This window comes from Hibiscus syriacus, unplaced genomic scaffold (genome assembly GCF_006381635.1).
Source record: "Hibiscus syriacus cultivar Baekdansim isolate YM2019G1 unplaced genomic scaffold, ASM638163v2 tig00111506_pilon, whole genome shotgun sequence".
Lineage (NCBI taxonomy): Eukaryota > Viridiplantae > Streptophyta > Magnoliopsida > Malvales > Malvaceae > Hibiscus > Hibiscus syriacus.
Genome location: NW_024063109.1, coordinates 1140134 through 1193285, shown reverse-complemented (window position 1 = coordinate 1193285; position 53152 = coordinate 1140134). Strand labels below are relative to the sequence as shown.

The 53152-nt window shown below is 31.7% G+C and overlaps 3 protein-coding genes across 7 annotated transcripts; 2 read left to right on the top strand and 1 right to left on the bottom strand.

The window, feature by feature from the left end:
* Positions 1-10879: 10879 nt before the first annotated feature.
* On the bottom strand, positions 10880-31505 carry LOC120164257 (AT-hook motif nuclear-localized protein 23-like). The gene is made up of 3 exons (XM_039174013.1): positions 31500-31505; positions 28463-28469; positions 10880-12111 (listed from the first exon to the last, which is right to left on the bottom strand). The coding sequence occupies exon 3, from the start codon at positions 12046-12048 to the stop codon at positions 11179-11181; it is 870 nt and encodes a 289-aa protein (XP_039029944.1). The 5' UTR covers positions 12049-12111; positions 28463-28469; positions 31500-31505; the 3' UTR covers positions 10880-11178.
* Positions 27594-28235, top strand: LOC120164321 (zinc finger protein 10-like). Its single transcript, XM_039174069.1, has one exon. It carries the CDS (start codon positions 27594-27596, stop codon positions 28233-28235), a length of 642 nt encoding a protein of 213 aa, XP_039030000.1.
* Positions 31506-45090: 13585 nt separating the features above from the next.
* Positions 45091-52373, top strand: LOC120164189. Of its 5 annotated transcripts, none has more exons than XM_039173945.1 (12): positions 45091-45170; positions 45947-46024; positions 47037-47804; positions 47900-48154; positions 48570-48655; positions 48771-49183; positions 49289-49357; positions 49566-50241; positions 50352-50582; positions 50661-50785; positions 50866-51212; positions 51643-52371. In XM_039173945.1, the coding sequence occupies exons 2-12, from the start codon at positions 45956-45958 to the stop codon at positions 52240-52242; spliced, it is 3639 nt and encodes a 1212-aa protein (XP_039029876.1). In that variant the 5' UTR covers positions 45091-45170; positions 45947-45955; the 3' UTR covers positions 52243-52371. The 5 variants fall into 5 exon arrangements, with proteins under 5 accessions (XP_039029876.1, XP_039029878.1, XP_039029877.1 ...); XM_039173947.1 differs by lacking the exon at positions 45091-45170 and adding an exon at positions 45279-45405 and having other exon boundaries at positions 49917-50241; positions 51643-52373; XM_039173946.1 differs by lacking the exons at positions 45091-45170; positions 49289-49357 and adding an exon at positions 45279-45405 and having other exon boundaries at positions 49566-49634; positions 49917-50241; positions 51643-52372.
* Positions 52374-53152: the final 779 nt, after the last annotated feature.

Sequence of the window (53152 nt, the reverse complement as noted above, 5' to 3'; positions counted from 1 at the left end):
TCACATTACTCAATTCTGATTTATAATTTATTGATGGTCTTTCAATATTTTAATCTTCTTTAATGTTCGTTTACCGGTGCGATCAATTTTGATTTGCGTTCGTTTACTTATGCAATTTATAATAATTCATTTATTTTAAAATTCAATTCGTATTATTGAATTAATTAAATTCATTCCTTTTATTACTAAAATTTCTTGTCACACAATGTAAAATTCTTTTAGTGAAAATATATGGAAGAGATTAACAGTAAGAATTGATAATATATTTATTGGAGAAAGAAAAAGCAAAGGATTTTTTTAACTTTGTTTGTTAAAAATAATGCATTTAAATAAAGGGATTTTTTAATTAAGAATTAATTTTTTAGTCATTGAAATTAAAAATATATATTTTTATATAATAAATCACGTCATGTTGTTAAATGTAAAGGTGTGTATTTGATTGAGTTGATTTGAATAAAAAAATTGAATTATTCAAGTTCACGAGTTATATTTTATAACTCAAATTTTATTTAATTTTTTTAGTCGAGTCGATTTTATGAAATTCGATTTCAAATTTTATTTTATAATTTAATCCGAATTTAAATTTTTTAATCAAATCAAATTAAAAAATTAATTTTTATTAATCGAGTTGAATTTACTCACCTTGTTAAATGCATAAATTGTTGTCCCTAACGCACGAGGAAGAAGGGTGAGTGACGGTTGTTTTCTTCTTCGAATGATAAAAACATTGGAGCAAATGAAGAATTGCTTCCGATTTTCTAGAAGTTGGTAATGAGTTTTGAACATCATTTCTAAGAAATTATCATGTTTTATTAATTTATATGTTTACAAAATTAACTGAAAAAATAAGTATTTATATTATACAATTTCAAGTTTTTTTGTTTGTTAAAATAGATATGTATCGATAGTGTTACAATCATATTAAGATCAATTATTGTAAGTATATTAATAATTTCATTGGCCAATAAAAAACATGACATGTAATATTTAATTGAAAAAGACGATCAACGTTCAACTCAGACGATCGTCAACTTTTTAATTGAAAAAGATGAGTTTAGAACATAATAAATAATTATGTGATTATTTTATAACTTTTAAAGGTCGAATAACCTAATAAAACAACTCTATACAATTGAAGATCATTTTATAAATTTTAATAATTAAAAATTTTAATAAAAATAATATTTTATAATTAATTATTATTTTATACTTTTTAATAATCGATAATTAATAAAATCGGCAAATGGGAAATTTGCAGCGGCGGTTGGGTCCCAGTCATATGTCGTGTGCTTCCCTGGGTTCTCCTCGTTGTAGGCGTCACCGCCCTTTGTAGCGGCAATTTTGTTCCCTATGTAAGTAAGTACAAGAGGCACCTTGAAAATCAGAAAATGAAAGCCTAACCAATCGCCAGGATTCCTTTCGCATGCATTTTAGTGCTGCTCTGACTAACCAAAATTAGGTATTTTCCATGGCATTTTATTATTGGCTTATCCACACTTATTTTTTTTAATTCAACTTTTAATTCAAACAATCACTACAAAAATTAAAGAATCACGTATTATTTAGACAATTGAAAATGAATTATTTTTTTTCTTAAATCCTTTTTATCGGGGTAAATTTTTAGATAATGCAAAATTAATAAGTTTAATTTATTGTTTACACAATTGAAAATGAATTAGTTTTTATCTTAATTTTTTTATTTTTCAAAATTAATAAATTTAATTGAGTATTAATATCAACGACCTCAGAGTTAGAGAATCACGTATTGTTTACACAATTGAAAATGAATTAATTTTTTAAAATGTATTTTTATTGGTCAAAATTAATAAATTTAACTGACTGTTTGCATCAATGATCTAAAAATTAAAGAATTACGTATTAAATTAATTAGTTTTTTATTAAAATTTTATTGATCTAAATTAATAAATTTAACTAATTGACAGTATCAACGTCCTAAAAAATAGAGAATTATATATTCTTTACACAACTAAAAATAAATTATTTTTTTCTTAAATTATTTTTATTAGTCAAACTTAATAACTCTTAACTCTCGAACTAAAAATTAATTGTAGTCTCTTTCACCTATTTTTGTTTTTCTTTATTTTTTTATTTATTTTTATCTTTTTAAAATGTATTTTTGCATACATGATATTTTAATTTATATTATATAATTTATTTTACAGATGAGATTTTTTTTATTAATTAATTTTTTATTAAAACGATAATTAATGTTTATGATCTTGTAGCACATTTTAATCTTACTTAAAAAATAGAATTAGATTTGTTATCTCTCTTCACTCAATTGTTATTAGATTATCTCGTCGATATACCCTTATTTTAGATCTTCAATTTGATTCTTTCATCTTGATAAATTTTCAAATATATTGTACTTGAGTTATAATAAAATTAATTATTAACGTACTATCATATTCTATTATTATATTAGTATTGATTGTGATTGTTCATTACCAGAAAGAATATTTTTAAAATATTTTATTTATTTGAATTGTTATAATTTCGTCTTTCAAATAAAATAATTAAATTTATTTATTTTTCTCTCAAAACCTATTTTTTACTATCTAATTGACCGTTACTGTTTACCACTGTTATAATTATTATGAAGGATAACCAAGCAATATTGGCGATATATTAAATTCTTAATTAATAATCTTAAACGGTCCCAAAAAATAAAAATAAAAACATTATCTATATTAGGGAAAATATTTCCATGCAATTTGACATAATGAAATACGATAACGGTAACCAACAAAGTTTTAATTAAATGTTAGATGTACATGTGTGATCAACGATGCAAATACAAAAATAGTTTAAATTAATGAATTTGTGACAATCTTAATAAAACATTTCATTTTGTATACATTTTATGTTTTAACAACTTTATTAATCGTAGGATTTGATTTCATATATATAATATATATTTACTGAACAAAAAATGAATCAATTATATGGGATATAAGTCAATGAACATTATTTTATATATTTATAGCACATAGACATATACATTGCCATTGGAATTGTTCACGATTAGAACTGCGACTTTCTTCCTTTTTTAATAGAAAAATAGAACTAATCAAAAAATAATAATAATAGAAAAACATAAATATTTCTTCTAATCATAAAGTTCATCCACGCGACTTGGGAGCCAAAACAAGTACTAATATTTTTTAATGTTTATTTTGTAATTTAAATATAGTGTTTTTTTTAAATATTTTATATATTTAATTTTACAATATATGAATATAACATCTTTTATTTTTACTTCAAAAGTTATAATAAAAAGTTGTTACTTTGTTTAGTTGAGTTTTAAATCATTTCTTGTGTGGTCTTTTTTTTATTGTTAGGTGTTATTTTATACACTTTAATAATAATTAGATGTGCATACATATGAATAAAGTTCTAACAATATATACTAATTAATATTAAAAAATATTAGAATGTATATAAAATCACGTCAATAATAAATTATAAATTATTATTTTTCAATAATAAATTATAATTTATTATTCTATGTTAATTACAAGTTAAATTGATATAATTATGCTATTCAAAAAAATTGATATAATTGTATACCAAGTAATATTAATAATTAACATCAACTTTCAAATGCCTTTATTTTTTTTTTGTTGCTCTCCCGGTTCTAAGGTTCCATCTTGGTTAATCCGGACTGATCCACGTCACACACCTGGCTTTGGTGGGTGAGTCTCCCAACATGGATTTTCTGCATACACAAGAACTCAAACTCGAAACTTTGCTTAAGCGATATTAAGTTGCTTACCACTTGAATCTCATGTTGGTCAAATGCCTTTGTTAGTAAAGTTAAAGGTAATTGCAAATGAAAGCCCAAAAGACTATCCCAACATGAGAGATTTAGAATTTATTGCATATGTTCATAGTTTCACTTGACCGTACTTACCGAGCTTCAAATTAAAAACATGCAAGTCAACCACTGATTAGAAAAACAAAAGAACTAAATGTCTTAATTTGAAGCAAAAAGTACATTTTGATTTTCTAAAACCAAAGAAAAACTAAAGTTTTCATATTCAAACCCACCGAGTTATTTGGTGGCTTTGAAATTTACCAATGTGAAATCTTTTACTTTAATATATGAATTACCTTTATGCAGTTGCCAAAGAAAAACTAAAGTTTTCATATTCAAACCCACCAGGTTATTTGGTGGCTTTGAAATTTACCAATGTGAAATCTTTTACTTTAATATATGAATTACCTTTATGCAGTTGACAAAGTCTGGTCTTAGTAAAATATAATGGGAAACACGTGTGTTGGCTTGATTATGCAATTTTGTGATTGATTGAATTTTTAATAATTTTAAATATATACACACAGACATAGTTATAGAAGAAATGAATTATCATAAAGAATAATGGTCGACAATCCTGTGAAAGAGGTAGAAAATAAATGAGTTCAAAAATAATAATAAATAGCTCTAAAAGTTATATAGTCTTATTTTCTTCACCTTTGAGGATGATTTATATATTGACAAGATTATTTGCATATTGATAGGACAAATAGATATATTTACCTCATAATATATTTGACTTTAAGAGATTATGTGGATTTACCATCGTATAAACTTATCAATAATTATTTTAAGAGATTATAATTGTTCGAAGAATATAAAACTTCAAATATTTTTAAAAACTCTAAAAATTTGGATAGACAACAAATTAACATTAAAGAATCAATTTATAAAAAGGTCTAAATATAACAAATTTATCAAAATAGAACCGAAGCTAATAATAATGGAACAGTGTGTGGGTTTAATATGATTTACCTATGATGTAAGAACACGTACCGTAAATCAATCCAATCCAAAAGGTTTGTGAATTTATGAAATATTTTTTTGACTTTTTAAAGTAGGAGAAATGATTTGTTGACTTGAACGTTGGAAGTTGAAACAAAGATACGTGAGTGGTTAAGAAAGTGTAAGGCTTTGTACATGGTTTTGAATGGGAGGATTAAATTGTGCCCCCACCCCACGGTTCCTGGGGACAAGCTTCAAATATCAAACAGTGATTGATCCCATGTTGTGAACTGCTGAAGAGCAGTGTGTTCATTGCAAGTGAATTTAAATGGCTGGGGTTTTGTCACAAATTAATGAAGTGGTCAGCAGTGGTTGAGTTTATTCATATTTTAATGAAAAATAAGGGATGGGTAAATGGATATGATTTGATGTGATGGAGGGGAAGGAAGGACAAATTGAGGAATGAGGGGTAGAGATTTTGAGATCAAAATGGCAGGCTGTGCACCACGATTTGAATCAGCAAGCAAAGGCCAAGAACCCTAAAAAGCTGAGACTACCTTGTGTTTATTTCTTCACTGTGGACTGGGTGAGCAAGTGGCAAAATGTAAGACAAGGAAATGTCCCATGTCAAAACGTATAGCTGTCGGCATTTTCATCGGGAATTGCTAGAAATTTTGTTTCACCCCCCCCCCCCTTGGATTCCGGGGGGAAACCATAGCTAATACTACAATTTTACCTGTCCCCCACAATACATTACATATCACATTTCTGCCTATATAATCTCTACAATACAATTCTCGCTTACATTTATGATCCCTTAAAACCATAAAATAATTAGGGTAAAGTACACAAATGATCCATCTATTATAAGACGTTATTTTATTGAATATATTGACTATTAAATGTTATAAAATGAGCCTCAACTATATGATGATACTTTATTGAGTTCTTCGACTATTAAATGTTCTAAAATAATCATTTGACTATTCATATGTTCTAAACTCATCTTTTTTATTAAAAAGTTGAATATCATTTGAGATGGACGTTAACATGTTGATTGAGATATGATAAAATCTGATTCCAGAATCATTTTAAATGTATTTTATGGATCAAATCTCTGTTTTCATTATATTGTCGAGTCAGTGCTTGAAATATTTTGTTGGCGAGTCAATGCTTGATAGTAATGGTGGTGCCATTAAACATAATTAAAATATGATTTTATATCTCAGTCAACATATTAACGTTTAGATCAGAATGAAGTCAATTTTTTAACGGAAAAGAATGATTTTGGAACATATAAATAGTCGAGTGAATATTTTATAATTTTTAATAGTCTAATGACTCAATAAAACATTGTATTATAGTCGATGAACGATTTTATAACTTTTAACAAAGTAACACTTTATAATCAATTATCATTTATGTAATTTACCCAAATAATTAATACGAATGACATATCTTGCCCTAAGAGAGGGCCAATAACCTTCAACATAAATCAAAAGGGGGGGGGGGAGTTGATGGTGTCATTATCTTTCTTTCTTTCAAGGACGGTTTGAGTTTTTCTTCTTTGTCTCTGCCAAAATATATAAAAGAAAAGGAGTTGGTCCCGTGAAATTTGCCGTCAGCTGCTCCTACATTGAATTCTACGGGGGGATAAGTGTTCAAGCCCCCAACAATACTCCTTTCAAACCTTGCGTCCATTGCATGCAACCAACAACCAACTTGGATAAGTTGCATTTTTGTTAGTTGCAATGTATATCCAACCTTTTATCCTTAATAATTCTCATACACAATATAAAAAATTACCCTAATATTTGTTGAATAATGATTTAATTAATAGTTTTTTCAGGAGTATTTTGATTGCTAATGTTTCATTTGATATAAAATATCTTATTGATTAAAAAGAAACTATTAGTTGATTAACAATTATCGCATGTTGTTGACGTAATATATGTCACGTGTCCAAAAAGATAACATAACACATATCACGTGTCTGATGACATACCATATCATCACTTTGGACACGTGTCATGTGTGACATCATATATTTGGATACATGATATATGTCACATCATCGCTTTAGACACATGACAAATGTTATAATAGTATTTTAGATAAATATCATATATCACATCAACGTTAGACATTAACCGTCAGTCAACTAATAATTTTAATCCAATCAAGAGACGTGTTATCCCAAAATAAAATATTATGAGTTAGAAATATTTTATAAAATAAACAAAGATAAAATTGATTAATTTTAAAATATTAAAAATAATTGAGACGTTTCGTTACAAATGGTTCCAAATGCGGCGTGCATCGTTACATGCACATGGGTCAAACAACAACAATTGTGCATCTTCCCGTCTGTGATGGTAAACATTAAGGTGCCTAAGAGACTGTTTGTGTGGTTCTGAATGGAATCATTCAGCGTTGAATGTTGAACCGTTCAGTATTCAGACTGTTTGTTTTTCACCTCTTAATGATTTAGTGCTGATTGATTCAACAAACCAATGTTGAATGATTCAGCACAGAAGTACATTCTGAATGATTCAGAACCATTATCAAACAGCATGTCACATTCTGAGCTAATTCATACAGAACCTCTAAATCATTCAGTATTTGAATCATTCATCACTTAATCATTTTAAAATAAACAAACCCTAAATGTGAATACTACGAAAGGTCCAACCGTCGTCCCAAATAATTGAGATCATTAGGGCTCATATCACGATTCCCACGGAGTCTAATTTCATGTGCTAATTTGTCGTTTTTATAAATTAAAAAAAATACATCTTTTGATAATCTCAACCAAAACATCCACATCAACTCATTAATTAAATCCCATCTCCGGGCATGAAACAAGTTATTAGCTGCCCTAATCCATGCTTAAATCCGTGGTCCCATTATTTTTCTTAAAATATTTATTGACTATTTCACATGGAAAACTTGGTGCTTCTTATTATGATAACGGTTCTGTCGTCAGGTAATCGGCCTCTAGGCTTAGTGGTGAGGATTAAAGAAAACTTAGATACTTTCTCTGATTTTTAAATCCCCTTTTTATTATCAAATTAATCCTGAGATTATCATTTTTCCTCCTGTCTAATCATCATTGGAGAAGCTAATCAAGTTTTTTTAACAAAAAGTAGAGTAATAAAAAAGAAAATCCTACTACAAAGTAACTTTTTTCTTCTTATTTTAACTTAATTAATATAATTACTAAGTTGGGTTAATAAATAAACAACTCCACCCTACAAGGAACAGCCTCGTTTTTAGGGATGGTATCGGGCCGGGTATTGGTCCCCGTCTCCGTTTAAAAAACACGTATCTGTCATCGCTTAAAAAACCACGGTGATTTAAACGGGAATCCCCATCGGGTAATCGGGGAAAACTGCGGGAAATCGGATATCCCCGTTTAGCATAAATGGTTATTTAAATGGATATCGGGCCGGATATATATATTTAAATTAAATATATAAATATTATATATATATAATAATTATTTTTAATATTTATCGGGCCGGGTAATCGGGGCGGGGATTACTAAACCCGTCCCCGTTTAACATAAACGATTTTTCTTCGTCTCCGTTTAATTCAATTTTCGATTTTCCTCGTCAAATTCGATTTTTTTTACCATCCCTACTCGTTTTGTATTAATTTTGAACAAAAAGATTATCAATTATTGAGGTCAAATATTAAAGTATAGCATGTGTTTCTAAAAAGGTGGATTTTTTTACAAAATATAATCAGATTGAAAATGATGTGATGCTTATCATTATAATAAGTAAGCAGACTGAAATTTTGATTCCAAACAATATTGTTGGATCTCAGTTAATCTTCACTAGATATTGTAAATTAAACACTCACTTCTTTGTATAGAAATTAATTTATTTAAATTAATAGCAATTATTAACTTAAAAATTAGGGAAAGGTACCAATGAAAGTGTCTAGGATTCTCAGAACAAGAAATTATAAAATAATTTGCCAGAAAATCATCCCAGTTTTGGTTTTGTGTAATGATTTGGGAAGAAAAAGTCACTATTCGGATGATATTAAATTCATTTTGCATTTCCAGAAAATCAATTTGTTCTTGTTTATTTTAAAATTTTGGTAAAAAAACAAAAAACTAATTTTTTTATACTACCACATGGGTAGAGATGGTCATAGGTCAAGTCGAATTTTTGATGTACCTGAATTTAACTTGAACTCGATTTTTTATCTGATTGGATCGAAATTCATCGAATTCGAGACAAGTGTTCCTCTATGCTGATTGATTCCGATTATTTATATGATAGAGGGTGTTACAACCAACCACCAACACAATTATCTGTTGAGATTGTTTTATTCTTTCACCAAACCCTGTAATTACTCTCTTTAAACTTTTTGTTCATGTTTCAAATGCTTAACCAGCAAGTAACTATGCAGAACATTTAAGGATGGACTGAAAAATATAATAGTAAATTACATTTGTGTTAACCACCATGACTTTAAACTCTTACCCTGTCTGTTTTAATTTGCATGCACTTTATCAGGACCACAAAAAATGACTAATGCAACTTTAATCAGTTAAAATTCTTTAAATTTTGATGGTTTTGATTCAACTTAAAGCAGCTTAAACCCTAATTGAAATGTTTATGGTACAATATAGTGAAATGGGAGATTGTTTGATTTTCAGAAATATGGGTTTTGGAAGGCATGTGATACCAAGATTGCAGGACCAGCAAAGATCAAATAAAAGGGAAAGTAATATTGAAGCTTATTATCGGCTAACAATTCCGTTGTGAATCATATTAGCTGTACTGATATGCTTTTGGAAGACTCATCCAACACACATATCCAAGGTTCCAAACCCATCTTTTTGAAAAATGCATCATTAATGTTGTGCATTTTTCAATCACTGATATAATTGTTTTTAATATATTCCTTTGTAGCTTTCGAAAAGACCCTACACTTAGAGAGAAAACAAATATAATAAACCCTATTTGCATAAACAAACCCCATCGACGCATAGATTCCACTGTGTTTTACAACATTAATTAATGTTAAAAGGTGTATATTCTGGGTACAACACCATGATCATCGAGGGAACCACATGGATGATTAAGACTTCATTGTCGTTTTATTATCATTTTGGTTGAACTGGTGAGGGCTCTATTTTCTCAACTTGCTTTACTTTTAAAACGCAGGTTATCTGTTGGTACAACTGCAATGAAATTAAACTGGTTTGATTAAGGGATTATTTAAAAAACATGGTCAAGAAATCAAGGCAAACTATTTTATCAACAAAATACGCAATAATCAAATATTGTCTCCTCATCCATTGCAACAGCTAAAGCACATTCTGCGTGTTGAATAACATAGATTTAGATAAGAATAAAACATGTGAGTTATTTAAAAAAAGAAGGGAAAACCCTAAGTTAAATTTAAGAAGCCTTTCTCTGTATCGATAAACATTCCAGAGATTTAAATAAACAGTGTGTAGGGTTGTTTAAGAGAATATAATTTGGTTGGGGGTCCTAATTATAAGAGACACGACACAAATGACGTTGCAGATGAGGGGTTAGTATAGAGAAATGAGTACATGAGATGAACCAGCTGCATTTGGCCTTCACAAGGTGTTAACACATCATCGTGTGCCTTGAAGACTCTTGATGTATATAACATTACTTGTGAAGAAATAAAATTGAAATAAACATTAATGGAGTCTAAATAGACATACAACAAAATACAGATTTATTGCTAACCCTTTGTTCAACTAGCCCTACATGCATAATTCACCTACAAGGTAGCTTGTTTTCTAACTGATTAGTGTTATGTTTTGGAAGAGATGAATGTGATGTAATAGAAAAATAGAAGAGGGGTATTCCCGAGGGAGCTAAGTGAACATGAATGCAAAAGCAAAACTCATGTTGGGAGAAACAAGATGAAGCATTGGCTCTTAATTACTACTACTGTTTTATTTATGATGTCCTGAAAACAATGCAAAACTTTGGAATGACCTCTTGGGGATGAAAAAGGTTGATGTGTGATGGAAATTAAAGAAGGGAATTGAAACCCTAGTTGATCTGTTACTAACACTGAAAGCTCAGTGACTCATTATCCAACAATAGTTAATTAATGATACATCATCAAACCATGAACATGAGAAATGACTATTCCCAGAAATCATAGATTCCAAAATCCGAAGAAGAAATAAAAAAAAATAAAAACAAAGATCAAGAGCTAACATCAACATCCTAGGAAATGGAAGAAAGAAGTGGAAAGTATGATGATGATTGTAATTAGTCCATGAATTTCCTGACCTTTTATGATCCAAGAATCCAGATTTTTTCACCAACGGAAACTGCTTTTTGAAACAGTGCTTCAATTTTTCATCCGAAGCTTCCCATTTTGACTCAAAACGGAGGCCTACCACCACCACCTGATGAGTTTCCGGGCCATCCTTCAACGGGTAACTGGATAGTAGGCGGCATATTGAGAGGCAAATTGAAGAAAGGTAACCCTCCAGCTTCGGCTCCAGCATCTACAAACATGTTATTCCCACCACCGCTTTCGCCGCCGCCGCTGTTTTGCATCTGCAGCTGGTCATCCTCTTCTAAAGGCAGCCTTTCGTAGGCCACATTTGTGAACGATGCAGCTATGACAATAACAGGTCCAGCCGTCATCAGTTCACCGACTACACTCCCTCCTACAACCTGGCCTTGCCCGCCAGCCAAATAGATTGTAAAGCTAGTGGCACCCGGCGGAGCTGGCGGTGGCAAAAACGAACCCGAAAGCGATAGTATGTCGAATCTTCCGTGAAGGATAACTACAGCTCCAGCTGCGGTTGGCTGCCTAATGCTCACGTTGGTCACCGTACCAGTCCCACTAAGTATACAGATTCCTCTTTGCCTTCTCCGAGCGTAGTTGGCGACACAGTCGAACACATCACAGCCATTCCCAACTTCAAGAATGTGAGCTCGGAGAGTGTTTGCACTCTCTCTGGTAATGATGACAGGAGGCTTGGGTTTGTTCTTGGAACCAGCAGGACGACCTCTGGGCCTACGGGAAACGAGATCACCCGAACCCGAGTTGCCTGCGTTGAGTAAATCCAGCCTTTGATTTGAGCCGTCGTCTTGGTGGTGGTCAGCCGAGCCATAGTGAGCACCAAGACGGTTATTTGAAGCTTCTTGTTCATCGGGTTCGGGTTGGTGTTGGAGGTGAAGGTCGGGTCTGTGAAGCTGATGGAAGTAGCGAGAAGCAGTGCCTAAATCAAGACCAGCCATGCCAGCATCAAACGACAATAAGAATACAAGGGAAAACAAAGGATTGAAAATAAAATTTTTCTCCTTTTTTTCTAAATAAATTTAAATATTATAATTAATATTCTATTGTCCTATTAAATTTATCTATTTCTATTTTTAAATTATCTTATTCAGAGAATCAACTGTATCATATTAAAAAAATTAACAAATAAAATATTTATATATATTTTTTATCATTATATGTCTTATTCTTTGATGTCTATTCAAATAAATATTAAATTTATCGATCAAATTATAAGAATAATTTTTATTTTTCTCATTTTATAGAATTTAATATATAATAAATTTTATTTGTTAAAATTATGTGTTTAATTAATATGATATATAATAATGATGGGGAAATGGATATGATTTGATGTGATGTGATGGAGGGAAGAGAGAAAGGATAGGTTGAGGAATGAAGGGGAGAGATTTTGAGATAAAGGAGGCACCATGATTTGGATCAGCAAGCAAAGGCCAAGAACCCTTAAAAAAAGCTGAAGATAATGCTACTTGTGTTTATTTCTATTTCCGTGGACTGGGAGAGCAAGTGTAAGGCAAGGAAGGGATATCACGTGCGGGTGTCCCAAGTGAAAACGTAGCACCGTATAGCTGTCGGCACTTTCATAGGGAATTGCTCTCTCTCTCAAGAAATTTTGTTTCATTCCGCCCTTGGATTCTCGGGGAGGGAGTGGGGGATTTTACCTGTCCCCCACCCCACTCACCCACCAGCTGTAATATTCTAAAATTTTGGTTACTGACCCGAATAAATTAAATGAAATCGACTGATCAAATAGTCAACTTGCAAAAAATTGTAGGATTAAAATAGTAATTTATAAAAATATGTATTTTTTGTCCCGTAAATGATTAATTTACTCTCAAAAATGACGTTTTGGTTTCACTAAAAAATTTTATACGAAATTTATACTAAAAACTATAAAATGTTAAAGTTTAAAAATTTTTGGGTAATCAGATCGAATCGAAAATTCAACAAAATTTGCTAGATGATAAATCAAGGCATTTCCTATGTTTAATAATGCTAGGATTTAATATGGATAATTGAATTTAAGTTGATTTACATATTAAATCTTAATTATTTAATTAAAAAGGATAATTTATAATTATGGAGATTTACAAGCGTAAAGTTGTAAACTACTAACTTTATGATTTAATTCAGCCCTTTGATGATAAAATTGACATGTGGCATGATTAGAATTGTTTTTGAATATTAAGAGTAAAGTGGTCGTTTGAATTAACATTTTAAATTATAAAAATCTAAAAATGATTAAAATGAAAGAAAAAAAAAATCAAGATTCTTTTTCATTTTTCTTCTTGCTGCCGTGAGTTACCAAGAACACCTAGGTAAATTTTGAATTCCATTTTCAAGGCTTTTTGGTTAGATTCAAGATTAAGAAGTAAAATATAATTTTATTCTCCTTCATTTGATACCATTTGTTCATGTTGTTCATGCTTAGAAACCTAAATTCATGAATAGGGTGTATGAAGGGATGATGGAATTTGATGTTTCAAGGTTTGAAAATGATGAAATAGGTGTTGTGATGTTGAATTCATGTTTCAATTGATGAAAATTTCATTAGTTTCCTTTCAGGGATCAATTCAGCAAATATGAAAAGTTGAGGGATTGATTTGAATTGATTTTTATGTTGAATGTGATGAGAATAAAATTATAAAAAATTATAAAAAAAATTCAAGTGACTTATTTATGGCATTTGTTATTGTTAAAGGATCAATTTAGTGATCAAATCATTGGATTTGGACTTGAAAAGCAAATTTTCTATGATTAGTCCTTAAAGCTTTAAGGAGAAAATTTAAGGGTTTAAGGTGGAATTATGGAATTAAAGGTGAATTCATGTAATTCATGGTGGAAATGAAGTGTAGGAAATATTGTAATTACAATGTTGTATTGGAATGAATTTTATGAATTTTCATACACTATATATGCGCGTGAGTTAGATGGATTCTAATATGTGCTTTTGATTGTTTGTGTTATGTATTTAATGTGTTCATAGACATCAATCAAAATCGAGATCAAACTAACAACAAAGGAAAGAAAAAAAATCAAATTTAAAGCTTATTAAGACTTATATTTTGACTTGTATAAAAAGTGTCAAAGTGAGTGCAATGCATACATAACATGATACATGGATGTTTTATACATCATTAGAAAGACTTTCGATGAGTATACCTTATTTATATTAGCATGATATTTATGTCATTGATCATATACTTGAATTGTTCTAAATATGTCAAAAGTTGAATATAAAACGCCCGGATCACTAGTTTATTTATAATATTATATTACGAATACTATTTTAGGTATGAACTGCCCAATATTAAATTATAATTGCCATGAATGAAAAAAATATTGACTATATGCCTAAGTATGTCATTGATGGATAAAGATATAATTAACATGCCATATAGTCTAGCAACACGTTGCATATTCGATTTAGCACCAAAGTGTATATTATGACACTTAGTTCATGATGGTATGCACTACTACCTTACAGTGCATATTCGAGCACTTAGGTGCATATATGCAAACACTATCCTATAGTGCATATTTGATTTTAACTCGTATACCCAGGGTTCTCATAAATGTATACTTTAGGTTATGGTATATTGTATAATAAATTATAAACATGTGACTAAGCATATGAGCTTACAGAATAAATGACAAATATATTGGTAAAAAATTATATATATTGTTTATTTTATGTAATATACTTGTAACATGATGTTAATATATGTAAAGTGATCATGATATATCGAGTATTGTTATTTTTATATATATGTTGTATTATACTTATTATCATTATTATTTCACTAAGTATATACTTAACGTGTGATGATTTTCACGTGTAGGTAAAGAGCAGAAATAAAAGTAAGGAGTATTTGGCATCTAACTTATCGATGAGTATATTTACAATATCAGTTATGATATCTATCTGATTTCTTTTGACTTTAATAATTCACATGTATAAGTTAATAGTAGTTGGTTTAAATTAACTTAAACATAGTTTGTAAGTAAAATGACTGATGGATAGTTATATTAGTATTTGAAATTGTTAAATGAATTACATGTTTATTATCTGGTAAATTTTAGAATAGAAATGGAGCTATAGAATAAGGTTGAATTTAGGTAGTTTTTAGATAGTTATGTTGTTTATATGTAATAGTTATGAATTGTTAAGTTATTGTCTGTAATCGAATTTAGTATGATATTGGAATAATTAAAAATTGATTTTATGTGATAAATTAATAAATTATTTTTTTGGTACAAAATTAATAAATTGTTTAACGATGAATAAACATAGATTAAAATAATTGTATAAATGATTATTAATGAATGTTAGTATTCAATGTGTCACATTCTTATTCGTATTCGAATATTGAATACGAGAAGGGGTATTACACTAGTAATATCAGCTTTCTTCCTATATAATATCTACCGTTCTCACTTACATTTATGATCCCTTAAAAGCATCGGAACAATTATCAACTTATTATACGAATGGCATGTCTTGCCCTAAGAGAGGGCCAATAACTTCCTTGAATATAAAACAAAGGGGGGAGGTGATGGTGACATTAGGGGTTAATGGAAGCAGAGATGGTGGATCCTTTCTTTCTTTCCCTTTCTCTCTGTGTGTCAAAATAAAAAAGAAGGGACTTGGTTCCCGTTTTCACGGGCTATGCATTACCCCGTGAAAGACACCGTCAACTGCTCTTCTACGGGGAATAAATGTACAATCGTTGTTTTAAACTCTGCATGCAAACAACTTTGGTTTGAACTAATTGCTACGTATATCCAACCCTTAATCATTCCAAATCACAACATCTTCTTCCTTGTTGATTTCAATACAAATCCACAACAACACTTGTGCTTCTTCCCCCTCTGCGATGCTAAACATTAAGCTGCCTAAATGTGAATATTATGAAAGCTCAACCGTCGTCCTAAGTAATTCAGATCACTAGGGCTCATACGCACGATTCCCATGGAGTCTAATTTCATGTTCTCATTTGTCGTTTCTCTAAATTAAAAAATATATATATCTTTTCATAATCTCAACCAAAACATCCACATCAACCCATTAATTAAACCTCATCTCCGGACATGAAAAGTTATTAGCTGCCCTAATCCATGCTTAAATCCGTTGTCCCACTAATTTTATTATTTCAAAATCCCTTTTTTTAATCAAATTAATCATGAGATTATCATTTTTCATCCTGTCTAATCATCATTGGATAAGATATTAAGTTTTTGTAACAAAAATAGTAATAAAAAGGAAAATGTCTACTGCAACGTAACATTCTTTTTTGTTTCTTATTTTAAGTCAATTAATATAATTACTAGGTTGGTTTAATAATTCACCCTATTATATTATTTTTGAACAGAAAAGATTATCAATTATTGAGGTCAAATATTAAAGTATGGCATGGGTTTCTAAAAAGGTGGATTTTTTACAAAATATTATTAGACTGGAAATGAAGCATGTGATGCGTCACTATAATAAGTAAAGAAATGGAAATTTTGATTGCAAATAATATTGTTGGATCTCAGTTAATCTTCACTAGATATTGTAAATTAAACACTCACTTGTTTGTAAAGAAATTAATTTCTTTAAATTAATGACAACTTAAATTAGGGAAAGGTACCAATGTAAGTGTCTAGGATTCCCAGAACAAGAAAATATAAAATAATTGCCAAAAAATCACTCCAGTTCTGGTTTTGTGTAATGATTTGGGAATAAAAAGTCACTATTACGATGATATTAATTTTTTTAATAATCTAGGATGATTATAAAGTAATATATATTCAGAACTTTTTTAATATATTGATAACGTACACACTTTAGGAATAATAATATTTTCTTTTTCCACCGATATCACTTGATGAGTTCGTCAATTTATTTTTGTTTATTTTAACATTTCCTTTTAACTTCCTTGTTTATTTTTTTTTTCTTGAAAAAAATATAAATTTTAAGATCAACTCATGGATAAAGATGATCACGAGTCAAGTTGAGTTTTTTATTCGAATTCAATTTTTTTTAAAAAAAATCAACTCGATCTAATTGTGTCAAAATCTATCGTATTCAAGTTAAATGTCCATCTCTACTCATGAATTTCAATTCTTTATATGATAGAGGGTGTTACAACTGACCACCAACACAGTCATCTGTTGAGAGATTGTTTTATTCTTTCATCAAACCATGTAATTACTTTTCTTTTTAAACTTTTGTTCATGTTTCAAATGCTTAACCAGAAAGTAACTGTGGAGAACATTTAAGGATGAACTGAGAAATATAATAGTAAATTAGGTTTGTGCTAACCACCATGACTTTGAACTCTTATCATATCTGTTTAAATTTGCATGCACTTTATCAGGAATATAAAAAAAAGACTAATGCAACTTTAATCAGTTAAAATTCTTTAAAATTTGATGGTTTTGATTCAGCTTAAGGCATCTTAATCCCTAATTGAAATGTTTATGCTACAATACAGTGAGATGGGAGATTGTTTGATTTTCAGAAATCTGGGTTGTGGAAGGCATATGATACCAAGATTGCAGGACCAACAAAGCTCAAACAAAAGGTAAAGTAGTATTACAGCTTGAATATATATATATATATATATATATATATATATATATATCATTATCGGCTAACAATTCCATTGTGAATCATATTAGCTGTACTGATATGCTTTTGGAATAGACTCATCCAACACACATATCCAAAGTTCCAAACCCATCTTTTTGAAAAATGCTTCACTAAAACCAACTTGTAAACATCAATTGTATGTGCATTATTCAATCACTGATATAATTGTTTTTAATATATTCCTTTGTAGCTTTCCAAAAGACCCTACACTTACAGAGGAAACAGTTATAATAAACCCTATTGACGCATAGATTCCGTTGTGTTTTACAACATTAATTAATGAAAGAGGTGTATATTATGGGTACAACACCATGATCATTGAGGGAACCACATGGATGATTAAGACTTCATTGTCGTTTTATTATCATTTTGGTTGAAATGGTGAGGCCTCTATTTTCTCAACTTGCTTTACTTTTAAAACGCTGGTTATCGGTTGGTACAACTGCAATGAAATTAAACCGGTTTGATTAAGGGATTATTTAAAAAAACATGGTCAAGAAATCAAGGCAAACTATTTTATCAACAAAATACGCAATAATCAAATATTGTCTCCTCGTCCATTGCCACAGCTAAAGCACAATCTGCATGCTGAATAACATAGATTTAGATAAGAATGAAACAAGTGAGTTATTTAAAAAAAGAAGGGAAAATCCTAAGTTAAATTTAAGAATCCATTCCCTGTATCGGTAAACGTTCCCGAGATATAAATAAACGGTGTGCCGGGTTGTTTAAAAGAATATAATTTTATTGGGGGTCCTAATTATAAGAGACACGACACAAATGATGTTGCAGATGAGGGGTTTGAGATGAACCAGTTGCATTTGGCCTTCACATGGTGTTAACATTGTTTATTTTTTTCACACAAACATCAGCTTTTACATCAAAAGCAGTGCTTTTGCTTCAAATGGATGTTTTCCCCAGAATTCAGGATATGTTCATGCACTTGTTTAAACTTTATTTCCTTCACTTCTAGGTCAGCTTTGCACAAAAGGTTAAAGCTTGAAAGTGTTTTAAGCACTGCTTGTTCAACAAGAAAATTAAGGAAATCAGTCAGATCAAAGGATTAGCAATTGTAGTTTACATCAGAAGCATTAGCAATTGGCATTGCCATGGACTAGGCAGCTAGACCTAGCATGCATACAGAAGACTCGAGCACGTGTTATTGAAGAGGGGCTCAAACATCAATGCGTTTCCATGTGGGTTTTGGGGTTTACTCTATCCATGACACCACGTGTCATGGTTAGGGTTGTAAATAAGATGAATCAGTTAGCAAATTATTCAAGTTTGATTAAGTTAAAATTTGGTTAACACTTGATTTGAATGGATTTGATTTGAACTTGAACTCAACTTGAGTTCTCAACAGGTCGAAGCAAGAAAAGGTTGAAAGCATTCGGAAAAAAATGAAATATTACAATTTTAATTTTTTGAAATTAAACTTTAATAATATTATCATTTATATGTTTTTTTTTTTAAATACAATATAAGGTTCTCATGTAGTTAAGATTCCGAGTTCGAGTTTCAATCGAGTTAAGTTTGAGAATGTTTCAAATTTAAGTTTTTCCGAATTTGAGTCAAGCTTCAATTTTTTATTTTAAGTTTGAGACGAATTTGATAATTTTAAACTCGCTAATTTTCGAGTCAAGCATCTCAATTACCGTGTTGGTTAGGTCCATAAAGGAGGACTTTATTTCTCATGCTTAGTTGAATTACGTCTCTTCATATAATAATTAATGCTTCAATAAACTTGACATAAACATATTCTAATCATTGTTAGAATGGAAAATACGCGCATCATTCTACAAATTTGAGAGCTTTATTCAAATGGGGATTCTTCCGAGAAGACTTGGATGAATGGAACAGGAGCCGTTTCCCAAAACATTAATTAAACAAAGGACAAGTAAAAGTCTAAAGAAGAAAAGATTGTAGATTTAATTAAGAGAATATAATAATGAGTAAATGGGAGATAAAGCAAAAGAAAGCATAGTTAATGGAGCCAAAAGCGTCCAAAGGAAGAGGGTCTCCTTTTGAGGAGAGGATGGGGCGGAAAGTATAGGCAAATGCAAGCTGGGGTACATCATAGTTACCGTGAGAAGCGCTCTCTTCATCTTTGCTGTACTGATCCCCACACAACTCGCACTGTTGCTTGCTGGCAAAGTTGGTGGTGGGGTGGTTTATTTATGCAAACACCCTCAAAGGCCTCTAAGCATCATCTTATTCTATTCTATTTGTTTAATTCTGTAAGGTCAACCAACCAGGGCTGCTTTGCTTACAACTCGTGTGTACCAACATTTGCGGAGAAGAAAAACTGAGAGAGAGAGGTCTGCCACTAACAATGGTTGACTTGCTTATGTTAACAAATAAGCTGATGATGTTGCTGCTGCATTCACAAATTGAATCTGGGCCAGGGAAATTGAGTTGCTTGAGCCAGGATGAACGCTTAATGAACATAAATTACTATGATTAAACCAATGCAACACAGTATTAAGCTTTGTGTCTGGTTTTGCATGGTTTGTTCGATTGTCTTAAACAACAGCTTAAAGCATAGGTCCGGTTGTGGATTTGGCCGAGAAAGCGCCTTCAAAAAGCCCAAAAACACTAAATACACTGGTTCATTCGTGGCATATAAACATAATAATAATAGATCATAAAGCTAAACAAGTTACTGGGTTTATGATAAATATTGTTAGATACTTCTTAGGGTTCAAACCCCATGACACTCCATCTCTCTCAACTTCGAATATACCAGAAAAATAAGTAAATAATAAATATTTACATATTCAAAATAATACAGATAATTAAGTTATCAGAGATGAAGATGGAATCAAGCATTAGGCATCAAATTGTAAACTAATCGGATTATGGAACTGTAAATTCCAATAGTATCTCTAGGCTGGAAGAATTGTATATAACAATGAAACAAAGGTTCGTCTCTCTACCTAAACTGAGGCTCGGAGCTGATGGGGGGGATTGTACATAAATCTGATAAATATTAGGGTTCGATGCTGCAATTGGCTTAAATGATCCTTGCAGTTTCCAGTGTCCTTCATTTTGTCCACCTTATGAAAAATTATTGGCAACCCTACTAAGGTGAAGCCATGGAGAACTTCTTTAGTAGAAGGGTAGTAGGTGTGTTTTACAAAGGTAATTTTAAGAATTTGTAAAGCGAAAAAATAATTAAAAACACGATCAAAATATACAGAATAGATCACACGAGAGATGAAATTTAACATAGCTCAGCCTTGTCTATACCATAAACGAAGAGATCATAAAATGAACAAATACATTAAATCTCTTCATATCCCAAAATTCAATACATATATCCCAAAACAATCATCTAATATCCTATAAAACCAGTCACAAATTACATAGGCCATTAAATGATTACATCTCAATAAGACGATTCTCTCTAAATTCTAAAAGTTTAAGACACATGTTCTATACTTATAAAGAAAATAAATTTGATCACCAAGAATTTTTACTTAATATGAAATCCTCTTATATCTCAAAACACTTTCTAATATTCTACAAAATCACCTAAATGTTATAGATATCATAAAAGGATTACATCTCTAAATGATAGTTCTCTTATAATTCTAAAAGCTAAGACCTATTATATATTTACAAAGAAAATAAATTTGGTCACTAAGAATCTTTACTCTATATGAATTCTTAGCTAAACAAATTTGACCACTAAGTAATCTCCGATCATTAGAGCTACAAAAAAAATCCAATTTAATTTTCAATTAGAATTTGAGTTAATATATAACGATCTTCCCCTTGATACAAATTCCATGAGAAAATTAGACTTCGAAGTTTTCGACAATCTCAATTATTACTTGAGTAAATATTTGTTGAAGCACATTTGTAAAGTATTCAACAACTTCAAACTTTTACCTGATATTCGTTAAAGCGTCATTGGATCAATTGAGGATTACTCTCTTGCAACTGGAAGCTTGTCGCAACAAAACTCCTCTTGAGTGTCTTCAATATCACTGAATCATAGCTCATGATACCACTTGTTAGGAATTTATAGCGAAAAAGAACACAATACAAGATCAACATGATAAGATTTAACGTGTTAACTATCACACGAACGAGATAAACAATAATCCATTATAAACGCAGAAACACAAAAGAGAATAATTACATGAAATTTATTTGTATCCCAAAATTTGATATATACCTAAAACCCATATAAAAAACAAACTATTCCAACGTCCCCACAAAATTCATCTTTGTAACTAAGACCCCGAAAATTTCAGAGATCATAAAAACAATTACATCACTCTAAAACAATTCTAGTTGCATAGATCACAAAAAGGATCACATCTCTTTAAATTAGTTCTCACATGATTCTAAAAATTAAGATCTATTATATATTTATAGAAAAAAAATAAACTTAGTCACCAGAATTCTTACCTAAATAAACTTATTAAGTATTCTTCAACTACTAGAATTATAATAAAATTTAACTTAATTTTTGAGTTAATACGTAAGATAAAAATATTTTTTAATATATGACATTTTGATCTCATGTTGTCTTCATACAAACACTTAAGTAAGCACCTGTTTTTGTGTTAGAAAATGACTAAGTTGAACTGTACAAGTGAGTTAATACAAGCTTTTATTAAGAAAATTTGACCGCTTCTTATTTTTTTAAAGAGCAGAAGTTAGAGGTTGCAGTGAATTATATAACACAAGTCTAGGCTAGTCCACTGCTGCTAATTTGCAATTACATAAGGCAGTTGACCCTACCAAGGGGCAGGGCCGGTCACAATGAACTGACTTTAACTTCATATATGATATATCTACTGACCTCCTTCAAACCCTTCCCACTACAGAAGTCAAACACCCTAAATAATAAACAACCAAGAATGAACTCTGATAACTCATCGGTAAATGGCAAGAAATACTACACACCATAAGCTAAAGTGTGGGCTAAATCTCCCAAACTGCTAAAGGCATATACAGAAAAATGAGCTGTCAAGAGAAACAATGGTTGATGTTGCCATTTGCACAGAAAAGCAACTATGCCATTTAAGGTTACCCTTTTTTGATATCATGATAATTGACAAAAATACCCAACTCCACTGAAATAATCAGGCATAGCACAAGCTTGATGCAAGGGCATTGTAATTATCAGAAATCACATTATCACACACCCTAAACTCTACAATTCAACTGACATGGGAATACAAAATACCAAATAAATAAAGGCATCCTCTAAATTGGTATAAACCCCCATCAAATTTAGAGTCAGCGTAGCATTAGAATGATAAATTTGTGAAAAAGCTTCAATCAACAAGGTTCCACTACCCACAAAACTTTTAAAAGATTCAAATGCTGAAATAGAAACCATAATCATAATATTTCAAGGAAATAATTTTCTCTAAGCAATAAAACAGGGGGGAAGGGGGAAGAAAGTGGAGGATGGAAGCACTAACCTTTTATGCATTTTGGGTTCTTTGACTGCATAGTCAAGAGAGAATTGAGACAGCGTATCATTAAGGAACAATAAGAGACAAACAATTTGGGTGGGTGGTGGAGGCCAATACATCTCATCAGAGTATCAGTTTTGGACTTGAAAATGGCTCAATTCATCAACTGAAAACCCAACAGAAAGAAAGCACTTTTGGTTTTGGGTACTTTCCCATTTAATCGTACAGAATCAAAGAGGGCACATTGGTACTTGAATTATTTTGGGTAACCTACATAAACGATCATCTATATTTGAGTAAGTTTATCTTTTTCTACTGATATTTTAAAAATAACGATTTGATTATTAATATTATTGATTTTTAACAAATTGATTGCTCGATATTAACAATTTGAAAATTGTTGTACTTTGAGACATTCTTCATGCTTTTACTTTGTGCAAATCATCAAAGTTGTGTCACAAGAATCGATCTTGGAGTTTATATCACAACCTGAATCAATGTAGGATTGGATAAATTAAGGTCTTATGGATTTGATTTATTTAAAGAGGGGAGCGACAGATTACTGTAGAGGGTGGTCTTAAGTGGCAGTGCAATTTTCAAGTCAATCGGTTAATGCGTCAGATTAACATTTCGTCACATGCAATAAAAATTATTAATATCGAGTAATCAATTTGTCATAAATCAATAACGTTAGTGATCGAATTGTTAATTTTGAAACATTAGTAGAGAAAAGAGAAACTTACTTAAATATGAGTGACCATTTATGTAGTTTAACCAATTATTTTTGTGGGTCTCCAATCTCCATATATGTGTTCATTCTACTTGTTCTATAACAAAATCTGGGAAATAGGCAACGAAGATGCATTGCCATATTCCATATGATCTACACTCAAATTGCTGTGGCATGCAATTGTTTAACATTGTATCCGAACCTGTTGTATTGTAGTAACAGTTGGGGAATGGGCCTCATTTGTATATTTAGGCATCATGTATATACTGGATCTAGAGTAATTAATATCCCGTTTAAAGGGTGCTCTTATTTGTATTTTATATATCTAGAAGTATACATGCATGTGATAAAACCTTGGCAACTCAACCAGGTCATGACAGTGATAGCTATGGCTTACGGCTATAGGGCAATGGACTCGATACCTTCCCAATGCAAAACCCAACTCCATATACAAAAAGCTTTGTTAGGAATCAAGTGAATTGTGTCGGTGGGTATGCCATGGGATTTTGACCCATCATTTCCATTTTTACTTGCTCCATAAGAGAAAAGATACCTTCTGGATGTAAATGAGTTGGACTTGAATAAGTGAGGCTTTATTCATATTTGTTTGTTTATTTTTGAAGTTGTTTTTATTTGGTTCATTTAGTGTTCGTCAACATTTTCGTTTAATGTTTCAAAACATGTTGGTGAAATTACATCACTAGTTCTAATGCTCCTTAGGTTTCAGAATTTGAATTCTAAAATTCATCTTGTGTTCAATTTAGTATTTATCTTCACCAATATTTTAAATGTAAAAATAAATAAATGGAAAAGGAGAATAGGGTAAATAAACTTATAAATGAGTCAACAAACGAGTCAATAAACAAATTTATAAATGAATCAATAAACGAGCTTTCAATTTGTTCATGAACATAAACAAACTGGACACACATATTTTTTTATTCATTTATTTTTAAATGAATATAAAAACTTTACTTTTACTCATTTATTTAATTTAATAAACAAACATATATATATATATATATATATATATAAACGCCTACTTCCTCCCATATTTTGCAGAGTACTATAGCTCTCATTACAAAGTTCAGACGATAAGGCTACAAATATAAAATTTAATCAAAAGACTGATGCCATATCATCTTATATGGTGATAGACACTTGATGATCAATAATAATCCCTGGAAACTTGAGATTTCAGCTTTGTAATTTCACATAGTAATGTCAACACAGAAGCAACAGACACAGTGCTTATGCATGCAGGCGATCAACTGGATATTATAAAATTTAATGAAATTATTGGATCAAATTCTTTGACGTGCAATATTTTCTTAAACTAAGAATTGTTTGAGCATCAGTCGTAAAAACGTCACTTGGTTTGATAGATACCATGGAATTTATTAAGAATAAAGCATGGATTTAATACTTGAAGTGACAACCTTTCTGCATCATTTGCTTCTCTTTTAACTTTTTCTTAGTGGCTACTCATTTTTGTCCTCCATACATCAAAATCATTCACAATAAGCTGGTAGAGCCCATCAAAATAGAATATTTTAGTGGTCAATTTGTCATTAAAATTTCCAAGTTTATGATGTTGAAATGGGACAAGATTAGCTGGATCATGGGAATGTTACTAAACCCTCGTTAATGGTTAAACGATTCTAACTAAGAAGCTTAAAAGCCAAGCTGTTAGCTTAATTAATTTAAGGCCAATTTTTACTAGCAATGAGAGAGGCAATGGATATTTCTGGGTAGCTACGTGAACTGGCAAAAAGCAAAACACGACGATTTCAACAATGATAGCTCAAATAAATTGATTATCAATTGTTTGTTGGTGTAGTGGAGGGCGAAAACAGCTATGTGAGAAGGAAACACCTTTCTTCACACGATAACTTAACATTTAAAAAGAATATTAAAAGAATTATTGGATTATATATAGGCTTAACTATAAAAGAAATATTTTTTCGATCAATTTAGATGTATAACGTTACAAATATTATCAATTTAATCGCTCCGATATTATATATCTACCGCTAAAAAATTTCATTATATTATACGTGTCACGTTTATAAAATTTTGAAATTTTTATTTAAACAAAAAAACTTAAAAAACTATAACTTAAAAAATTCCATTTTTTTAAAATCTAAAAAAAATCTCAAAATATTGAAAACCTTAATTCCAGACTAATCTTATTATGATAATAAATTAGTATACAATTATTATTTACTATATATATATATATGTATATGTGTGTGTTGTATCTATATAATCTAACAGAAATTTGTAATATATACAAGATTAATTTATTTATATAATCATTTTTATACATAATATGTATAAATTCAAATTTAAAAAATTAATTATAATAATATTATTTAAACAGGTGTTTCACCTCCTTTATATCAAAGAAAACATTAAAGTTGTAACCATAGATTGCTCTATGTCAGATTTGTGTGTGGATTTTTTGGCTCAACTTAGATTTTTATATTCTTTTTTTAAGGTGAAATAAGGGTTTAATTGCATGGAACAATAAGAAACCAACAAAATATAGAATTTAGATGCTAATTTATATAATGTATTGACAGTCCACATCCTAGTTGACAGAATGAGTGCATAGTAATATCTTTACAAGAATTGTAGAAATGAATATCCTTATAAGAAGATTAAATAAAATTAAAAATAAATTAAAAATCCTACAATATAATAATATTTTAATCTATGGAGTTTTGTTTGTATTATCGTATCATAGTCTTAATACAGTAACTCTTAAAGTGTTAATATCATTGATTGTATATTAATTTTGATTATGAAATTATAATTTTTTATACATGTTTTATCGATAAAGTGTAATTACATTTTAATTCCATACATTATGTTTAGTGATACAAGTTCTAAATATAAAGTTATATATATTTAAATTTTAAAATAATATTAATAAAAAAATTTAAAAAAATGTAATTATATTCTTTCTCATCCTCTTATAAAAAAAATGAAGATTATAATTAAAGACTTAAGGTCTCTTATTATATTCTAGACGCACAAATATATAATATTTGACAAAACATGTCACATGTATAAATATACATAATTATACTCAAAACCAATCCTAGATGATTTCTTAATACCATATCTAAAATAAATATTTTAACTTTTCACACATTTTTTAACAATAATAATATTAAACAATTTAAATTTACAGATCACGCCTTTCTATAACAAATTATAAATGATCCTCAATCATTACAATAATCAACATTGTAAGCAGTAAAATGAATGAATAACTTAAACTAATTTACTAAAATTAATTTGGATAAACTTAGTAGGGGCATCCAGTATGATTTGAATTAAAATGAAGATATATACAATGTATTTGAATGGTATTTTGGATTGAATTGAAGAGCAAGAAATGCATGAGAGAGCAAACAGATGGCCAGATGGCGTTGCAGCCAAAGTCCATGCACAATAGGGATAGCTAGTTGAGTTGAGTGTCCAAACTTTGATTATTATAATGCCATTGTTGCATACATCCAAATGCTTTGGATGATATGCCGTGTTAGGGTTTTATTTTGTCCTATACCTTCCCTTCTTTAAGCCCATCCCCCCCCCCCCAACACTATATTAAACCCATCCCCCACATTTCAATCCTCATCTCACCCTATCTTAAATGTTCCTACCACCATGGCTGCTGACCTTAGCCTTCTCTCACTGACCCAAAACTTAGCTCAATCTCAACAAAATCACAACGACCACCAAAACCTAATGGCTGCTGCTGGCTCCTGGGTCTGGAACCATAACCCCCAACCTCATGAATCCGATGATGATTCCTGGGAGGTTAAGGCCTTTGCCGATGACAGAGGTCATGCCATGGGCACAACTTGGCCCCCGAGGTCTTATACTTGCACTTTCTGCCGAAGGGAGTTCCGGTCCGCTCAAGCCCTCGGCGGCCACATGAATGTGCACCGTCGTGACCGGGCTCGTCTTCACCAGTCACATCCTCCTCCTGCTACTACTACTACTGTTCCATTAATCAGCCAAACCACATCAGCGTTTCCTACTCAAGAATTCCCCACAAATGGCAGCCTTTGCTTTCTCTACCAATTACCTACACCTAATGGGGTTTTCACTTCTCCACCTATCAACGCATCCTCCATGTCACCGTATCCTTTTAACAACTCAATGGCACCACCGGGGAAGAACAATTCTCCCTCCTCTCCTCTCTGGTACTCGATGACCGGAGCCGAACCACCCACTGATAATAATAGTCTCAACGAAGAGGTTGATCTAGAGCTTCGACTAGGGCATAGACCAACACCATATTGAGAGGTGAGTGTGAAATTTTAGCTGCAGTTTGGGGAAGGAGTGGCTTATAAGTTAGTGTAGTTAACGTTGATTTGTTATTAATGCTTGGTATATTGAGTTAAAAAAGAGAAGCAGTCATGTAAATTTGGATTTAGAGTAATATAATAAAGAAAGATTAGGGTTTGCAGTGCAGTCTGAGGAAATCAGAGTGGTTGGGCATGTATTTCCGTGGGGATTATTAATAGGACTGAAAAACTAGAGAGAAGGGTACTTTTACCAAACATTTTATAGGAATCACTTAAATTTCATTCATATTTCATTTTAAGGCTTTTTTAATATATTTTAAAGTCGATATAGAATATATCTGAATTTTAATTATTACCATGTTTTCTTTTTGTATGCATTACATGTAAATCTACCTACATATGATGCAGTATCAAAGGAGATTTCTTCTGCAAATCCAAACAAATATGTTGGGGCAAGCATTTTTTCAATGTTTGCTTTAAATCAAAAAGAAAGTTTTATAATTTAAATTGTTAAAATTATTAAATTTCGGTATAAGCTCGTACTCCCTCCATCCCAACAATGTGCAGTGATTATAAATTTTTTTTTTTTTTGCTCAACAACATGTAATTTTATTACCGAGTTTTAAATTCACTCCAACAGAGAGCTTCGTTAAAATCCCCACTAGGCCTGTACTCCAAGGTTGGGATACATACAACCGGTCCAGAAAACATACATGGGCTCTCATTATGCCAAAACTAGACAATAATCTTCATAAACATTACATACCAAACAATACCAGACAATCAACACGAAAAGAAGCTGATAACAGAGAGCAACCCACATAACTTCATGCTACCAAACAACTCAGTAAACCTACTAGATAAAAGCAGCTAAGCAGAGCATACGGGCTTTAAACTAAGCAGAGCATACAGACACATACCCGAAGACCATCTTATCAATAGGCTTTAAACATTTCTTGTATGCTTGTTCCAATCTTCGCGAGGTAATCCGCCATGTTGTTGCATATCCTAGGAGTATACACAAGTTGTACCTTCCCTACAGTCACTAACCTTCAATCAATCTCTTCAAATAAAGCTCCCCACCTCCAAGGACGAATGAGGGAGGAATGAACCCAGTTCAATGCTACTTTCGAATCATATTCTATAATCAGCTCAATCTCCCCACACCAACTAGACTCACTAAATATCTCTAAAGCAGTTTTTGATAGCTAACAGCTCAGCAAAATCAGAATTAACACATGATGCAGGCCCAAAAAACATTGCCACCACATACCCAGCTCCTGATCTTAACACACCCCACAGCCTGTTGCATCCTTCGAAGATGCCCCATCCACAGCTTCTCATTCAGGAAGTTAAATTCTTTCAATGCCTTGCACCAAACTAATGCTCTCATCTTTGCAGTGATTATAATTGACTTTTTTGTTATCAATAAAAATCAATATTATCTGGGAGAAAAATGTATGTATAAATACAAAAATTTTAACTTTTATTATGTTAAATATATTAGTTAAAAAATTAAAAAATTAAAAAATTATATTTTAAAGTCTATAAATGAAGTAGTTTTAAATATATTAATTATAAAAATTAAGTAATTAAAATATTTGTGATATTTTTTTGGATAGAGGGAATATTAGTTAATTAGACCGACAACTCTTAAAATAATTTTTTGAATAGTCTAAGGTGATTAGAAGATAATAATCTTATGTTTCAAAAAGATATTATATGTTCAAAATTTTCTTGACAATTTGACAATTCACATACACCTATAGTCGCAACTGCTCGAACTCAAAACCTCTAAGAATAACAATATGCTTTTTTTATCATTGAGTTCACTTAATGAATTATTAAAACACTACAGCAAAACTGTATATTTGCGGCGTTTTTTTACCTATAGCGGCGTTTTTAAGCGCCGCAAAACACACCTGCGGCGCTATGGCAAACGCCGCAAAAAACGCCACTGAAAATAGCGTCGCTAAAGTTCGCGGCGTTTGGTAACAAAAAACGCCGCAATAGGTAACGATATATAGCGGCGTTTGTTGGACAAACGCCGCAATAGGTGTTGATATTTAGCGGCGTTTGTCCAACAAACACCGCAATAGGTGTTGATATTTAGCGGCGTTTTTGGAACAAACGCCGCAACAGGTCAGATCTATAGTGGCGTTTTTGTGAACAAACGCCGCAAAAGGTCAGATCTATAGCGGCGTTTTTGGAATAAACACCGCAAATGGTCATATCTATAGCGGCGTTTTTGGATACAAACGCCGCAAAATCTCATATCTATAGCGGCGTTTTTTGATACAAACGCCGCAAAAAAGCTCATTATAGGAAAAAAAAGAACCATTAATATTTTTTTTGATGCAACTTCCACTTATTCAGATTCTCGTTGATGGTAAATGGTAAGCCATTTTAAATAAATACATTACAGTAGCACCTTCCAAAATACATCAAATACATTGTAACACTTGAAAACCAAATATAGGAGAAGGAAGCAATAATCAAAAAATGGAACAACATTCACAAAGAGAAAAATTAACAAGATTCCAGAAAAAAAATTGAAGAAGCAAATATTCAACCCACAAGCACAATATTTTCTTAGAAGCACAAAAAATTCCAATCTTCTTTAACAGAATCAATTCCAAATGTTACAACCACAAATTTAAATAACATTCACAAAATCAGTAACTTGTACATGGTACAATATTAATGAGAAATATTCGAAATGTATTTCTACCAAGGCCTGACAGTTTCACTAACTTACCTCTTAGTACAAACTGCATCAATTTCATCAATGAAGACAATTGAAAGGGAAATATCATCAGCAACTCTGAAGAGTTCCCTAACTAATTTTGGGCCATCTCCCAAGTACTTCTGAATTAATTCACTTCCAACAACACGTAAGAAAGTCGCTGATGTAGAATTAGCCACTGCCTGGAATAATGTAAGTGACAAAACAAGCTCAGGTATATTTTATAAAGCAGAAAAAACCTGATCAACCATGTGATACCAGTTTAAACAAGGACTCATGGAAAAGGTAAACGGAGATAGAAAACAGAGATAAACGGAGATAGAAAACCTCAGCTTGTGCTAGGATGAAAACGAGATAGTTGTTGAAGTTTGGGAACTGAGAGTAGTGCTGAAGCTGTTGCCAAATCTGAGATTTATCAGCCAAAGAAGATGGCAAAAACAAAACATTAATTTGTTGAGACCACAAATGGATAAAATCAGACGTATTTAGGAAGAAAACTTCTAAAATAATAACAACCAAATCAACCGGAATCATGCCTATCTAAAACCTTAGTTTACTGCACAAAGTAATGTATGTCCATGGACTAGTAAGAACAAGATTCGTTTCCCCTCTAATTTATTACAGAACCAGATAACTCAAGATTTAAAAAACAAGTAACATCTAAAATGTATCAGCATCTGTTGTAATGTTTAAGCTATTTTGCATGCCACTGATGCAAGATAAGGATTGTCTTAGTTATAGGAAAAACAGGAGGTTACATATCTCTCCTGTAAATTGCACAATTGTATACTTGTTGTCGATTCCATAAGTTCCTTCAAATACCTAACCAAAGTGCCTCGTAAGTAGAGTATACTATGAAGAAACATATCATCTATTAATGAAATCACTGCATCAAACCTTGCACCATAATATAAGCCTCAAATATTTCATGGTGAAGAAGTTGACATTATTCCTTTTGGCATGAACACATAACATGAATTCATAGTTATAAAGGAATGCTAAAGAAACTAAGAAGGAAATTACCTAAACAACAACCTTTTCCCCATCAACTTCTAGGACTTGACCACGTCTAGTTGTTTCATCCCCTAAACGAATATTAATTATTCTTGAAACTTAGGGCCCTGTAAAAAGCATGAACCCCCAAATGAAGAAAAGTTGAAATCAAAACTATAAAAGATTGACAACAGTACCAGCTATGTTTCTTGGACTCGGATGTAAGTGTCTGATACAAGTATGTATTCGACATGAGTATGTTTATTTTTCTAAATTTCCCATGTACTTTAAGGGTTCTGAAAGGGTCATATCAATATTCCTATGTCTAGATATGCTTTGGATACAGGTATCAAACCCAGATACTTCACGAAGTGAAGATTCAAAGCAACATAGGTTACTAGATAATGAGTGAGAGAAACAGAACTTGCCTTCACTTTATCAAGGATTACCAATGGCCCATCAACTCCGAAATAGTTCTATGTTCTACAATTAACTCAAGAAAATAAAGATGGTTATTAGTGATAACACTTCTTTCATGCAACAGATCCCTTCTTATTGAAACACAGGTGGCAGTTTAACCAAAGTGTTATCAATAATTTCTCTCTCGTTATTAAACGGAACATTCAAATCATATAGGAAACATTAATTTTAACATAAGCAAATCGAGTTGCTTATAATGATCGTGCAGCTGATATAAAGCAAGAAAGTTTACCCATGCAAATTTCTAGTGCTCCATCCTCCATCTTATTATTGTTTTCTGCCATACCCATCTATACTAGAAGGAGAAAGAGATTTAATTATTGGGAGAAAATAAAATAAATAAGTAAACAAAATATGATTAAAACAAAAGTCGAGATTTCCAGTCTCAACCACTCCAGAAAATTATCTAGAAACTTGAAAATTAGTTAGACATGCCAGGCTTCATTCTCTCCACCACTTTTTTGATTATTTAAAACACACCGTTAATCTTCGTACAATCTACCAATATATATTAATCACGTTATTGTAAAATCACAAAACCAAAGTTGTGTTCAGAATAGATAGTTAAATTCTGCCTCGCCTAACTAAATTAAAAAAGCTAAGTGACAGATCATTGAACTTGAATGGTTAGAAATGGTTCAGATTATAGTTAAAATTTAAAGTTAAAGTTCCTTTTTATTCATATTCCTTCAATTTCTCATTGGCCAAACCGAATCCCAGAACCAGGCAACATTTCTAACAAAGAAACTTAAATAATAAAATACTTCTTATATTAAGAATCGATCAAAAACAAATAAATGAAAGTTTTTTAAATATATCGAAAAAGATAAATGTAAAATCAGTAGGACGAACGAATCGAGTAGAACTGGATACCGTAAAATCGGATTAAATGAATAAAACTGCAATTAATTGGTGGGAACTTACCTCTGTGAGTGTGTGTTCAGATTAAATGAATAAAACTGCAATTAATTGATGAGAACTTACCTTTGTGTGGGCAAATTATTTTAGATAATGGTATTGGGAAAAAAATTCGTGAAATAATGGTTCGGAAGAATTATTTCAGTATGGTATTTAAAAATTGGAATTTGGGATCAACATGAAGCTATGGCCGAATGTAAACCTAAGGCAGAAAATGAACTTAGGTTTGTTAAGAACTGGAATTTCAGATTGAGAGCAATTGGGATTATGAAGCAAATTGAATTTCAATACCAAGAGAAATGGGATTGTAAATACGGGATTTAATTAATTTTATGAAGCAAATTGGGATTATGAAGCAAATTGATTGTGTTGATCCAAGAATAAGATAAAAGAGTGTGCTTACCTTTTTGTGATTGAAACGGGGGCTTCCTTGCTTTGCGAATTAATCGAAACAGGGAACCCTTTTTGTGTTAGAACGGTCACCGATTTGGTTTTCAATGGCTCCATGGCTGTCAGATGAGGATGGGAGCTTTGCTCCAAGACTAACGGTGAGGGAAATTTCTTGTTATTAATGACTGAAACAAAGAGAAAGAAATTGAAAATTTCTAGAGAGAAATGCTTCGATTAGGGGTTTATGTTTAACTTCTGGTGGGAATGAAAAAATAGGTGAAATATGAAAAATGAAAAAGGTTAAAAGGGGGTCGGGATTTAAAAATTGTAAATTTGCAGCGTTAACGTACAAGTCTTTAGCGGCGTTTGTATATAAACGCCACTAAAGGACGAGTCTTTTACAAACGCCACTAAAATACAAGTCTTTAGCGGCGTTTGTAAACACAAACGCCATTAAAGTATGAGTCTTTAGCGACGTTTGTATAAAAATGCCACTAAAGTACGAGTCTGTAGCGGCGTTTGTATAAAAACGCCACTAAAGTATGAGTCTATAGCGGCGTTTGTACAAAAACGCCACTAAAGTACGAGTCTATAGCGGCGTTTGTCTAAAAACGCCACTAAAGTACGAGTCTATAGTAGCGTTTGTCTAAAAACGCCACTAAAGTATAGTCTTTAGCGGCGTTTTTATACAAACTCCACTAAAGTACATTCTTTGACGGCGTTTTTTATACAAATGCCGCTAATGTACAATCTTTAGCGGCGTTTATTCTAAAAAAGGCCACTAAAAATGCCGCTATATACCCATATTTCTGTAGTGAAATAACTTATTCTAACTAAAATTATGATGATTATATACACTATGATAAAGCCAAATTTTAGTATTTATGTTGATATGGTCATTAATTTATACTTGTACATTTATAATTAATTAAGACCATTAGTAATTAAAAGCACGGGAGTGATGGAAGAAGACGACATTAAGTTCATATATCGATCGAGTTCCACTTGTGCATCAAATTTTGGACATTTAACTTTGGGAATTTTATTTTTGAAAAACCTTATTTTCAAATTTTGTATAGAATTTTTTTGAGGGGATGGATAAAGAATTAGGCTATATATGTCAAAGAGAAAATTATAGTAATGATTATTGAATTTTAAAATTTATATTTTAGTTAAACATTAATTTCCGTTTTTATTTTGATCACATATAGCTAATTTTCGTTAATATCATTTGTTATCTTAATAAGATGATATATATCACTGCATAATTAGTTGAAAGAAAATAAAGAATTTAATTCGGAGGGATGCACCTGGATTTTTTAAAAATCTCAAATTACTAGACCGAGCAAGTACGTTTGTTATACGGTTGAATTACTTGTGAATTTGATTTAGTTTTAGGTAAATTTAAAAAATAGTGTTTTTTATTTTTATATTAATTATGATAATCTCAATATCTACTTAATTAACATAAATTTATTTAAAAAATATATAAAATTATGAAACATAATACTAATTTTTAAAAATAATTATTTTTTCAACTTTTTCTTTCTAGTTTACCTTACGATATATATCATCAACCATATATCAAATAGAATAGTTTGTTCTAAGAAAGGGTATGTTTGATAATTTGTTGAAAATTTGTAATTCAATAAATATTAATAATTTAATAATTTAAACATATTTAACATTTAAAAAATAACCATATTTGCACCTAAAAGTTGTGGAAATTTTTTTAATTTGATGGGAAGTTTTCTTATTATTATTAATTTGTGATGAATATAAGATATTATGTGTTTAATGAATCTTGGTCCTTTGACAATTAACGCTTATAATTTTGTATATGTGGTACTTGAACCCAATATCTCAAGGAATAACAACAAATATTTTTTTATATTTTTATGGGTAAACTACACAAGTGACCACTCAACCATTTCCCCCTTTCATTTTGACCACTGATGTTTTGATTTTGTCAATCAGACCATCCAACTATTTAAATGCTTCAATTAAGTCATTGTTCGTTAACTTTTACCCGAAGAGGTGACGTGGTAGTTAAAAATTTAGTATAACTGCATATTTGGTCCTCGATATTGGTACATTCTATCAATTTGGTCATAAATCAATTCAAATAAATTTAATCTCCAATTAAATGGTGACACCTATCACTACCCGGTTGAATGATATTTTCTTAATTTTTTATTTATTGAATCTAATTTAGTTTCCTCCAATAAGATGGTGACACGTGTCGTGACCTTAAAATGAAGTGAAATAATGCATTAAGCCTGAACCACTAAGCAAGAATCCTCTTCGGAGAATACACATGGGCTTGAGACGACTCTGCACAATTTAATCCCACTAAAAACAAAACATCCCAGTAAAAACATTGAGCATCCACCTCCGTAAATAACACTATAAAGACGTAGAGAGCCTTTAGTAAAAGGATTTACATGGATACATAAATGCCTCCTAGATAACTCTGTGAAATATAGAGGAACATATTTAAACAAATAACATGACCAAACTAAAAACTTGAAAAGTTTATAAAAACATCAAAGTCTTGCACTACACGACCATCGATTCAAACAGCTCCCCCAACAAAGTGTTGTTAATGCTCCACAGAGAAATATACATGAGTATGAAAACACCTTTGCACAATTTAACCAAGAAAGCACACTTAAGCGTTGAGATTTTTTGTGAAATAAAGTGATGAGCATAAACAACTATCAAACCTTAACAAGTTCTTGTCAAATTACTCACGAAAATACTTTAGAGGATACAACTAGAAGCAAAAACATAAGATCATAATAAAAAATAAAGGGCAGTAAAAACCGAATTTCATTGATACAGTGACATAAATAAGTCTTTATTTTTTATACAATAAAGTTAAAATAAAGGATTGTTACATCAAATAATTCCTTCTGTCGTTTTAAAGCTACCACATCTTTTTGAGCCTTCGTTGCTTACCACATAGGGTCAGCAATTTGCCCCTCAGCTTCTTTACTAGTTCGAGCTTCACTTCATGCCTTGGTAAGCTCCCTCTTCAAATCTCCCAACTCCACTTTTATTGATTTATTCATAGCGTTAGTGGCTGCGATTCAGCTTCCCTGATCACAATTACATCTAACATATCACTTTCCCCCAACTCCACTGCTTCCAAAGCAAATAAAGAAAGGTAAAACCACTCCAGATTCTCATCATTGCCATCTCTGTGATCACTCATACTATACAAACCAAAGGGAATTATAAATTTAAACTCGTAATTCTCTCATAACACACCATGACTATTCTTGGCCTCAAATCTATACATTTGAAAGTACTGACATCCATCGACGATTTGTCTATATTTTTCCTCTCTTCTTCACAGTATTCGCAACACTCTTCTTCATCATCACGAAAGAAAACTTAAATGGAAATCGAAGAAAAATTCACGAAGAGAAGACGACAACACAAGAACAAAGATATAAACGAGAGGATTTATAATTTAATTGCTACTCCAAATTCTCCTTATATAGTGGAACGGAATTATATGTCCCAATGATTGGAACAATGTGTCACTCCATTGCGCTAAACATAAGACATTGCACATTTAAGCTTTCGAGTCATTCAAGAAACAATAATTGCGGCGTTTCCTAAAAACGACCTATTAAATGTTAGTAAAAATTCAATGATAAGTCCCAGGTCAACCCATTTTATGATTTTCCCTCAAGTAAGGAGGACAAACATTGTACTTCCGTTGAATAACCTTCACATATCATATTAGTAGCATCACTTCAAAGTTTTCGGAGAATACTTTCATAGTTAAGATCTCGGAAGAGTATCTCTAGAGAAAGAGTCTTAAACACCTAACACTCTTCGAGAAGCTGCAATCTATAGACATAACTCCTGACAAGCCCACGTGACTTAACAGAGTTAAATCTACTGTATCCACTTAACCTACCAATATGTGAGTAGCTATTATGACTCTACGCCTGACAGCAATAAAAGTCACTATAAAAACTTTAGACTAAGATCGAGAGAAGGGATAGAACCATCTCGCCCTGACTTGTCTTTCTTCTACCTTCTTGTGGAAACATAACACTTTAACATCGACCAACGATTGTCAAACTATCAATTGCGACTCTCTTTCCAAGTCAAAACGGGTGAACCGTCTATAATCGTTGTTACCCATTTGTTCTTATCAACACTAACATTTTATGATTGGCTGTGAAAGGGGAAAAACAAGAAAGGTCCACTTTTACTTCACTGCCAAGGCCAAGGGAAATTAGCTTTAACACAAAGTTTCCCTCTTTCCCGTTTCTTGTAGTTTTGAAGACAAGACCTTCCAAATAAGCTCTTTCCTTAAAGTTAAACTTTTTTTGAAATACCTAAGGAATATACATATAAAAATGTTGAGGCTTTAATCAATATTTGCACTACTTTTTCCTCAAAATCCATCATTTTGGAACAAAGAACGCGGAAAATTAAAAATTAAAAAAAGTTACCGATTCCATAGCTGAGTCTAACGACAGCACCAATTTTATCCCAAACAGGAAAATCTTCAGTAAAGCTTTGATCCAGTGTGGTAACTCCCATGGAACTTCCGGTAAAGCTCTCCCTTTCTTTACTCGCAGCTTCACCACTCCTTTCGACGGACGCCTTTGCGCAGCGTATCGACATTCTCCTCTTCCTCGACCCAAATTCACAAAGCAAACTAAAATTCGAATTAGAAGAAGGAGAAACGCAACAGCAACCCAAGTACGGGGTCTTGGATGATAATGAAAGTATCGGGGTCTCCATAGTTTTATTTTTGAGATTCTGTCTTCCTCTTTGGTCGACGACAAGTATTGGGCGTTGGTTGCCTCTTTTGGATACTTTTGTTTGAACTGGAATGGAAGGGAATTTGATTGATATTTTCAGTTTGGGTAAACTACACATTTAGTACCTAAATTATTACTTTTGTTCCTTTTGTAACCCAAATTTTATTTTTTCAAAATCATACATAACGTTTAGTTTATGTTTCAATTTGTTATCTCACCGTTAAAAAAAAATAATAAAATTATTGATGTGATATTTTTTTATTCAATGAAAACGTGGTATTATCTTATGGTGAAATGTCAACACTATCGTTAATTTTTTTACAGTGTGATACCAAATTAAAATCTAAACTAAATATTAAATATGTTCTTTTAAAAATTAAAATTCAAGTACTAAAATAAAATAAAAGTAATAGTTTAAGTTAAGTATTAAACAGTAGTTTACACTTTTAGGTTTGGTGAAATTGGTGGGAAGAATCTAAGATGGTCAATGTTTTGATGACGTGTGCGATAATGTTGCCCTCACCTTTTGGTTTTTGTGTTCTTCACTCTACGGTTTAGGAAAATTAATATGTTTGTCGGATTTAGCCAATTTAATCCATATAAAAAACTTAGATAAATTACAAATTTTATCATTTAATTTTACTATCACTTCTATTACAGTTATTAAAGTTTTAAATATTTTCAATTTAATAACTCAACTTTTAAATTACTAATACTTTTTTTTGTTATCCTTCTGGTTCTTAAGGCTTTGTCTTGACTAATTCGGATTGATTCGTGTCGCACACTTGACTTTGATGGATGAGTCTCCCAACGGAGATTTTCTTCATACCCAAAAACTAGAACTCGAGATCTATTTAAGCGATATCAAATTACTTACAACTTGAACCAACTCCATCAATAAATTGCTCATACTTTGATCATTATATCATTAAATCATAATTTGTTTGACGATGTGACTTTTTTTAATTTTCTATGATATAATTTTTTTATTAATATTTATACCGAGTAAGATAAAAAATATTAAAATCTTTAAATCAAATCCAAGTCTGAAACTCCAAACTTTAATCTTCAAAGTTCAAACCCACACCCTCGTTGGCCTCGCCATTAGGGATGTGCAAAAAATATATGATCCAAATAATTAAAGTCATTTATCCGATGATTCGTTCCAAAAATTCAGATATTCGATATGATTTTTTCTCGATAATTCGAATTGGATAGTCTGTAAAAAAAGTTAAATAATCAAATCAGATATGGATCAAATAAATATTAATTTCATATTATCCGAATATCGAAAAGTTGACGGGACTTTATCCCTAGTCCCGTAGCTGTCAATGAAGTATTTTTTTTTCTACTGTTATTATACTGTGTTTTTATTAGTGTTGGACTTATAAGATAAACACATCATGTCAATTGCCTCCGATCTAACTCGGGATCCCTGGAAATAAAGTCATCCAGTGAACCCATACGCTTTACTGTCTAATGCAGCAACTATGTTTGCTTGCTTTGTTGCAACATTGTTGAGTCTTCTCAGGTTAGTAAAGGCTATATTTCTACAAAACAACATAAAAAAGGTAAGCTTAAAGAGGCAACATATAAGGAACTAAAATGCACAAGTAAAAGGATACAAAGGAAAGGAGCTTACATGTATGCTTACATGTAAATGATGTTTTGCGGTTGCAAACCATGCCTTGCATGTGGCAAGGTTAACTTCATATCTCGTACGTTTGAAATGAATGGTGCGAGACAATGCAGAAGTAAAAAGGATATTTTCTCAAAATGAGATTAATTATAGACAAAATAAGTGATATGTTTGGATCGGATATCCTATTTGAAAATTTAGATATCATATTTTTTTAGATCGAATCTGTATCACTATTTTAGTCAAAATGTCACATTAGATTTTTTTTTCCTGAGTTTGAGGGTCATATTGAGTGCAAAAATAGTTTAAAATAGTTTGAGGATCACATCAGTTTTTTCTAAGTAAAAGAGTCTCACGTATCTAACACTTTTGAAATACTTGATAATTTTAAACCGAACCAATGGGTCAATAGATTAGGTGGTTATGTAACATCTTGATTTTTTTGAAGTCAATGTATAAGGTTTGACTCGAGAGTTTTGGACCATGTGGAATTAGTAATTGAAGCCGTTGGGTAGAGTGTGTGCTTAATTAGATGCAATTTGAGTCCGATTGGCCATGATAATTTTTGCATGGAAAGCAAAAGAGGAAGGACAAAAAATGTAATAAGATCGTTGAAGTAAAAAAGGCTGATGTTTTAGGATTTTGTTACATGGTAGACGTGGGTTTTTGGATGAAAAGGTTGAACCCTTTCATCTTTGTCTCATCATCTTTCTTTCTTCTCTTTGATAGCAAGTGTCTAGCTCAAAGTAAGTTACATTAGCTTCCTTCATGTTTACCATAGGTTCTAATTCGTCCATAACCTTCATTGCTACTATCTTGTGTTAAGAAATCTTTGTCTTTCATGCTTAGCTAGAGAGAAGAGTAGAGAAGAAACCAAGTACTAGAGGAGAGCAGTAGTTAGTTAAATGAGTTTCATTTCAGGATTCTTTAAGCAATTTAGTGTATTTATAATTTTTTTTATGGTGTTATGACTCCATTAAATGCCATACCTTGTTGGGATTTGGGTGTTTAAGCATGTGGGAGGTTCTTGCTTGATTTATGTTACAAATGATGTTTTTATTGTAAATTTTGTATTTTTATGGTGCTAGATGACCCCAGTAGACTCCTTTAAGCTTTAATTGTTGTTTCGGGGTTAAACTAAAGTGTTTGGGAGTATTTTTAAGTGATTTTCGAGTCTTATTTTAGATTTTACGGGTTGTAGAATCGATATTGTTTATATTGTTGAAAAAGTCTAGGTAAAATATAAAGGTAGTATCGATATTGTTCATCGAGTATCGATACTCCCTTCAGTAGTATCGATATTGCCCACTTTAAAGCTCGATACTGCCAATACATGTACCATTCTTGGAGTATTTGTACTACTTACTAGAGTACTTGTACTACTTGGAGGAGTACCTATACCACCAGGTGGAATATCTACATTATCAAGTTGAGTATCAATACTCTATAATATTAAAATATCAAAAACATCTCTAGTTGCACACAAATATTTATAGATTGTTATCAAATATACAACCGAGCTTAGAAAGTTATGAAATGACCAAAATACTTTTGGTGGGTAAAAAACTTCAAAATGCCCCTAAATGGACACTTAGAGTATAATTGTTCACGAAAGATCATCGCGAAGGATATGCCTACAAGCGACATGATGTACCATACAAATAATGTGCTAGAAGAACTGCTACCCATGTGAATATCGAGAAATTAACGACTTGCAAGTTGTCCCTCCAATTCAAATTTGAATATAAGTAAAGTGTGATAAGAGCAACTAGAGAGTCGTTAACGAATAATTAACCTTGAATCGAGTATCGAGTTAGCAAATAATATACCAAGTGGGTAGCGATAATATTAATTGTTGTAAGTGCATAAAATACTAAAACTTTTTAGAGGCAGAAATAACCAAAATACCATCGCTTATTAAAATGACCATAATAATGTGGTCTAATGAACTAATAGATGTAAAAAGACTAATAAATCCTTGCATAACATTCTAAATGAGAGAACGAGCAAGATAACAACGGGTGAAGAGATTACCTCACTTGATTGTGATGAACTATGATAGTGCATAGTCAACCTACCTTGATTACCTTATGTGACATTGATTGATGTGTATGGCATATGGGCATCTATACATGTGATTGTATTGGTGATAATTGTTGGATATCCATGATACTTGACTTGACAGCTATAGTGACAACGAGTTAATGTTATGTTATTGAGCGGGAATAATATTGAAGCTATGTTGAGACCGGGTTCCCCTCTATGATCTAAAACTGATGGTTATGTTGAGACTAGAAAATCATTTGTATTGATTGGTTGGAATCATACCGAGGTTAGAGTGGCACTGGGTTCCCCCATATGTGATTAGTACTTGACGATTATGGTGACACCAGATGTTATCATTGTGTTTGTGCGATGATAATGTTTTGCATGTGATGATGTATAGTGATATGATATTGTTATTAGAGACCCAATATATATATACTCATGACGAGACCTTAGCAATATATTAGAGGAAGCATGGTACTCATATTATTGTGATAAAAGTGATAAAACTTAAGTAGGTAATATTTGATTATGATCATGTATGTATCTACTTCTTATTACCTTATCTACTAACATGCTTATGTGTATGAGATTTATAATGCTGCTATAGATTAGCAATTATACTATTGAGTTTTATAAGCTCAACGTTCGGATTTTTCTGTCCGCAAGTTATTGCTTAAGTCTTTCGAGGAGTGTTATCATAGAAAGACTTCCAACATTCATTCCAGAGTACTATACTGTTACTTTTAGTAGACATGCACATTCATAGGACCTTTATTATTGTATTAAATTTATAAACTCTGAGATTATGTTATTTTATTTTAAACTATATGTCACAGAGTTCCGATTTGTGAAAGTAATTTTATAACAATTATGGATGTCTTTTGTAATCACATGATGTTTTAAATGAAAATGAAAAAAGTGTTAAATTTTAGTAGTTGTCTTGGTAGTCTAATGTGACATTTTGGGCCGTTCAAGTTTACGATGTTATAAGTTTGGGTCGGATATTTTGGACACCCTTACTTTTAGGTGATAAATTGCTTGTTTTAGCATTTAAGGCATGGTTGTAGGTTTTAAATACTTATTTTTATAATAGATTTGCATGAATTATGTTTTCTCTATTAACTATATGATGCCTAATTAGAAGAAAAAATAATTATTTATAGTACGAGCAAAGCTATCTCAATTGTTAAAATGATAATTATTATCCCTTGAGGTATTAGGTTTGAGCACTAGAGATTACAAGAGTGTTTGAGTTTTTTTGTCAAATGATTGAGAATCTTTAGAATAAATATTATCTTGTAAGTTAACCAAAAAATAAAAAAATAATTACTAATAAAAGATCGATATGTATTCTAAGTTACTACGATAATTAATGTAACATTCCGAATTTAGATTGGATTGTCGTAATCAAATTTGACACATCACACAGGAATAACACCAAAACTTTTAATTGGATGTTTACATTGAAACTTCTCTTTTGGTTTAGTTATATATATATATATAAACTTTTAGTTTTCTATATATATATATATTATAGAGTTAAAATTTATTAGTATAATTTTTAGTTATATATATATATATATATATATATATATATATTATAGAGTTAACGTATTAATATATTTTTTTTAGTTTTATATAGATTTAAAATTATTGGTCGTTTAATTTATGAGTTTAAGTGATTGAAATATCTAGAATTCAATATAAAGCATGAGGTGTCCAATCTTTTTAAATGGCACTGTTCTTTAAACTCTTCTGTTTTTAGTTTTTTTTCTTTCAATTTCATTAAAAATTTATAAACTTTTAATAAAATAATCCGATCCTTATATCAAACAATTACAAATAATTTGACAAATTGTCGTGTAATTAGTATTGTACGCTCTCAAATACAAGAACATTATTACGATTGACAAATGATTCCGTTTAGAATATAAATTTAATTTATTATTTATTAAATTTAATTTAATTATTGAATAAGTTTTTTAATAGAATCTTTTAATAAGTTAAATATTATAATAAAAAATATAAAGAAAAATTAACGACACCAAATACTGTATCAGAAAGGAAAGGACAAGACACTGGCTTTTATTTTATAGCTCCCACCGGCCTCCCATTCAAAATCAACAACCTTTTTTATAATTAAACTAACAGTATTATTTATTTATTATTTTAAATTATGTACTACAAAAAATATTATAAGTGTTTTTTATGAGAGAATCTAAATTTTAATATAGTTTTATATTATATTGTTATTATTAAACAATTATATTTATTAGTTAAAATTATATTTTCAGAAAAAAAATTAATAAATTATTGTAAGGGATAAATAATTTTGTGTATGGATAAAATAATAATTTCAATTATTTTTAAAGATAAGTTATTACAAATTATAATAATAAACTAAAAGTTAATATTATGTTAAATTATGATATTAACACAAATTTAAAAACAATCCGACGGTTGATTGTGTATCCTACAGATTCTAACTTTCCCACGTCAAACACGTGCCCCTTTAGCATTGCAGACAACTAAAGTTAAACTACACGCAAACGGTGCACATTAGCATCGGCTTGGGTCCCACGCGTGACGTCTTAGACTTCCCTTTAACTTAGTAGTGATCCGGTGTAGCCACGACCGCCAATCCATCCAATCATTTATTGCCACGTAATCAAACATAAAAATTTGACGCCACGAGCAAGTTCCCCCGAAGCGCTAGCATCTAGAAATTTCTGATTAGTGGAATTTCAACGGCGTATAAAACATAAGATCTGGTACGGTCTTCTTAACACACCCGACGTTTACTTCCAAAAATTAAAAAAAAATCTAGCTTCTCCATTATATATATATATATATATATATTGCCTTGGAAGAGAGTGGGAGAGATAGCAAAGGAAAGAGAAGGGTGATAGCCATAAAAGGAAGGCAAGCAAAATAAGTCAATTACTTAATTTTGATTACGTGGGGTCTTTTAAATTATGCTTCTTTATCTCCTGATTTCTCACTGCAATTTTTTTGATTGATTTATGATCGTCTTGTCTGTCTACCCTTAGTTTCGTGCTTGTTGTCTTCGGTTCTCTAATTTTTGTTTGGGGGCATGAGAAAAGTGAAGTTTAAGAGTGTAAACGAACTGTATGGGGTTAAAAGCGAGGTTTTAAAGGCATGGGATTTTCCTTTTTTTCTTCTTCTTTTGGTTCTGGGTTCAATTTTGTCGATTTTAGGTTGCTGATCACGCCTAAAAACAAAGTCGAGGCCTTTTTACGTTTATATAGTTGGATTTGTATTCTTCTTTCGAATAATTCAGTTATTTGTGTTGCTTTTCGTTAATTTGTTTTAAATGCTAGCTTGATTGCTCAAGACTTTTTATAATTACTTTGTTGTTGTTTCTAGTTTCAAGATCTGTGGTAAAGTTGAAGAGACCGTGTTTCTTCATCATATATGAATTATTCAATTCATAGATATATGTTACAACTTCTAGAAGTGTTGGGTGGTTTAGTTTTTTTTTATTTCTTCTGTTGCATGTTATATTGCAAAATTGAAGACTGATTCTTCTAATCCATTCAATGGAAGATGATCCTGAGCTATTTGTTTATTTAATTGTTTTTGTTTCTGTTCTTATATCATGTATTCGCCTCGGCTTTTATTTCAGTATTCCTAAATGAATAAAATTCATGTTATTTGCTTGTTTGGTATATGTGCAGGTTACATCAATGGTGAAAGGAAGTTTCTGTTCAGAAAAGCTTGCTGATGATTCCGACTTTCCTGCTCCTTTGAATATGGTGAGAACTGTTTTTATGGTGACATGATAATTTCTTTTCTAGTTTTCTGTCAATTATGACTCGATGAATAAAATTCTCTTGTACATGCAATTACATTATGGATATTTTATGTGGTGTCAGTTTTTTTTTTTTTTTATAGTTTTGTTGTGCTTGTAAGTATAGCTCAGTCTGAGGGTCAGGAATAGAGCCAGCTGGTTGTTTCATTACATCGAGACTGGTTTTGTTTTATACTGGTTTTGTTGCCTTTCATAAATGTTGGTTTGAGTTGAATGAGTAGAAGCAATAGAATCAAGCAAATAAGAGATACCTTCTTTTGTGATTTCTGCCATTTGCATTGTATCCAAAGGAACGGAACATGCCAATGTGGTCTTGGATTGACACATGTGAATTCAGATTTGATTTAAAGTTTCTTTTTCTTGAGCTTCATTTGTGATATGTGGCACTTTGAAAATTAATGAAGTATCTTTTCCATGTTTCGAAATGAGTTGCAATTGTTTTATTGTAATATTCATTTTTCCTTTGCTAGGAAGAAAAAATGGTTATAATGATACTGAGATGCATTAATGAATTAAATGAAGGTTTCAAGTTTCTATATTTCAAGTTTTCATTCTGCTACGCTGGTACTTAATGAAGTATCTACATTCCATCTTCTACCCAGTGTTGTGATCGCTTTATCAGGACATTTATTTTTTCTTTGTCTTATTAATTAATACGTCTGTGACGACATGAAAACATGGGGTTTTCTATTTCTTCTTAATATGTTAACCTCTTAATGCAATATTTTTCCCCCTTTTATACGGATATATCATTAAGCAGGACTCGTGGAGAAAGTAGAAAACCTGTCATTCTATCGATATTATAATTCTGTGCTACTATGATATTGTTTTATTTGTTTGTTTGATTCTTGCTAATCTTGTTCTGGCAGTTTTGCTTCTTGAACATAAAAAATTTGTCAAGTTCTTTTGTGTATCACAGTTTTTTTTATTTGATTTTGATTCTCTATTTGTATCAGGGATCATTTAAAGCTGAAAAAGGATTTTGTCATGCACAATTCTCAAGAGGTAAATTATGTTTGAAAGAAGAATCTGTGAAATGCAGCTCATGTGCTCCTTCATGCTCACCATATGTGCATTCTGAAGAAATTGCAATAAAGACCAATGCGTTTGCAGGCGAAGCCTGTCGGAAAAAGCAAAGTAATCTTTGCTCTTTTAATGATACTGATTTGTCATCTCATCGGGTAAATAGTCCATCCAATGGACATCATAAAAGCAGTATGGGAAGCCACCCTCTCAGTGCATGTTTGAGTCATGAATCCTCTGAAAATGCAGAGAGTGGAGAAACATGCTGTGATTGCAACACTTCTGAAGGCATTAAGAGGATTATAAAACCAAACATGAATCAGACCTGTGCAAAAAACTGCACTTCATTAAAAGAACCAGTCTTTCATGATAATGTAGTCTCGAATCAGCTTGAGAAGCAGGCCTCGGAGTGCCTTGGAGATAACATCTCCTTTATTTGTGGGTCCGAACATGTGGAGACAAGAGCTGGCTACTGTAACAGTGATGCAAACAAGAAAAATGCATCTTATAGCTCTGCTTCAATCAATAGTTTTTCTGAGACTGAAAGTGCTTCTTGTTATATAGTTGGTGGTCCTTGTAGAAAGAAGTCAAATAGATTATGCAATGAGTCTTCTCAGGAGATTTTATGTTGTTCAAATAAATCAGACTTTTCTGAAATTTCATCATTACGAGATTCCCGTGCTGGTGCTAGCTCAGCAAAGGTATTTTAAATTCTTGAGATTCCTTATCTTTATATGTGGTGAATCGCCTTGAAGTTGCTTAGAATTTGAAACTAAAATTTAATGATCGTTTCCAGGGAGAACACTCTGAGTGCTCTGTGGAACAAGCGCAATTGTCTTTTGCAAGAGCAGATGCGGTACAGGTTGGCAGTCAGATTGGTGGCGAACATAACTCTGTTGACTCTATGCAAGTTGATACAGGAATAAATGAAAGAGAACAAACAGATGAAGTAAAGTTGACTACAGTGGTTAAGAAAGTCATTATGGAGGAAACTACTATTGGATCTTGGTCTGCTGCTTGCAGTGATGGACCAGACAGCATAGAATACGATGTATGTTCTGTGTCATTCCTGTTACATTCTTGTGTTAGGAATGTTTAAAGTTTATACTAGGCTTAACATGGCTAAAACTAGGTTATACTTCTAGGTGGGAAGAAAATGATGGCGAGAAAGCTTTGAATGTTGCCAACAAGTTTATTTTGACTTGACATAGCATTGAATTAGTAATTTTTTTATACATCTCATTCAAAGAATAGCTACTTGAGCAATTCATAATATTCTAACTATGAATAAATTACAAGTGTGGTATATCTTCAAAAATGCTGTTTCTTATATTTTGGCATCCAATTCACATCTTTACGACCATCAAATCCTTGGTGTTGAAGTTTTTTCTTTCTTTGCTTGCTTTATTTTCCCTGTTTAACAGAGTAGGCCTTCTGTATGTTAATTGTTGTCTTTGATTAAGCAGGTAAAAGTTTGTGATATATGTGGCGACATAGGACGAGAGGAGTTGCTTGCTGTTTGTAGCAAGTGTAATGATGGGGCAGAACACACGTAGGTCCCACGTCACTCTCTTTTATGCATGCAAGTTTAGGATGCTTGTGTTTTTATGGCATATTCTTTTTCTCGTGGGATACTGAAATGTTGACATTCCATTTCCATGAACCAGTTATTGCATGCGAGTGAAGATGGATAGCGTTCCCAAAGGTGATTGGATGTGTGAGGAATGTGTTATCAGTAGTAAAGATAATGAGAACCGAAAGGAAGAGCAACTAGAGGGTGTTAGGATTTTAAAAAGATCGTCAGAAGCCAAAGCTTTGGAGGTTGAGAAAAGTAAAGTGCGTAAAGCTTGTTCAATTCCCTTGTTCTCCTCTAAGAGACCTGCTGACAGCTTACAATTAAAGAGAAAAAGGCCTTTGGGGACATTTTTTGAATCACCTAGTCCATGTAGTTCCAGCAGAAAAACTTCAATGCATCAATCTGGAGGCCACTCTTGTAGCACCACTATGAAAACTGTTTGCATTCCTACCGAATCAAGTGGTAGATTACGTAAATTGTCCTCACAATCTCAGGCGTCAAGGGGTATATTTTCATGCTCTGTAATTTGCAGAAGCTGTGCTCTATTAGAATGTTAAACATATAGTTCTCATTGACTAATTTAAAAAGTTCTCATTTCTGGCATTGCAGGAATTATTTTTAAATCAAAATCATTCTCCGTGACAACCCTAAAAGAGGATGTCCAACAGCTCAATAAAGGTAAATGCCGCAATGAAGGATTGGTTAAAGAAACTGCTGCAAGAGAGTAAGGGGAGAGGTCAAATGGTATCTAAATCTGTGTCATTGAAGAATATGAAGTCATATAACATGAATAATACTAATAGTAATCATGACGTTAAATTACGTCGTAGTGTTACATGTAGTTCTCATCGACTAACTTAAAAAGTTCTTATTTCTGGCGTTGCAGGACTTCATTTTAAATCAAAATCATTCTCCACTACGACCCTAAAAGAGGATGTCAAACAGCTCAAGAAAGGTACATGCCGCAATGAAGGATTGGTTAAAGAAACTGTTGCAAGTGAGAGTAGGGGGAGAGATCAAATGGTATCTAAATCTGTGTCATTGAAGAATATGAAGTCATATAACATGAATAATAGTAATCATGACATTAAATTATGTCGTAGTATTTCTCATGTCGAGGATTTGAAGGTATCAAGGCATCCAAAAGGAGAGTATTCAACCAAGACAGAAAAGAAATTGAGATTAGCCAACGGTGATTCATTTGCATCAATGGCTGATAAAAGAACTGCATCTCTAGGAGAAAATAGTCTGCCTCAATCATCCAGTTATTCTATTCAAGATCTAAAGGCTGCAAAGGGTAATGAAATATCAAGTCATTCATTAAAAAGACCTGTTCATCCTGCCCAAGGAGGTTCTGCAAATGAAGAGAAAAAGAGTTTTATAAATGATAGGCAGCATGTTGAGTGCCCTATGGAAGTAGTGCCGGCTACCAGTACTAAGCATTCAAAGGCCAATGTCCACTCTGACGAACACCCTCTCTTGAGAGATTCTTCTAGCTTAGCTTCTAAAGCACATATAGGCTCTTTGATTTCTGCTGTTCCACAGCCCAATTATATATGGCGGTATGGTTATTGTTCCTTATTGTTTGTTTTGAAGTTTGTCAGTGGCATCGTACTGCTTCACTGCTCATCCTTTAATTGTCTTAAACAATACCTTTTGACATGTCTTGCAGAGGCAAGTTTGAAATTCAGAGTAGCGGCGGACTTCCATTTACTTGTGATGGAATGCAAGTGCACTTATCAACTTATGCCTCGGATAAAGTTCTTGAGCTAGTGCCGAAACTGCTTCAAAGGCTATCGTTTGAGGAAGCACCCCGATTGACCATGTGGCCCACTCAATTCATGAAAAGTCGGGCCACTGAAGATAATGTTGCTCTCTACATTTTTGCAAAAGACTTTGATAGGTTTGTGAAAGTTTTTTTTATCTGGAGGAGCTAATTTTCTTTCAAATAACTTCACCATTTTTAGTAGTTCTTGTGCAGTTATGAAGGAAGCTATAAGAACTTGATGGATAGGATGATTAAGAATGACTTCAGCCTCAAAGGGAATTTTGGCGGGGTTGAGCTTTTAATATTCTCATCTAACCTTCTGCCAGAAAAATCTCGGCGTAAGAACTCATCTCTACATTCAAAATGAGATTGACATCGACATTTATTGGCTAAATCTTATGAAGTTTCAACATTGCAGGTTGGAATAACTTACTGTTTTTATGGGGTGTATTCAGAGGAAAGATGGTTCATTTCTCACGACCGATTCCGGCTGTGTCTGCTTCTGAGAATTTGATTCTTCTTGGAAAGTCAAGTCAAAATATATCCTTGTCCATGGCATCTCCTAATACCCAAGAAATGTTAAATTCCAACACCTTGCTCGATTCAAAGGCAGTTACATCTGGAAGAATGGTTGAAGTTTGTGAAACCAAAGCATCTTCTTGGGAACAAAAACCCCCAGATTTACAAATAAGTTGTAGTCAACAAGTGAGCAGAGTTGATAACCAAATAAAAAATGAGCAGTTCTCTGGAGCAGACACATATCAGGTAATTTTGTTGCTTTTACTTGTTTTTTAATATCTGGCAACTAAATAGAGAGGTGTGGGAGGCAGGCAGAGACGTTCTAAAATGTGGGTAGTTTCCTTGAGTTTATTTCCCTTGTCTGAAAGTGGTTCGTTAGGCTCCTTTGGAAGACCCGTCGGGAAAATGTGTGTTTTTCCTGTGTTTAAAAGTTGATGTCAGCTTCTTTCTAATGCATTGATCAGGCAGAGGAAAATTGGGAGTAACTTTGCGGAATATGCAAAGTGATTTCGAGCAAAGAGTAGCTTTGTGCTGTTGTATCTTTGATGTCCTCGTGTAATGTCACCGTCAATACATTGTTTTGTTATCGACTTTTGTGCCCTTTTGGTTTCTTTTCTTTTAAGCCTTTTTTTCCCATTGACTAGAGGGCAACTGCTGATGATCTTATTTCCTGCAGATTGAAGAAAAAGAGTCGAAGAAAAGACCTGAAATTGATCTTAATTGTCCTCTTCAAGAAAGCCTAGTGTATTCTGCAGGCTGTACAGAACCTGATGGAAAGCGTGACTTCAAGATGTTAAAGTGTTCTCCTATCAGCGGGATGAACATATGTAATAATATCATTAAAAATATTAATGAGAGATGTGCCATTGCAAAAAATAGCCAAGTTCCTAGCAGTTCTGGCGAGTTCGAGTGCTATGGAGTTGACAATACGGTGATAGCTTCTCGATTAGATTCAGAAGGTAATAGGTGGAAGTCCTTGGAGCAGCAATTTCTTTCGAACAATGGTGGGAGTCAACAAGATCCTTATGTTTCTTCAAGTCTTGGGCTTAAGGCTGGAAGGAATTCTTCAGATGAGGGAAACATGCCACCATTTTTGAAGCTGGTGGGCAGTAAAGATTTGCAAGACGAATACTGGGGAAGAGAAGCAAGTGGTGACACAAATCCTTCACTGGCTCTGTCCCTTGCATTGCCTGATCCGAATGGCAGCGGAGTGTTGAAACTTGATTCGGAGAGGAAGTTACCCCCAGAGGTGAACACTAGGCTGTCACTTTTTTAGTTTAGATTCAGGTTATATATAGAATAATGGTATGAAATAGCGAGGCGGTACACAGCCATAGTTTTCTAAGTTAATATGGAAGTCATACACATAAGCGTTCTCACCAACTTAATGACTGATATAGTTTAGTGTGTAATAAACTGCGGATTTGTATATTTTCAGCAATTCTCTGATGACTTACAGAATTTATTAAAATTTACAAGTATATTCTCAACTATTAAATAGTTGATCGAGTGATCAAGAATATTCTTGTTATTTCATCTTGAGTGAATTCAAATTCCGGCATTTATATTCAACAGCAACGGCTGTTAATATTCAATTTCAGTTTTTATTTTCTTGAATTTGTCATGAAATATATATTGACATACTTTGGTCACTGGAAGCGATATCGATATAATTAATATTTTTTGCCAATACGATGTCGTGCTCAAAATGACATTATTTCGGTGTTAAATTAATATATTGATTTTGCTATTAAATTAAAACGTTTTAATTTTAGGAATTTAACTGTTTGGTTGTCTCTTAATGCAATGAGATTGATATTAAAATTGTGTGTATTTCATTCTTCTTTATTTTTCGCAAATTTATATTTCATTAAATTCATTCAAAATCTATGAAAATTCATTTAAGGATTTGAAATATTTACTATTTGTTCCCTTCCAATAGTTGTCCATTAAGATTAGTTTTGAGATATGTTTTCCGTTTTCTCAAATTAATAATTTTTTTATCATTCAAATTTCAAATAAAATTCTAAACTCTTCAAACTCGAGAAAGTCTTAAACCCTTGAAATGATTTTTTTGTTTAATTTCAGATTTTGAAAAAAAAAATACGAAAAAGTATTAGAGTATAATGAGAGATGAGTTTTAAGATGGTCACAAAAGACGTCAAAAATTTACAATTTATATTATA

What these genes read in the sequence shown, in the direction of transcription:
- LOC120164257 (XM_039174013.1), bottom strand. Translation starts at nt 12,048, where the DNA reads ATGGCTGGTCTTGATTTAGGCACTGCTTCTCGCTACTTCCATCAGCTT.
- LOC120164321 (XM_039174069.1), top strand. Translation starts at nt 27,594, where the DNA reads ATGGCTGCTGACCTTAGCCTTCTCTCACTGACCCAAAACTTAGCTCAA.
- LOC120164189 (XM_039173943.1), top strand. Translation starts at nt 45,343, where the DNA reads ATGAGAAAAGTGAAGTTTAAGAGTGTAAACGAACTGTATGGGGTTAAA. An exon ending in AATGATGGGGCAGAACACAC is followed by an intron (nt 48,656 to 48,770) that starts GTAGGTCCCACG and finishes TCCATGAACCAG; the next exon opens with TTATTGCATGCGAGTGAAGA. An exon ending in ACAATCTCAGGCGTCAAGGG is followed by an intron (nt 49,184 to 49,288) that starts GTATATTTTCAT and finishes CTGGCATTGCAG; the next exon opens with GAATTATTTTTAAATCAAAA.